Here is a 71,211-nt window from a genome sequence, read left to right as displayed (position 1 = left end):
TCTAAGCTGTCTAATGCACAATAGATTATATTTAAATTATTTATTGAAGATTTTGGAATGTTTTGTATATTTAATGATATAGCACTATATTTTTAGATAATTTATGATCTTTTAAAAAATATTCTGAATGTATCGATTATAATGCTATCCAGTGCCTTATAACTGATTTCATTTTGAAATGAAATAAACTTCTAATGAAAATCTGCCCTCTGGTTTAGAAAATTTGATGTTTGCACCAGTATCACAGACTCGTCAACGTCATGACTTGCAGATGGGTGTTGAGATTGTTCCGTGTTGGCTACATTACTCTTGTTTGGCTGCCGTTGTTAATTAGTAACTGGAAGGTACATAATACCTGGCCATTACCTCATGCAAACCTGTCTTAAAGTCATTGGACTATTCAGTGGGTTATTGCACTTTAACCTGGTGCTGGCTTTAAAATTAAGTTGCAAAAGTGCATGATTCTCTGGATTAACAAACCAAGACAAACTTCCCAGACCAGTTCTGCCTTCCTCCTGAGGCCCAATTTATGACAGCCTGTTGCGATGTTGAAATCAACAATCTATTCCAATCTGTCATGGGAAGAGATGACTATGCAGCCAGGAAAAGATTTGAGATGTGATCAAAGCCTTCATATCATATCATATATATACAGCCGGAAACAAGCCTTTTCGGCCCTCCAAGTCCGTGCCGCCCAGTGATCCCCGCACATTTACACTATCCTACACCCACTAGGGACAATTTTTACATTTTACCCAGCCAATTAACCTACATACCTGTACGTCTTTGGAGTGTGGGAGGAAACCGAAGATCTCGGAGAAAACCCACGCAGGTCACGGGGAGAACGTACAAACTCCTTACAGTACAGCACCCGTAGTCAGGATCGAACCTGAGTCTCCGGCGCTGCATTCGCTGTAAAGCAGCAACTCTACCGCTGCGCTACCGTGCCGCCCTAATCTGAGACAGTGACAAATAGTTTGTGGGAGGAACTCTGTCAGGAAGTTTCTGTAGTGGGAGAGGAATGGGTCGACAGCATGGTTTCTCAGTGTTGTAGGGTAATTGGTCCAAAGTCTACAATGAGGTGGGCTGATGGGGCAGGACTGTATCCCAGCTTAAAGAAGGACCATTCTCAAGTCTGATAAATGGGGAAGAAGCTGTTTCTGAGCATACAACATATGGAACTGACCTCCTTGCATTAACTTTCACTTAAAAGGAATCTCCTTTAAACTAGAATCTAAATAAAATCACATGCCAAGGAAACTGGCCCTGCAGCCCAACTAAGCCATGCTGACCAAGATGATCTAAACTTGTCCCATTAGCCTGTGTTTGGCCCTTGTCCTCAATCTTTCCAATCCATGTACCTGTCCAAATATCCTTTAAAAATGAACAGAACAGCACAGGATATGTCCATAATGTTAACACTTGGTCTGCATTTGCTCCATACCCCTCCACATCCAGGTATCCAAGAAGCCTCTAATGTTGTTGTACTTGGCTCAACCGCATCCTGTCAGTTTGTTTCATATACATACCACTGTCTGGGGAAAGTAGTTGCCCTTCAGGTTCACAAATCCTTCTACTCACCTTAAAGTAGATAAGAATTACTTTGGTTTCCTGTGTTAAAGGACACCCATGAAACGCCTCCAGTCTGCTTTGTGGTGTGTGTTTGGTTCTCGCATCAGTCACCTCAAAACCCACAGAATCATAGTGAAGGTAATTTATCCGTGATCTTCAGGGTTTGTCAGTGAACCAGATGTAGGGTTGACAACTGTCCCGTACTGGCCAGGACATCCTGTATTTTGGGCTAAATTAGTTTGTCCCGTACGGTAGGGTTGCCAACTTCCTCACTCCCAAAGAAGAAACTAAGGGTGACGCCACCGTCCCGCACACCATGTGACCTCACCCAGCCAGCGGCTCCACCAATGGTGGCCGCCCGGGCTGGGAGGCGGGTTGCGTGTTCTCTGGTTCTTGATTCCACTACTCTGGGTAAAAGACTGCATTCTATTCCCCTCATGATTTTGTACACCTCTATAAGATCACCCCTCATCCTCCTGCACTCCAAGGAATAGTCCTAGCCTTCCCAACTTCTCCTATAGCTCAGTCCTGGCAACATCCATGTAAATCTACCCTGCACCCATTCCACATTTTTTGAACGCCTACTTGTTTTTGTACTTGACTAGCTTTAAGTGGTGCAATTTGCAGTTATCAGTCCATGGTCTGATTCATCAGTTTTGGTTCTCCATTTTAATGATGTGAATCAGCTTACTTCCGTTTTCCCAGCTGACTACTCGCCCAGGTCTGGAGTGCGATGACTGGTTTCAGTAAATATGTTTTGAGTTAATTTTACTGTGTGATTGCACAAGAAATATTCTTACTTCCCGCCACGTCTGGCATAGGGGATGGATTTGCATGCACATCCAACTCTATTTCTGCAGCCTATACTGTTGACTAAATGATATTCTTGTTCTCAACACAACCTCCCTCTCCCATATACATTACACTCACTTCCCAACTTCTCCATCCATCCCAGCACAGTTCCTGGCTCATAAGAGATAGGAGCAGAATTAGGCCATTCAGCCTATCATGTCTACTCTACCATTCAATCATGCCTTCATTCTCCTGCCTTCTCCCTATAACCCCTGACAACTTTACTAATCAAGAATCTATCTATCTCTGCCTTAAATATACCCACTGACCTGTCCTCCACAACCTCGGTGGCTCCTGCCATAGTCCTTCTGAACAATGTTCATCGACAAGACCCAGTGTAGACTCAAAGTGTACGAAAGAACTGCAGCTGCTGGTTTAAATTGAAGATAGACACAAAATGCTGGAGTAACTCTGGGACAGGCAGCATCTTTAGAGAAGGAATGGGTGATGTTTCGGGTCGAGACCCTTCAGTCTGAAGAAGTCAGACTTCTCTCCAGAGATGCTGCCTGTCCCGCTGAGTTACTCCAGCTTTTTGTGTCTATCCAAGTGTAGACTCGGCTGTTTCTTCAAACACTTGTGCTTGGTCACCCAAGGCATGCTGGATCTCCCGATTGATAACCATTTTAACTCCTATACCCATTCTGATGAGGGGTCCTGACCTGAAATGTCACCCATCTTTTTTTCTCAAGAGATTCTGCTGATTTGCCCCCAGCACTTTGTATCTATTCCCATTCTGTCCTGGGCTTCCTCCATTGTAAGTGAGGCCGCAAGCAAACTGGAGGTATCAGCGCCTCATGTTCTGCTTGGGCAGATTGAATAGGTGACATTTCGGGTTGCATTCCTTCCTCAGACCCTCCAGGACTCGCTTGCCAGGATTTGTCCTACCTCCACCCCTCTTCCAGCATTCTCCCCCTCACTACAATCAGTCTGAAGAAGGGTCCTGACCCAAAACCTACCCATGTTCTCCTGAGGAGCTGCCTGACCCATTATGTTACTCCAGCACTTTGTGTCTATCTTTGGTATAAACGAACATCTACAGTTCCTTGTTATTACATTAGGTGGAGGGAGCTTAAGTACGTGGCAGATATAGAACAGAAAATATATTTTTAAAAATAGATGCGTTTCATAACTCCAAATAAAAACAGGAAATGCTAGAAAGACTGGGCAGATCAGTTTGCATCAGTGGGAAGAGAAACAGGGAAACAATTAATGTTTCAACTCAGACTTTTAGACTTTAGAGAGTGGAAATACCCTTCAGCCCAGGGTCCACACCGACCAGCGATGACCCTGTACACTAGCACTATTTTACCAAAGCCAATTAACCTTAAAAACCTGGACGTCTTTGGAATGTGGGAGTAAACCGGAACCGCCAGAGAAAACCCACGTGGTCACAGGGGGAATGTAAAAGCTCCGTACAGACTCTTTAAGCTTTAAACATGGTAAATGAAACGATGAGAGAACTTGGACTAAAGAATGCAGGAGTTGTGAAACATAGAGAGGAAGACACGTTCTCCACTCCCTGAGAAAATAACGATTAAAAAGTGGGGCAGTGGGGGTGGGGAGAAATAGAAACATAGAAAATAGGTGCAGGAGTAGGCCATTCAATATGATCATGGCTGATCATCCAACTCAATATCCCGTACCTGCCTTCTCTCCATATCCCCTGACCCCTTTAGCCACAAGGGCCACATCTAACTCCCTCTTAAATATAGCCAATGAACTGGCCTCAACTACCTTCTGTGGCAAAGAATTCCACAGATTCACCACTCTGTGTGAAAAAAAACGTTCTCATCGGTCCTAAAAGACTTCCCCCTTATCCTTACACTGTGACCCCTTGTTCTGAACTTCCCCAACATCGGGAACAATCTTCCTGCATCTAGCCTGTCCAACCCCTTAAGAATTTTGTAAGTTTCCCCCCTCAATCTTCTAAATTCCAGCGAGTACAAGCCGAGTCTATCCAGTCTTTCTTCATATGAAAGTCCTGCCATCCCAGGAATCAATCTGGTGAACCTTCTCTGTACTCCCTCTATGGCAAGAATGTCTTTCCTCAGATTAGGAGACCAAAACTGTACGCAATACTCCAGGTGTGGTCTCACCAATGCCCTGTACAACAAGCTGTGCCAATATCACAGATGGACGATCCGAAACTTCACTTATCCATGTTCTCCAGAGATGCTGCCTGACCCGCTGAATTACTCCAACATGTTGTGTCTATAATAGACTGATGTCTTGTATAGCCAGAGAAATTTAATGTGGACACGAGGCCTTGCAGATGCTGGAATCATACGTAAAAGATGCTGGTATACACCAACACATACACAAAGCGCTGGAACAATTCAGTGGGCCAGGCAGCATCTCTGGAGGGGACAGACAGCTGATGCTGCAGGTCGGGACTCTTCTTCAGACTGATTGTAGGGGAATCAAGATTGTAGGGGGGGGGGGGGGGAAGCTGGACAAGCGGCGAGGATAGGATTTAATATTAAGTACTGCGTCACATACGTCTGAAGAAGGGTCTCGACCCGAGGCGTCACCCATTCCTTCTCTCCTGAGATGCTGCCTGACCCGCTGAGTTACTCCAGCATTTTGTGAAATAAATACCTCTGACTTGGAAATATATCACTGGCCCTTTATTGTCACCGGATCCAGATCTGAGAACGTCTTCCCCAACAACATTGTGGGAGCATTTTCACCAGAAGGACTTGTGTGGTTATGGGGAGATGGCAGGAAAATGGGATTAGGAGGCAGAGATCAGCCATGATTGCATGGCGGCATAGACTCGATGGGCCACAGGCCTAATTCCACTCCTACAGCAGTGACTGCAGCAGTTCAAGAAGGCAGTTCACCCCCATCCTCTCTCGGTGGTGCAGCGGTAGAGTTGCTGCCTTACGGCGAATGCAGCGCCGGAGACCCGGGTTCCATCCCGACTAGACACAAAGTCTGTTTGGAGTTTGTACGTTCTCCCCGTGATCTGCGTGGGTTTTCTCCGAGATCTTTGGTTTCCTCCCACACTCCAAAGACGTACAGGTGTATACGTTAATTGGCTGGGTAAATGTAAAAATTGTCCCTAGTGGGTGTAGGATAGTGTTAATGTGCGGGGATCGCTGGTCGGCGTGGACCCGGTGGGCCGAAGGGGCCTGTTTCTGCGCTGTATCTCTAAACTAAAGGCCATTAGAGAAGGCAACAAATGCTGACTTTGCCAGAGATATCCAGATCACAAAGAAAAGGACAGCTTGATTAATGATGAGTGGGCAACAGATCTGATTAACGTCAGTGATTAATACTGAACAATGCATCTCTCTAATGAACAGATCAATAACCAGCTGTGATGACGGTGAGTGGTTGGTCATTGATTAGCAGAGAGCCAAAATGGTGATTTTTGAGCTCTGGACTGCCCTGTGTTTGGGGATAAGGGGCTACGCCTGCAATCAGGAGATGCAAAAGCAATGAGCTGAGAGTAGAACATTGTAGAATTTGTCTTCTGAGCTAAGCATTTTTAGTTTAAAGATACAGCACCGAAACAGGCCCGTCGGCCCACCGAGTCCGCGTTGACCAGCAATCCCTGCACACTTAACACTATCCTACACGCAATTTACAATTTTAGCAAGCAAATTAACCAACAAACCTGCAAGATTTTGGAGTGTGGGAGGAAACCGAGCTCCAGGAGAAAACCCACGCGGTCACAGGGAGAACGTACAAACTCCGTACAGACAGCACCCGTGGTTAGGATCGAACTCGGGTCTCTGGCGCTGTGAGGCAGCAACTCTGCCGCTGCGCCACCGTGCCTGAAAAAAACGTTCCCAAGGGGGCCTCACAGATCACCGTTTATACGGCTAGTCACAACTCGTCCTTGGTTAATGGTCCATCCATCAAGTACAGATTACTCACAGTCAGCAGGATTCTTTACTCCCCATCGATCAAATATGTTGTTTACTCTGTACAACTGAGGAACTGTCAGAAAAAGAATTAGTGGATCCATATTTCATATGGGTGGGTCCTCCAGGAAGAAACATTAAAGGGGAGACTTACGCTAGGATATCTGAAACAGGACGACTTATACTGAAATCCTTTGACAAGTCCATGTCAGGAGATTACACGTGTACAGTATCCTACAAGGATGTGGATGCAAACAAGGAAATATTTCTTGATATGAAATTCTCAGTATATGGTAAATACTCTTGGATTGCACTGGGATACTAACTGGAACTTCCGAATTTCTACACTTTCAGCTTTTGTTCGAATGTATATTCTATTCAGAACATTTATCATTATACAATGTGGGACAATCATTTGGTGTGATTCTCTGTACGCAGCACATCATTATGTTTGCTTGAGTCTGAAGAAGGGTCTCGACCCGAAACATCACCCATTCCTTCTCTCCTGAGATGCTGCCTGACCTGCTGAGTTACTCCAGCATTTTGTGAATAAATTATGTTTGAATTTAAAATTTTAAAAAAGGTGGCACTGATTAATGGTGATTAATCAATGTCACACACCTGATTAACAGTGAGTAATGTTACATACCTGGTTAATGGTGAGCTGATTAATAGCAGTATCACACACCTGATTAACAGTGAGTAATGTTACATACCTGGTTAATGGTGAGCTGATTAATAGCAGTATCACACACCTGATTAACAGTGAGCAATGTTACATACCTGGTTAATGGTGAGCTGATTAATAGCAGTATCACACACCTGATTCTTCTTTTATCGTGTCCACGCATGCTAGATATTGTGTCCACACCTGATTAATAGTGAGCGGTGCTGCAAAGCTGAGTAAAAGTGAGCAATGTAAAGCACCTGATTGATGGCGTGCAGTGTCAGACACATGAGTGAGCAGTGTTACATACCTATTCACAAAATGCTGGAGTAACTCAGCAGGTCAGGCAGCATCTCTGGAGAGAAGGAATGGGTGGCGTTTCATAATGGATCTGGAGCTTCTCGCTTGCCCGAGCGGGCTTGGGGCTGGGGCCATTTGTTACTGCAGGAAGGTTAAACTCAACCAGAGGACTCTCTGTCAGATCAGGAACCATAGGAGTAGAATTAGGCCATTCGGCCCATCGGGTCTACTCCGCCATTCAATCATGGCGGGAGAGATCGATCAGCCATGATTGAATGGATGAGAAAATTGGATAACATTGATCTAGTGTGCATCTGTGATCGATGGTCAGTGTGGGTTCGGTGGGCCGAATGGTCTGGTTCCATGCTGTATCTGTAAACTAGACAAAACTAAAAATAAGACTTTCCTCCCTCCCTTACCCGCATCCACCTATCACTCGCCAGGCTTAGTCCCACCTCTACATCTCTCGTCCTGTTTATATCCCCCCTACTCCTGTCAGTCTGAAGAAGGGTCTCGACCCGAAACCTCACCCATTCCTTCTCTCCTGAGATGCTGCCTGACCTGCTGAGTTACTCCAGCATTTTGTGAATAAATACCTTCGATTTGTACCAGCATCTGCAGTTATTTTCTTACACTAAGTGTTATATGCCTCAGTGATACTGACCGATATTACACCTGATTGATAGTGTGCAATGTTACACACCTAATTAATAGCAAACAGTACTCACTCTGACTAATGGTGAACAACGCACATCTGAAGCAATGGTGTTCAATGGAACTCTCTGCCTCAGAAGGCAGTGGAGGCAAATTCCTGAATGCTTTTGACAGTTGAGAGTTGGGCAGAGCTCTTAATGATAGCGGAGTTCCTGCCTCTAACGTGTCCAACCCCTTAATAATCTTATATGTTTCGATAAGATCCCCTCTCATCCTTCTAAGTTCTCCCCATATCCTTTATGGGGAGAACTTAGAAGGATGAGAGGGGATCTTATCGAAATATATAAGATTATTAAGGGGTTGGACACGTTAGAGGCAGGAAACATGTTCCCAATGTTGGGGGAGTCCAGAACCAGGGGCCACAGGTTAAGAATAAGGGGTAGGCCATTTAGAACGGAGATGAGGAAAAACTTTTTCTGTCAGAGAGTTGTAAATCTGTGGAATTCTCTGCCTCAGAAGGCAGTAGAGGCCAATTCTCTGAATGCATTCAAGAGAAAGCTAGATAGAGCTCTTAAGGATAGCGGAGTCAGGGGGTATGGGGAGAAGGCAGGAATGGGGTACTGATTGAGAATGATCAACCATGATCACATTGAATGGTGGTGCTGTCTCGAAGGGCCGAATGGCCTACTCCTGCAGCTATTGTCTAAGGCAGGAACAGGGTACTGATTGTGGATGATAAGCCATGATCACGGTGAATGGCGGTGCTGGCTCGAAGGGCCGAATGGCCTACTCCTGCACCTATTGTCTATTATTGTCCCCTCTCATCTAACGGCCTCCAGCCTCCCCTGTTGTTTTACTTATTTGGTTCAGTCGGCTGCGATCTTTGGCATCAGCTCGGAAAGTTTGGGGCTGGTCCAACATTGCATCACATTCCACATCTGCAACCACTCAGGAGCGTGCCCAAGGGTGAGATGTACTCAGCGCACGCTGTAGGCAAATCCAGAAAGCTGCAAGTCACTGCATTGCTATTTCACTCTTTAACAGCAGACTTCTCTCACAAGCAACTTCGGTCTTTCCAGAGTGAACGAGGAAATAAGGGTGTGCACAGCTTCACAACTCTCTGAGTGAAAAAGCTTTAGTGGAGGAAGAGTGGTAAGAATAGGAAGGCAGAGTATTATCTGAATTATGCCAAGTTAGGAAAAGGGGACGGACAACGAGATCTGGGTGTCCTAGTGCATCAGTCACTGAAAGGAAGCATGCAGGCACAGCAGGCAGTGAAGAAAGCGAATGGAATGTTGGCCTTCATAACAAGAGTTGAGTATAGGAGCAAAGAGGCCCTTCTGCAGTTGTACAGGGCCCTTGTGAGACCGCACCTGGAGTACTGTGTGCAGTTTTGGTCTCCAAATTTGAGGAAGGATATTCTTGCTATTGAGGGCGTGCAGCGTAGGTTTACTAGGTTAATCCACGGTTCAAATCTTTCCTAGTCACGAGAAGGCAGGAACGGGGTACTGATTGAGAATGATCAGCCATGATCACATTGAATGGCGATGCTGGCTCAAAGGAGCCGAATGGCCTACTCCTAAACCTATTGTCTATTGAAGAGGGAGGGGCGTAGATGTCACCATAAATTACAGAATTCAACGTTCATTTTCAAAATGTCATTCTCAGCAGTGGTCAGTACCCATCCCATCTTGAGGCGAGTCCCTCTAGACCGAGACTCTCCACCCTGAGGATGTGGTGTCTCAGTGGCACAGTGGTAGAGGTTTGTACGTTCTACCTGTACCCGCATGGGTTTCATTTACGGGTGCTCTGATTTCCTCACACATGGGGTCGCCAACTGCCCCGTATTAGCCGGGACATCCCGTATTTTGGGCTAAATCAGTTTGTCCCGTACGGGACCGCCCTTGTCCCGTATGAGTAGGGTTGCCAACTTCCCCGCTCCCAAATACGGGGCAAAGGGTGACGTACCACCGCCCCGTGCCCCACGTGACCTCACCCAGCCAGCGGCCACGTGCTCCCGCTCCACCAACGGCGGCCGCCATTGGTGGAGCGGGAGCACGTGGCCGCGTGAGGTCACGTGAGGCGCGGGATGGTGACGTCACCTTGTCCTGTATTTGGGAGCGAGGAAGCTGGCAACCCTACTCACACATTCCAAAGACATTGCGAGTTTGCAGGTTAATTGGCTTCTGTAACATTTCCCTAGAGTGTATGATGGAACTAGTGTAGTAGATGGAACTAGATTGTTGATCGACGCAGACTCGGTAGTCCAAAGGGCCTGTTCCCACCCTGTTTCTCTAAACTCTATGAACTCTTAACCCTGCGACAGAAGGTTACATCAGTGAGATAACTTTGCATTGTTCCGTCTCCCCACCTCACTGCCCTCCCCCCGTGACTGTGGCTCACAGCCAACCCCATATTTCAACATGGAAAAATTATCCTGAAGGACCAAGCCCACTTCTATTTTGCAATGACGACAAAACGAATCTCTGACATCCTTTCCAAGAATAAAAACAGTCTAAAAAAACACGCTGTTTCGCTCCAAGGTTCAAATCTTTCCTCGTCACGATTTGGTGAATTAATTCCCGGAATGGCAGGACTGTCATATGTTGAAAGACTGGAGCGGCTAGGCTTGTATACACTGGAATTTAGAAGGATTAGAGGAGATCTTATCGAAACATATAACATTATTAAGGGGTTGGACACGTTAGAGGCAGGAAACATGTTCCCAATGTTGGGGAAGTCCAGAACCAGGGGCCACAGTTTAAGAATAAGGGGTAGGCCATTTAGAACGGAGATGAGGAAAAACCTTTTCAGTCAGAGAGTTGTGAATCTGTGGAATTCTCTGCCTCAGAAGGCAGTGGAGGCCAATTCTCTGAATGCATTCAAGAGTGAACTAGATAGAGCTCTTAAGGATAGCGGAGTCAGGGGGTATGGGGAGAAGGCAGGAACGAGGTACTGATTGAGAATGATCAGCCATGATCACATTGAATGGTGGTGCTGGCTCGAAGGGCCGAATGGCCTCCTCCTGCACCTATTGTCTAAATCGAAGATCTATATTTACGCAGCAAAATAAAAACCCGTGGGATGGGCCTAGAGGGTCAAACAACATCAAGGAAGCAGAGGGATGGTTGATGTTTCAGAATTGTACAATATTATATATTTATATCATCATATTTATATAATTATATATCATTTATATGATTTATATATTTACAATATTATAATTTTATAAATGGAGACATTTATAATATAGACACAAAATGCTGGAGATGCTGCCTGTCCTGCTGAGTTACTCTGGCATTTTGTGTCTATCTCCGGTGTAAACCAGCGTCTACAGTTCCTTCCTACACATTTATAATATTCTTGTGTATGGCTTGCTGTACACAAGTAAATGATAAATGTACAATTTGACTGGATAGTCAAAGCTTTTCACTGTATCTAGATATACTTAATAATAATCCAATACTACCTTTATCAATCATGGTGTGTTACATCTGGGTAAAATGCAGCATAAAATCTTTTTTTATACATATTTGTGGCCACGACATCTGGTTCTTGGACTCATTGCATATCCCGCAGCTTCTTTCTTATCTACGTCACACTATCACTGCAGACGTGTTTCATAACTTTAATGTTCACAAGCTTCAGCTTGTCTCTGACGTTATGATGGCAAGTCCTTGGTCTTTTGCACTGTGTGGCCGTTTGGTGGTTTGAATCTGATAAAAGCCGCCACTTGTTTGGTATTTGACTCCTTCAGCAGTTCCAACTGCCTCTGCCCTCTTCGGTACAAGTATTCGATATGCATTACATCCATTCTCGGTATTTTGGAGTTCTTGTGAAATTCCTCCTGAATCAGAGGCAGAAATCCAGGTTTATCTTTCGCAGCTCGAAGGAACTGTTTGTAAAGTTTTAACACCTGTTTCTGCAGTTTGCTGTGTCTGGCCATGATGTCAAATCAGTTCTGATCAATCCGGATCTAAGCATAAATACAGAAATTATAGGTAATGGCACCTTCTGCTGGTCATTTGCAATCAAAATGTTCAAATCAACGCAGAACCTTAGTTTAGTTTATTGTCACGTGTACTGAGGTACAGTGAAAAACTTTTAATTTCAAAAACACTATTGTTCAACAAAGTGGACCCAGATATCAAAGCAGCCAAGTGAACACACAAATCACATTAATTTAGTTCTAAACAAGTAGATTTTAAAACACAAAGTGCGGGAAGGATTCGGTGGAGGGAATGGACAGAAGACGTTTAGGGCTGGGATCCTTCTTCAGGCTGACAATGAAGTTGCCTTCTGTCCCTCCCCTACCCCTCTGTCTACCCCCTATCCCTCTGACTACCCCCTCTGTCTCCCCCATCCCTCTGTCTCTCCCCTATCCCTGTCTCTCCCCTATCCCTCTGTCTACCCCCATCCCTCTGTTCCTCCCCTAGCCATCTGTCCTTCCCCATGCCCTCTGTCTACCCCCTCTGACCCCCCATCCCTCCGTCTCTCCCATATCCCTCTGTCTACCCCCTGTCTCTCCCTATCCCTCTGTCTACCCCCCTCTGTCTCTCCCCATCCCTGTCTACCCCCCTCTGTCTCTCCCCATCCCTGTCTCTCCCCATCCCTGTCTACCCCCCTCTGTCTCTCCCCATCCCTGTCTACCCCCCTCTGTCTCTCCCCATCCCTGTCTACCCCCCTCTGTCTCTCCCCATCCCTGTCTACCCCCCTCTGTCTCTCCCCATCCCTGTCTACCCCCCTCTGTCTCTCCCCATCCCTGTCTACCCCCCTCTGTCTCTCCCCATCCTTGTCTACCCCCCTCTGTCTCTCCCCATCCCTGTCTACCCCCCTCTGTCTCTCCCCATCCCTGTCTACCCCCCTCTGTCTCTCCCCATCCCTGTCTACCCCCCTCTGTCCCTCCCCATCCCCCTATCTCTCCCCATCCCTGTCTACCCCCCTCTGTCTCTCCCTATCCCTCTGTCTACCCCCCTCTGTCTCTCCCCATCCCTGTCTACCCCCCTCTGTCTCTCCCCATCCCTGTCTCTCCCCATCCCTGTCTACCCCCCTCTGTCTCTCCCCATCCCTGTCTCTCCCCATCCCTGTCTACTCCCCTGTCTCTCCCCATCCCTGTCTACCCCCCTCTGTCTCTCCCCATCCCTCTGTCCCTCCCCATCCCCCTATCTCTCCCCTAGCCATGTCTCTCCCCATCCCTCTGTCTACCCCTTTCTATCTCTCCCCTAGCTCTCTGTGCTACCGCCCTCCCCGTCGTCCCATCCCCGCCGCCATTGCCCGACCTACATTGAGCCTTGCTCCTTCCAGCGCTGGGCGCTCCTGGTCCTCCGAGTGCTGCGCCACCTGCCGGCACTCCTGGTCCTCCGAGCGCTGCGCCACCTGCCGGCGCTCCTGGTCCTCCGAGCACTGCGCCACCTGCCGGCACTCCTGGTCCTCCGAGTGCTGCGCCACCCCATGTCCTCCGAGCGCTGCGCCACCTGCCGGCACTCCGAGGTTGCACCACCTGCCAGCACCCCGAGGGTTACGCCACCTGCCGGCGCTCCCGGTCCTGCGCCACTTGTCAGGTCACCCATGTCGTCCTCCACAGCGGAGAAGTGCTCCCCTTCGCCCTATTGTACTTGAGTTTGACTTCATTGTATTTATGTGTATTTTGGGCTAAATCAGTTTGTCCCGAACGGGACCGCCCTTGTCACGTATGAGTAGGGTTGCCAACTTCCCTGCTCCCAAATACGGGACAAAGGGTGACGTCACCGTGTCCTGTATTTGGGAGCGAGGAAGCTGGCAACCCTACTCACACATTCCAAAGACATTGCGAGTTTGCAGGTTAATTGGCTTCTGTAAAATTTCCCTAGAGTGTATGATGGAACTAGATTGTTGATCGGCGCAGTCCGAAGGGCCTGTTCCCACCCTGTTTCTCTAAACTCTATGAACTCTTAACCCTGCGACAGAAGGTTACATCAGTGAGATAACTTTGCATTGTTCCGTCTCCCCACCTCACTGCCCTCCCCCCGTGACTGTGGCTCACAGCCAACCCCATATTTCAACATGGGAAAATTATCCTGAAGGACCAAGCCCACTTCTGAACTACATATTTTGCAATGACGACAAAACGAATCTCTGACATCCTTTCCAAGAATAAAAACAGTCTAAAAAAACACGCTGTTTCGCTCCAAGGTTCAAATCTTTCCTCGTCACGATTTGGTGAATTAATTCCCGGAATGGCAGGACTGTCATATGTTGAAAGACTGGAGCGGCTAGGCTTGTATACACTGGAATTTAGAAGGAATTTTCTCCCCTATCCCTCTGTCTCCCCCATCCCTCTGTTCCTCCCCTATCCATCTGTCCTTCCCCATGCCCTCTGTCTACCCCCTCTGACCCCCCATCCCTCCCCTATCCCTGCCTCTCCCTATCCCTCTGTCTCTCTCCTATCCCTCTGTCCCTCCCCTAGCCTTCTGTCTACCCCGTCTCTCCCCTATCCCTCTGTCTACCCCCTCTGTCTCTCCCCATCCCTCTGTCCCTCCCCTAGCCCTGTCTCTCCCCATCCCCCTATCTACCCCCTCTGTCTCTCCCCATCCCTCTGTCTACCCCTCCCTGTCTCTTCCCTAGCTCTCTGTCCTACTCCCCTACCGCTCTCCCCGTCGTCCCATCCCCGCCGCCATTGCCCGACCTTTGAGTCTGAAGAAGGGACTCGACCCGAAACGTCACCCATTCCTTCTCTCCCGAGATGCTGCCTGACCTGCTGAGTTACTCCAGCATTTTGTGAATAAATCTACATTGAGCCTTGCTCCTTCCAGCGCTGGGCGGTCCTGGTCCTCCGAGTGCTGCGCCACCTGCCGGCACTCCTGGACCTCCGAGCGCTGCGCCACCTGCCGGCGCTCCTGGTCCTCCGAGCGCTGCGTCACCTGCCGGCACTCCCGGTCCTCCGAGCGCTGCGCCACCTGCCGGCACTCCGAGGTTGCACCACCTGCCAGCACCCCGAGGGTTACGCCACCTGCCGGCGCTCCCGGTCCTGCGCCACTTGTCAGGTCCTCCCTCCCCTAACTCCCCTCCTCCCCCCTCCCTTCGCCCTATTGTACTTAAGAGTTTGACTTCATTGTATTTATGTGTAGGTAGGAACTGCAGATGATGGATTAAACCGTAGCCACAAAAAGCTGGAGTAATTCAGCGGGCCAGGCAGCATCTCTGGAGAAAAGGAATAGGTGATGTTTCTGAAGAAGTCAAGTTTATTTGTCACACACGATGTGCAGTGAAATGAAAGTGGCAATGCCTGCGGATTGTGCAAAAAAAATTCCAATTACATCATATAAATTAAAATTAATACAGAAAAGAAAATTTAGTCCCTGGAGTTATAATAGTTAACAGTCCTGATGGCCTGTGGGAAGAAGGGCCTCGACCCTGAAACGTCACCTACCCCTTCTCTCCAGAGATGCTGTCTGACCCGCTGAGTTACTCCAGCGCTTTATGTCTATCTTTGATTGTATCTATGTATGGTATCGCAAATATGTTTCTTAGCGTGCAAAATAAAGCTTGCCAGTTACAAGTTTATGCTTCCTTAAAATAAACCTAAACCTAGTCTTCTAGGAAGCTTAAACTTGTATTTGAGGGAGAATAATAGATGCATTCCACTGGTGCCTACGATGCCAGTTCACTAAAATTTTAATAGGGACTAGCAAAGAGGTTGGGCCCATTCCCACACCCCCCATTCTCTCCTCCCCCAACCCCAATCTTACTCTCCCCACACCCCCCCCTTACCCCACGACCTCCCCTTTTCACAGTACCCCTTTTTTCCCCACCACCAAGCCCCCTCCGGACGACCCATTGTCCCCCTCCCCATTCTCAGACGCCGCCACCATTCTCTCTCCCCCAGACACACTCTTACTCTCCCCCACCCCCCCTTTCCCCAGCACACCCCTTTCCCCTACTCTCTCTTGCCCCCAGCACCAACAGGTCCGGGGGGGGGGGGAGCGCATCAGTGAAAGGTCGGGGGGAAGCGCATCAGTGAAAGGTCCGGGGGGGGGGGGGGAGAGCATCAGTGAAAGGTCCGGGGGGGGGATAGCGGGGAGAGGATCTCCCGGGTGTGGGAGAGAGGAGAGAAGCAAGGGGAGAGAGGTGCACAGACGCACAGCAGCGCCACGCTGAAAGCCTTCAATAAATCAGCAGGAGGGGGGTGCATGGGCATTTTGACGTCACACGCTGAAGGCCATGCAAAAAACGGCTGGAATTTTTTACTAAAACCTCTGTAACTTAAAAAATATACGACCGAATCAAAATAAAAATATCATTTTCCAGCAGCGTTCAGCGTGGTGATTAAGGCGGTGCAAACATCGTGGCGCTAGGTTTCACCGTTTTTGCCGAAATCAGCCGAAATAAGAGAATTTAAAAAAAAACTTTTAAACCTCTAACTTAAAAAATATACGACCGAATTAAATAAAAATATCATTTTCGGCAAGCGTCCAGCGGTGTGATTAAGGTGGTGCAAAAATGTGGCGCTACGGTTCACCGTTTTGCAGAAATCACCCGAATCACTGTTACAAATATACATACAAATCAGAGTTTTAGTAAGATAAGAAAGAAGATAAAGCTGACAATGAAGACATACGAAGCAGTCGCGAGATCTTGAGCAAAAACCAATGTGCTGGCAGTATTTGAAGGAGGGTCCTTTCCCTATATGTCAGCTACCCACGTTATCCAGAGATACTGCAGCACCTTGTGTCTTTTTTTTGTAAATGAGCATCTGCAGTTTGCTGAATGGAAGTCTGCTGGAGGAAGTCATCAGGTCAGGCAGCATCTCTAGAGGTATTGGATAGACGATGTTTCTGACGGGTAACTGAAACGGTGTTTATCCCATGGAGGGTCTGACTCAAAGGTGGCCATTCAGGGCTGAGGGAGGAAATTCCCTCATCTCAGGGTAGTGAAATTTGTGTTATTTTGTGCACGAAAGGGCTGTAGAGACTGAACCTAGATCTTTAGATATCAAGGGAAATCAACCAATTAATGCAGGAAAGGGGCAGACAGAGGAGAATTAATTCTCTCCCAGTCAGTGCTAACTTTGCTATCTCTTCCACATCCCATCATAGTCCATTTTGCTCTGTCCATTTCACCCTCTCTGGATGGGCCACTTTTCTGCTCATAAGAATTATTTTGATGTGACTGAATGACTGAAAATCACACAAAATCTCTGGCGAATTTGTTTCAGAATAAGCCATTACCACGTGAAATTGATTTGTGGCCAACTCAATAACTAATACCCAAACACAATGGAAAAACTGCCAACAGGCATCGAAGCTTTATTATTCCACTTTCTTTTACAGATCAAAAACACATTGGTGTACATGTGTTGAAACCTTGTTGCAAGAGATGCCTTAATAAAGCAGCCAATTGTCAAACATGCTAAGAAAACTGTAATGGATCAGCAACAAACTTTAAAACATTTGTGCATGGAATGTATGGAGTGAGACAAAATGACCACTGTGCAGTAGGGGTTAATTTTCTTTTATCAGCAGCAATAATAACCAGTAGTACAAGTTAAGACAAGTTAAAACAACTCTAAGAAACAAATCTGTGCACACCCTGGCTAAAATAACATTCAGTGACACATGGAAGGAGTCACTAGCTCATCTCTCAAACAGCAGGAAATGGGTGTTTGGCAAGAAAACAAACTTTTAAAGTTATCAAATGTGATAAACTCTCAGGAAAACACAAGAAAAAATAATCAACCATGTTTTCCATGCAACCTCTTACACAGCAGACAACATAGACCTCTGCATAAATACCTTCGCTCAGTAAGGAACCAAGGCAGAAATTATGCAAGATTTCAAGTATTTTGTTTAGCGTTTGTACCTAATTTCTCCTGACAATAAATCAAAGAAAAATTAGACTAGTTATTACTCAATTTGTCAACTCTTAATGATGATTACCATAGTATGTTACTTTGGCGATTGATTGATCATTTACTTCAGCTGAAAATTCAATAACGTTTGCCGTAGTAAACAGAATCGCAAAATACTCAAGTATAAAACGACAAAACTCTTAAAGGAAGTAACTCTTTGCTTCACAAAAAGTATCAAGAGTAAATGATGGGCATAATTCAGCCCAGATTACAGTCAAGTGTAATATTGTTTACATTTGGACCTTATAATGCAGAACAATCACAATACAAGAGAGATTCCAAGTGTGACTCACAACAGTGCCTTTTGTCAAACTAATGTACTTTGCAAATTTTGTCTGGATTTTCAAGTAACTAGTGTCAGTTGCTGAATTAGGAATACTTTGAATGTAGCAAATTGAAAAAAAGTAATAGACGTCTTTATTTCATCATGAGCCAAGCAATCTGCAGAGCAGATAAGTCACATAACTGCAAAGTCCTAACATATTCAGTAATTCCAGCCACTTGCATTTAACTGTAACAAGGAATCATTGGATTCTGGATCTTCAGGATACAAGTCCGCTGTGCAATGCTTCCAAGATGTAGGATGATTAGCATTCATATTTCATCATTTAAACCATAGTCTTCCTCTGGATAATCTCCCACTATTACTGACTGTGGCTTTACAAATGCTCCATACTTGTACTGACATTCAAAGTATTTTTTTCCATTAACGCTGCAGAATGAACACAATTATTTGATGAGGAACAATGAGTGAAAAACTGTAATTCTGCTTTTTGCCTTCAAAATGTCAACTCAGCACATGGTTCAACAGTCTCAAATAATTTGGAATGTCACAAAGGTTTTTACCTGCCATCATGTTTCCCTAAAGGTTCGTCATATTTCAATCCAACCCAGTATCCCGGCTTAAATTCGGTTTGACCTGAAACAGTAAGCCCAGATTTATATGGCAATGGAAATGAATTGATTGAAAGATACAGCATGGAAACAGGCCCTTCAGCCCACACTGACTGTCGATCTCCCGTTCAACTAGTTGTATGTTATCCCACTTTTCTATCCACTCCCTGCATGCTTGGTACAATTTAGAAGCCAATTAACCTATAACCCCACACGTCTTTGTGATGTTGGAGGAAACCAGAGAAAATCCACACAATCACAGTGCAAACTCCATACATCTAGCACCCGAGGTCACCATCGAAACCAGACTCTGGTGCTGTGAGGCAGCAGTGAAAATAAAATGAGCTTTAAGTTGCTGAGAGTTAGGGAGGGATGGATAGGACAAAAGGAGAGTCCAGGGCTACTCAGGTGATGACAGTGTTTCTAGTCCCGATTCAAGAGATCAGTTGCCGTCTTAGTTCACAAGTCAAATTGTGGTTTCATCTTCAATTAATGTTGCATTATTGTTCCCAATATATTCTTGGACAGCATTGTTTTCTACATCAGCATTCTCTGAACTTTATCCAGGGATCTCTAATCAACTCACCAACATACATCACTGTGCCTCGCTTGGTTGGCTGTCCCGATTTTAGAACTTCACACCTTGAGCCAACAATGATGTCGTCTGCCAAAGCCTTTTCCTCCTGTTGTTTCTGCTCCATCTCCATCTCTTCCTTTGCCCTCTGGTCCTCATTATACAAGCCCAGCTTGCTGTGCTTAAGGAATAATCGTGCTGAATCTGAAATAGACACCAGTCCACATTGTTACCAGACAGCCCAAAGTACTTTCAGTTAAAAGCCACGTCAACTGGAGATGCAGCTTAACATCGTAGTGTGCAAAGCGACGAATACATGAAAAAATAAAATATAAACTACTTCCTGGTAAAAGATAATCAAATTTCACCATCAGCAACACCAATCCAATACATAAACTAAGCAAATGACATCAATGAGACTGTTCCAACCTCCAGTTTTAACAACACACATTAAGAATACTCTTCCACATAATGTAATTCAAGATTCAAGATAGCTTTATTTGTCATCCAATATTGGACGAAATTCAGTCACCCACAGTCCAACAATAAAAGCATTAAATAGGCATTAAAATTACACAACCCCAAAAACACACAAAAAAAGAAACATCCATCAAAGAAACATCCATCACAGTGAGTCTCCTCCAGTCCTCTCCTCACTGTGATGGAAGGCCACAATGTCTTTCCCTTCTCCTGCTGTCCTCTCCCGCGGCCAGGTTGTTGTGGTTGCAGGCCGCGTCGGACGGTCCACAGCGGGCCGAGCCTAAGGCGAGTCGCAGCCGCTCCCGCAGCCTCCGAAGACGGCCGGCTCCGCTGATGATAAGTCCGATCCGGGGCGGGCGAACACGCTGCCGCTGTTGTTGCACGTCGGGGCGGTCGTGGCTCCCGACATTGAAGCCCCCGCCCAGCAGAGAAATATCCCGCGGCATATTTTACGCCGCGCCGGACGGTGAAATGTCCGCGTCCCAAGCCCCGCGATCCGGGGCGGGCGAACACGCTGCCGCTGCCGGAGCTCCCGATGTCGGCATCCACACGGCCCGAGCCTAAGGCGAGTCTCAGCCGCTCCCGCAGCCTCCGAAGACGGCCAGCTCCGCTGATGGTAAGTCCGGTCCGCGGGCTCTGCAAACCGGAGCCCTGGAGGCCGCCAGCTCCAGGAGTTGGGCCGATGGTTGGCCGCAGCAGGAACGGAGACAACACCCAGAAAACAAAGGTCGGGTCTCCGTTCGGGACACCTATTTACAATTTTACAGTTCCCCCCCTCCCCCCTACATACACACATAGTACACAAACACAAAAACACGACATCACAACTACAATTAAGACAAAACAACAACAAAAACACAAAGACAAATGGACCGCAGGTAAGCCGCAGCTGCTATGGCAGCGCCGCCATTAATCATATCTTTATGATTAATGCCAGACACATGCCCTCTGGAGAGAATAACTGATGCATTCACACACTTTTAGCTTAAAAATTCAAAATGTGATTTGAATGTTTTTTCTTCGTGCAATTTCTTTTTCTCTGAACATCGTTACAAATGGAAATCAGAAGCAGTGAATAAGGGCAATTGTCGCAACCAAATAAAACCAGAGAAGGGAGTACACAGTGCTGTTGTATTTCTATTTATTAGAGAACACTACTCATTAATGTGTAACCTGCCACCCCACACCATCGCCTCATCAGCTTGAACAAAGAATCAGGTTGGTATCCATTTCCATGATTCCTCATCTGATTCTGTTGCTATGCAAGATGAAAAAACAATAGATATTTCATGATCAGGTGTCACAAACTACCAATGCCAAGTAAAACATTTTACATTTTATACCTTTGTCTATTAGTGGTGGACAAAATGAACTTCCAATTTTATTAAGTTTTTAGCACTAGCCGTATGGCTTTCTCTACCTTGAGTTGGATGGAGGTGCTGCACAGGCCATTTTTGGTGGTTACCCTAATGATTTCAGTGATCCAGTTCCACACCTCATCTGGTTTTGTCCGCGTAATCTGCCTCTTACTCTCTCACATACAAAGAAAGCAGACTTGTAAAATTCATAGGTACTCTCATTTTTTGTAATTGTTTTTAGCTTTCTTAAGTAGACTGTAGAATTGCACAGTATTAGAAATTGTTTTTCCTCACATGTAAAATGTTTCTAATTCTTGTTGATAAACCTCAGTTAAAAGACAGAAGATGAGTCACTCTAATTGACTGAATTTTATCAATACATTGAAATTGGACGAACTCAAGACAGCCAAAAGAAGTGGGTTAAATGGGCGAGGACAGTGAATGGTTTGTTATCTGGTATTCTGCAGGAGTCATTTCATTTTAGTGAATTTGTTTATTAGCACCAGAATATAATGCATCATCTAGGATTGTTTGTTTAAAATCAGGTCAATAAACATTTTAGTTTTTCTTCACAATTTATTGTCAAAATTTAAAGGACCAACAGAAATCCCATTCAACGCAGGGAGATAGCTATTGTCTATTTTGTAGTAAATCTTAGCTTAAAGATAAAGAGTGTGACATGGGCCAAAAATGAGAGTTATATTCAAACCCTGTCAAATTTCAGCCTAGTACCATCTACCAAATTCAATACATGCTTCAAGACCAACCTAGAAGAAAATCGGTTACGTAGTAAATAGTTACAAAAATGAAATTGATTCAATTATGCTTTATTTGTCACATGTGTAATGCAGAGTGAAATTCGTTTTGCATATTTACACATGCAGGGGCAGCCATGTTTTGGCGACATTGCCAAAACCCAGTTGGTCCGACTGTGTGCTAGGTCTACTGGAGCAGTTCCCGATCCAGCTAAGCCCCAGGCTCCTGCAGGGTTCACCCTCCAATCGGCTCTTTCTCCTCATATTTAGCTCATTTAAAATACAAAATGTCTACATTCTGCATTGTATGAAATGTACATTCAACGTCTCAATGAGAAAGAAACTTGTCAAAATTAACTAGAACATTATATTATCAAAATGCCTTACCTGGTCTGTTTTCATATGCTTCATTAGACATTTCGTACTTAATAACTTTAGAAACATCGTCATATTCTCCCACCTTTATTCCACTTTTGTCTGTTACCTAGAAAACAGACTTGAAACAATCATCCTATTAACTTTAAGTGAAGGATGGCAAGAACTATCCTGCATAGCTCCAGATTAGTGATGCAAAGTGGCTACCTGAACAAGAATCTAAACTTCATCGTCTGCACTGCTTCAGTATTGTCTGAAAACATACTGCCTATCTAGTAATTTAAAAAAATTCAGAAAACAAAAATTTGAATCCAAGATTAAAGACAATGTGGTCCATTGCAGGCCTGGTGTGAGGGCATCTGGAACATTGTGAACAAGTCCGATTTCCATGCCAAAGCAGGATTTACAGGTCTTCCCAATTTTCTCATAAATCTTTGCTACAGCAAGGGTTTAATTTAATTTAGTCTGTTGCAAAGCAAACATTTCATTCAATACAAAAGATAGGGAATACATTTGAAGATCTCTTTCAAGCAAGGTCCATGAAAGCCAGTAACAGTCTCTTTGTACTGGTTGAGGGGAATGATTTAAGTAAACAAGCTATTTAAAATGGAAAGCAAATCTCTTGGGCGTCTTTGTTCTTGCATCTGGAAACTGGCCATCGGAGGAATGATTTGTAAGGTTCAGTTTGTTTGTTGATGTCCGTCAAAGCATGCGAGATTTGCTTTTGATTTACTGCATCCTGACTGGAAGAAAAATATTTGCCTTCTGATTTATTTCCTTACTATTCCCATTCAATTCTTTAGAAACATAGGACTAATTTACCATAGTCAATTAACATGCCAACAGGTTTTTGGGATATGGGAGGAAAAAAGAACACCCAGTGGAAACCCATGCAATCACAGAAAGTGCTGCAAACTCCAGAGACAGCACTAGCATCCTTGGGTAGTTCAAGACTTTCAAACTTTTCTACTATTTTTATTGCAAATTATTCAGAATTATCCATACTACTGTAATTTGTTGCACACAAGTAAACAGTTGAGTTGATTTGATTTTATGCAGCATCTAAATCATTAAGTAAAATCATGGACCCAAATGTACACCAGTCATTGGTTTAACTATATCTAAAAGATGATGGTGGCGAAGTGGTAGTAGACTTGCTGTCTTACAGCACCAGAGACCCAGTTTTGATCCTGACTACAGGTGCTATCTGTGCGAAATTTGTATGTTCTCCCCGTGACCCCGCGGGGTTTCTCCCACACTCCAAAGACGTATAGGTTTGTAGAATAATTGGCTTCTGTAAAAATTGTAAATTGTTCCCAGTGTGTCGGATAGTGTACGGGGATCGCTGGTCCCGCATCGTATCTCTAAACTAAACTGATACTTTGCAATAAAGCTACAGTAATTAAAAATATACTGAAACAATATTAATAATCACGACAGAAATGTTTTACTTTTAATGGAAACAAGTATATTCTGATTACAACTGAGTTAGATGGCCTACATTCATTGAATTTACTGACAATAATTATCTGACTGTAGTATACTCACATGTATTCGGCAGCGATCATCTACAGGGTAGGATCCAAGCAGGGCATCATCTTGGTCTAGTAAGCCAAGGAATTTGTCATCTGGGCTGAACAACTCCAGGTCCATGCACGAGGCAGGAGAGCCCACAATCAGTTCCAATTTACACTATTACAAAAATGATCAATATTTTTTTTTAAAATGAGCACAATACTTCTAGAATTTAAACAGTCTGTTCAACGATAGTGAGTCTTGAGTTTTATTGAAAATCAGTACATCTTCTTATTGTAGAATAGTATTAATAATGCATCAAACTATTTTGTGGTGGGGCTCCCTGTCACAGTAACCTCACATCTCTCTCTTCAATACAATTCCCTTGCAGCTCTGCATTATAAAAATATGATTGTGCGTGTAGCATCCTATTCCAGCTGTCTGCCTGTATTCCAGTCTGTTTCATCTTATTTCACAGAAGAAGTCATGAGGTATTTTACAACTTCATAGATCTTGGGTTCAACAAAAGTAGACAATTCGTAACTCAATCACCCATCATTTCTTTTTTTTTCCAAGAGGAGGAACTCTTCAATTCAAAGAAATATAAACAGTTTACATAATCTTTAAATTTCAGCAATTGCACACTGTACGAAGCCAATTTATTCTTCCTAAAATATAGTGACCCAGAACTCCTCTCAGTAATCCATGTGTTGTCTAACTAGAGGGTTATATAGCTACAGCATAATTTCAACTTCCTTTAATGGAGCCATATATCCACTCAGGATAGATTCAGAATTTTACATCAAAATTCATAATATGGCACCAAATGCAACTTTTCAGCAAAAAAAAGTATGCATACCAAATACGCATACGCATCGTGCTACATTCATGTGTGAAAAACAACTATTATTTCCAACAGTCTGTAGTTCTTGGACTACATGTACAATGTCAGGCCTATCATGAGTATATTGTACTATTTATGGAAAGATTATTGAACAGAGATACTTTTTGCAATACAAAGACAAAATTGTTTTGTTTTGTTTTTCTATTTTGCTTTTTCCTTACACGTCCCAATTCTCTTGATATTGAATAAAAGAACAATGGTCATAAAATGTATGACTAAGTTATGAAGAAAGAGTTGATATATGCGACTCCACTAAGCATACGGAAGTACTCGTTGAAATAAATTCGCACATTAATTGATAATCAGCCCAAAAAGGTGGTAATTGGCTTCTCTGCTGTGTTTTATATATATATATTTTTTTAATTTTAAATTTTTTAAAGCATATGTACAAATAATAATAAACGACAAACTGGTTATAGAGTTCTTACATAGCTTCAATTTTAAATTTTTTAAGAAAAAATAAAGATGAAAAGAGACTGAAAAAAAAAGACTATAAACTAATAGAGAAAGCAAAGAAAAAAGAGAATTACAAACATAAAAATTATGGGGATAGATCCGGGAGTTAGTGAGTATAGTTGTACATCCAACCCTAAACTCAAGTTTTAACTTTAGTTTTAAATTTTAGTTTTGTGACAAACCCATTTACTTTTTTAAAAATTCAATAAATGGAGACCATATTTAAAAAAAAATAGATCTGGTTTGTCAATTAAGGCAAACATTATTTTTTCCAAATGCAAGGTCTCGGTCATTTCCGTAATCCACATTTTAGTTGTGGGGGTTACTGTTTTCCCCCAAAATTTAAGTATTAATTTTTTCGCAGTTATTAAACTGTAGTCAAGAAAGCGTCTCTGACTTAACGTAAGGTTTGTAATGTGTTCTGATAATCCTAAAATTATTAATTTTATCGATCCAAAAATTTTGCATATTTGTACAAGTCACAAAAGTGTGAGTTAAATTGGCTTCTTGAAATTGACATTTATCACAAATAGGAGAGATACTTGGGAAGATCCTGTTTAATTTTGTCTTCGAATAATGTAGTCTGTGTAATATTTTAAATTGTATTAATGTGTCTAGTGTTTAACGAGCATTGATGGATGTGTTGTAAACTTTCGTCCCATATGTCTTGCGTTATGGGTTGAGCCAATTCGTCCTCCCATGCTCGTCTATATGATTCTGATGACGGAATGTCAGTATCTAAAAGAGTGTTATAAATATAAGATATTAATTTATTTGTATTGTAGTGACGGTTCAAGCATTCATCAAGAATTCCTGGGCCTCTAAATCTATATTCTTGCGTATGTGATTTTACATAATCTCTGAGTTGTAAATATCTAAAAAAATTATTAGCATGTAATCCATACTTCTGTTGTAATTCCTGAAAAGAGAAAAGTTCCCTTATGATAGAGGTCTCCCACCATTTTAATTCCATAACTTTTCCATTGAATGAATCCTCTATCTGAGACAGACGGTTTGAAAGAAGGGTTATTTGCAATGGGTAGGAAGAAAGATAAATTACTCAATTTTAAAGTGTTTTAATTGTTTCCAAATACGGATAACACTATGTATAATTGGATTTCCTCCATATGTTTTTTTATTCAAAGTTATTGGGGCGAATAAGATCGCACCAATGTCAAATGGTAAGCAATCCTCCTTCTCCAACTTTAACCAATCTGGTTGCCAATCAATGTCGTCCAGCCAGAAGGTTATATTTTTAATATTAACCGCCCAGTAATAAAATAGGAAGTTTGGTAAAGCAAATCCTCCATTAGTTTTAGACTTGCATAAATGTCTTTTATTTATTCTATGGGTCTTATAATCCCAAATAAAATTAGTAATAATTGAATCAATTAAAAAAAAAAAATTTTTTGGAAGGTGTATCGGGATTGCTTGAAATAAGTATAGTAGCTGTGGGAGGAAGATCATCTTTATAACATTAATTCGACCAGCTAGTGAAATGGGGAGTGTTTTCCAAAATTGGTGTTTTATATTTTAACCCTGCCTTAATTAATTAAACACAAGCACAGGCGTCTTCGTTCTGTGAACGGAACGTAGACCATCATCCTCGACCTCGAGGGATAGCCACGACGACAAATTAATTAATATAGTTATATAATCATGCATTTGAATTTAATATTTACTCATTTCAGTTACACCACTGGTTTTCTGGCACTCCCGGTTCCAGAGCTTTGCTGGTTTATCTAGCTGGCCAAGCAAGTCGGCTATGGGGATAGATGTGCTGGCTCCAGTTGGGCTCGAGTTCCAGAGTTGCAAATTCAACCCACCGATCGGCCATGGAAATCCCGATGAGGTTGAGATTGGCTGCCTTGCCCAGCCTAGGTGCCATATTTTCGGGGAGACGCCCAGGGCGTGGGGATTTCTCGCGGAACCCCTAGCGACCTCTAGTGGCCAAATTGATAAATTGCAATTACCGACTGTTTTGCGGAAAAATGTGAGGCGAAATTGGAATGGCGGAAATGAAATAAGCGGAAACTTTCCACCAAATTCGGGAGGGGTGCAAAGTAACGTCATATCTCTCTCTTCAATATAATTCCCTGTCAACCCTGCATTATAAAAATGTGACTGTGTGTGCAGCATCCTATTCCAGTTGTCTGCCTGTATTCCAGTCTTTTTTTAATCTTATTTCACAGAAGAAAAATTATGAGGTGTTTTACAACTTCATAGATGTTGGGTTCAACGATAATAGACAGCATGAAGATTGAATTCGCCAATTTCAGGTAACTGACCTATAAGTAAACCTATTTTTTCCCTTTTCTCTACGCCCCATTTGGACTAACACCAATTTCTACCCTTCCACCTATATTCTTTCCTCTGACTTTATAATTCATACTTTTCTATAGTTATCTCACATCTTTTGTCTTTTAATCGCTGGCCTTTGCCCAATCATTTACCTATGAACTCACTTCCCTCACCCATATGTACCTATCACTCACCAAGCTTTGTCCTCCTCCCACCTTTCTTCTAGCTTTCTCCCTTCCTTACCACAAAAGGTCTGAAGAAGGTCCAGACCCAAAACATTATCTGTTCATGTTCTCCAGAGATGCTGCCTTACCCACCGAGTTACTCCAGCACTTGGTGTCTTTATTTTGCAGTTTCTTGTGTCTTCTTGCCTTAGCCCAACAGGTTATACACCATCCTCACACTCACTCATACCCACCCGCTGCCAAACACCCCCAGCCCCTCACGGGCACCCCACACAGCTCCCTCAGGACACTGCCCAGGAGCCCCGCCTACCCCCGGGTACACGCCCTACTCAGACCCCGCCCCCACTACACGTGCCCCGCCATCAGACTCCTCCCCTCCTCGCTGGCCACGCCCACACCACATGTGCCCCACTCATCAGACCCCTCCCCTCCTCGCTGGCCACGCCCCCTCTGTGCCCGGCCCCGCCCCGTCTCACTGTGCCCCGCCCCTCATGCCCTTCCCCCACCATCTGTGCCCAGCCGCCCGGCCCCCTCCCCCGGCACCTCCCTAGGCCTTCAGCCGTTAGGCGCCGACACCGCCGCGGCCGGGCCCGCGGCCCCGCACCGACTCGCTGCCCACCTTGAACTCGGACACGGTGATGCCGCGGTTGAATCGTTTCTCCGAGACAAAGGAGGTGAGCGAGCTGCCGATGCGCAGGTTGACCACCGGCAGTGACTCCACTCGGTACGAGACCGCTTCCATTATCCGCGCCGCAGTCTCACGGGGCCCCAACTGTCTCCGGCTCTGGCGTCCTAACCGCCGCCTCTCGTCCTGGTGCTTGCCGCAGGATTGAGGAGGGGAGGGTCGGTCGGGTCGGCGCCGGTTTGAAGCGGTGCGCAGTCGCTCTCGCGCACCCACCGGCCGCTTCTGGAAGGTTCCTCCGCACAGCTCGTCAGTCATTCGCCGGCGTCCAATTGGCGTCGAGCAAAGGGGCGGGACCCTGGTCAGGGGCGTGGCCTGGGGAATGGAGACGGACAAAGGGGGGGGGGGGGAGGGGATGAGGGCCAGAGGAGGGAGGGATGAGGAAGAGAGGGCCAGAGGAGGGAGGGATGAGGAAGGGAGGGCCAGAGGAGGGAGGGATGAGGAAGGGAGGGCCAGAGGAGGAAGGGAATGAAGAAGGGACGACCAGAGGAGGGAGAGGATGAGGAAGGGACGGCCAGAGGAAGGAGGGGATGAGGAAGGGAGGGGATAAGGAAAGGAGGGGATGAGGAAGGGAGGGCCAGAGGAGGGAGGGGATGAGGAAGGGACGGCCAGAGGAGGGAGGGGATAAGGGACGGCCAGAGGAGGGAGGGCCAGAGGAGGGAGGGGATGAGGAAGGGAGGGCCAGAGGAGGGAGGGGGTGAGGAAGGGACGGCCAGAGGAGGGAGGGGATAAGGGACGGCCAGAGGAGGGAGGGCCAGAGGAGGGAGGGGATGAGGAAGGGAGGGCCAGAGGAGGGAGGGGATGAGGAAGGGGCGGCCAGAGGAGGGAGGGGATGAGGGAGGGGATGAGGAAGGGAGGGCCAGAGGAGGGAGGGGATAAGGGACGGCCAGAGGAGGGAGGGGATGAGGAAGGGACGGCCAGAGGAGGGAGGGGATAAGGGACGGCCAGAGGAGGGAGGGGATGAGGAAGGGACGGCCAGAGGAGGGAGGGGATAAGGGACGGCCAGAGGAGGGAGGGGATGAGGAAGGGACGGCCAGAGGAGGGAGGGGATGAGGAAGGGGCAGCCAGAGCAGGGAGGAGATGAGGAAGGGAGGGCCAGAGGAGGGAGGGGATGAGGAAGGGACGGCCAGAGGAAGGAGGGGATAAGGGACGGCCAGAGGAGGGAGGGGATAAGGGACAGCCAGAGGAGAGAGGTAGGGGACAGGGGGATAAAGAAAGAGAGGGACAGAGGCAGAAGGGATTGAAAATCCCGGAGAAAACCCACGCAGGTGAGGGGAGAAAACGTACAAATTCCATACAGACAGCACCCGTAGACGGAATCGAATCCGGGTCTCTGGCGCTGTAAGGCAGCAACTCTACCGCTGTGCCATAAGATGTTTTATAAGATATTTTAAACACCAAACTTATCACACTTTCTAGTAGTCTAATCCCCTTAAGATGCTTCAGCTGCCTGTTATTGAAGGTGGTAAATCTTTGCATCACGCATTATAAACTGTACAGGGATGTGCGATTCCTTACACACAAACAAAATCTCGCTGTTTTATGTGGATGTGTGATACCGTCAGTAAATCCTTTTTAGAATTGAAACGGTAATAAATGTTTTTCAACTTCTAATACTTTAAGGTTAGAGTTAAACCTAAAATGCGGGGTTGCAGCCGATGTGATCACCCGGTTGCTCAACACTTTAACTTTCCGTCCCATTCCCAAACTGACCTTTCTATCCTGTCCTCAAGAAGAGGGGTTAAAGAGGGAGGGGCAGGAGGTGGGTGGGATAAAGAATCGAGAGACTCCAAAGACGTACAGGTTTGTTGGTTAATTGGCTTGGTAAATGTAAAAATTGTCCCTAGTGGGTGTAGGATTGTGTTAGTGTGCGGGGATTGCTGGTTGGCACGGACCCGGTGGACCGAAGGGCCTGTTTCCGCACTGTATCTCTAAAATAAACTGAGGATGAAGGGGATAAATGAGGGAGGGACAGAGGATGAAGGGGATCAACAAGGGAGGGACAGGAGGAGGGAGCAGAGTATTAACCGTACTTTACTTCTAAAAGATAGAAAGGTACCTCTGAGTCAAATTAGACATTGGTGACTGAAGCGATTCTGTGCATCGGGTGGAAAAGAATCAAGGGTCAGACCTGGATTGATCATTAGTGTGGCTCTTCACCTCTCCTTGAGTAGGTGATAGAACAGCAATAAGATGCATTCGCACGACTTGAAGATTGAATTCAAATCCCACACTGCAGTGCAGCTAAACATCTACTCTCATTCATTCATTGTCTGGAAAATGCAGAACAAGAATTGACAGACAGACATAAATAAAGAGATCTGATAAAACATTTCTCTGTTAAACGTTCACAAAAGCAAAGCTTAAGAGATAATCGCATCTTGCCTATTACCAGGAAACCCAGTCTTGTGATCTGTACAATATTTGCCTTAAATCAAAAAATAAAAAATAGATTTGATCAGAGGTTTGTATTTGCATTCCACTTTTAACATAGTAACGCAAATTGTTTCCTACTTACTGCCTGCTATAATTCACGTCTCCCCTCCATTTCGCTCTTTTACCCAAGGCTTGTGTTTCTTTGCGCCTATAAGGCCCTCTCCCCATGTTCTTGACACAATCCTTGTGATATGTCCCTTTAATTTTCACTTGCTAAAACAGATGGGAATGTTTTAATTCCATTCAAAAGACGAGGAAATGCAACATTCTGGTAAATGTTTAGGGAAAATTATGGGGAGAAATCTTCTCTCCCCGAGGCGTGGCGATGGGAGTCTCGGTGGAACTGAGTAGAGCTGGGACTGCTGAACAAACACTCATTCACTCACTGAGTCAGTAGATCAGCTGGAGGCCGCTCTCACCGTGCCTGTTTGCTCTCCCATCACAACTGCTTAGGAAAGAACTGCAGTTGCTAGTTTATACCGAAGATAGACACAAAATGCTGGAGTAACTCAGCGGGTCAGGCAGCACTCTTTGGAGAAGGAATTGATGATGTTTCGGGTCGAAACTCTTCTTCAGACTTGTTTCTGTGATCCTCTCCCACACACGGTTTCAGCTCATTTCCACCTTATGGACAGTTTGGGTTACAGAACGGAACCCTGTTGTAACATAGCAACTTTCTGACCAATTTTTGACATCCGCAGATTTACTAATTGTACCCCTTACATTTAGATTCAAGTACTTACTGTACATAACAAACAGTAGGGCTCCCAGCGCTGATCCCTGAAGTCAGTCTGAAGGGTCCCAATCCGAAATGTCACTTCTAATCTGAGGAAAGACATTCTTGCCATAGAGGGAGTACAGAGAAGGTTCACCAGATTGATTCCTGGGATGGCAGGACTTTCATATGAAGAAAGACTGGATAACTCGGCTTGTACTCGCTGGAATTTAGAAGATTGAGGGGGGATCTTATAGAAACTTACAAAATTCTTAAGGGGTTGGACAGGCTAGATGCAGGAAGATTGTTCCCGATGTTGGGGAAGTCCAGAACAAGGGGTCACAGTTTAAGGATAAGGGGGAAGTCTTTTAGGACCGAGATGAGAACTTTTTTTTCACAGAGAGTGGTGAATCTGTGGAATTCTCTGCCACAGAAGGTAGTCGAGGCCAGTTCATTGGCTATATTTAAGAGAGAGTTAGATGTGGCCCTTGTGGCTAAAGGGATCAGGGGGTATGGAGAGAAGGCAGGTACAGGATACTGAGTTGGATGATCAGCCATGATCATATTGAATGGTGATACAGGCTCGAAGGGCCGAATGGCCTACTCCTGCACCTATTTTCTATGTTTCTCCATGTTCTCCAGATATGCTGCCTGAGTCGCTGATCAATCCAGCACTTTGTGTCCTTTTTTGTAAACCGGCATCTGCTGTTCTTTGTGTTTACACCAATAATCACTGGCTTCCCATCATAAATCTCCATAATGTACTGAATACAGGTGAAAACACACGAGAAAAAATAAATCCAAAATTCTTGATTTATGGTTAGTGTCTTTTAGTTTTATTAACCGATAACATAATGGAGCTGTGGGAACAAGACCAATAACAGGATGATACTACTCAAGTAATTTGGAATATTCCCCACAGACGGTTGTTGAGTTTCAGAGTAATTTGAAGTTGGTAAATGTTCTTTTAGGCCAGACTGTGAGAAAATATGGAACCAAGGAGACTGAACTACAGGAGAGATTAGCTGTGATTTGACTCAATGGCCTTTGATCTTTGGAACTCAATCAGAATGAGTAAAACTAAAGCATTGTCTGGAAAATCAGCATTAAAGATTTGTGGCGGATGCCAAAATGTCCAACAGAGAATGTTTATGCATCAGAGGCAAACAAAAATGAACTAATAGGAAGGGTCATAAGATTCAGAAGTTGCAACCGCGAAGCCATTGAGTTCATTCGTGCAAACTGCCCAGAGGAGCATAAACAGACAAAATGGTAATGTATTTGAGGTTAGAACACAAAGTGCTGGAGTAACTTATCAGGTCAGGCAGTCTCTGTGGAGGACATACATCCTTCTTCAGGGTGTAAGAAAATAACTGCAGATGCTGGTACAAATCGGTATTTATTCAAAAAATGCTGAAGTAACTCAGCAGGTCAGGCAGCATCTCAGAAGAGAAGGAATGGGTGATGTTTCGGGTCGAGACCTTTCTTCAGACTGATCGTGTGGTGCAGCTGGTAGAGCTGCTATCTCATAATGCTGTCTGTGTGGAGTTTGCACGTTCTCCCCGTGATCGCACAGGTTTCCTCTGCATAATCCAGTTTTCTACCATGTCCCAAAGGCAAGCGGATTTGTAGGTTAATTGGCCTCTATTAATCACCCATAATGTGTAGGGAGTGGATGAGAAAGTGGGATAACAGAACTAGTGAACGATCTGCAGAGCATTGTTAAGGTGTTAAAACAAAGTTGTCACTCTTTTCTAAATCTACATTTATTCTGTGCACCTCAGGAAATTGCAACTAGTGCAGCTGTGCAAGAGAACATTATCCTTATGATAACTGTGAATAGATACCAATTAAGATTTGAAGATGTTAAATCCCATCTTCCAATAATTTATGGTCATTATTTTCATCCATAATTTGTCAAACCATGGCCGTGCTTGGATTCCTCTCAACTGGTGTCCCAGTGGAAGGCAGACAAATGCAACTTCTATCAAGGGTCCCACACATTACATTCCCCATACTCAAGCCCAGCTCTGAGTGAAAGTGCATCATACATCTATCGACTGTACCCCTTACAACAGATGGAGGAGGAAGGGAAGAGAAGAAAGCAGGAATGAAAAGATGAAAAAAGCAGTTGAGAAAAGGGATTAAATGAGAGGGGCCCCCACAGCTGTGTAAAAAAAACTTTCCCCCCTCTCCCTTTACAGCTATGCCCTCTAGTGTTGAACATTTTCAGCCTGGGGAAACGGTTCTGACTGCCCTCCCTTAATGCCACCACTGAACCATACCTGGGCAGCATGGTGGCACAGCAGTAGAGTTGCTACCGTACTGCGCAGAGATCTAAGATCGATCCTGACTACGGGTGCCGACTGGACGGAGTTTGTACGTTCTCCCTGTGGATTTTCCAAAGGCGTACAGGTTTGTAGGCTGATTGGTTTTGCTTAAAATTGTCCCTGGTGTTTAGGATTATGCTAGTGAATGGGGATCGCTGGTCAGCATGGACTCGTACCTCTATTTCTTGTTATATCAGTGTTTCGGCCTTCAGTATACTTGACAATAATATTAAAGGCTCACAATCCTCCGACTGAAGATGTTTCAGCTCTGTTCAGTCCCACATAGACACAAAAAGCCAATGACAAGGAAAGTGCTGAAAACTCCATGTGGCCTGAAAACAGACTGAACACTTCATCAGACCTGGAGGAGTGAGGAAATGAGCTTTACATTGCAGATAGGGAGGGGTAGAGAGAACAAATGTAGTATTTGTGATAGGGTGTACTTCATTTTTATTTCAGATTTCCAGCATCTTAAGATTTTAAATTTTCAACAAAATATTTAATGTTGCCCAAAGTGTATATTGTCTCTCCCACCCCATCACTCACAGCTTATACTCGTGGGTGGAACAAGTCAAGAAATGAAACTTTACTGTATTAGAAACATACTTTAAATATTTTAATAAAGGTGAAACCAGTCATTTGTTATCTCTTGCAAATCATCACATGTACAATATTTATAGCCAGAGGTAATGGCACCAGGTGTACTTCTTCACAATTCACTCCCGCAGAATTCGATCAAGTGCAAATTTTAAAAAGTGACCAACTCTACATTGCTCATTCCACTAACAGTAGCAAAAGCAGATTGCTCTGCCTAGCCTTCTATTGCTCACGTGTTTCCGCACCAGATCAGACACAAACCTGTATCATATCCTATTCCTCACTTGTGGGATATACATTGTTCTGTGGTCACGCTCGAGATTGCAGTGAGAATTGCACAGATTGCCTCTTAGTTAGTTTTCCTTAAATCATTGTCTATGTGCACAATATATAATAATCTATCTGTAATAAGACACTGATAAAGCTCCTGATTTTGCTCTCTGGGTTACATTTTAACTGTACAGTTTCATAAATTAGACGTGATTTGAGGTTCAAATCCACGGCAGGATTTAGTGTTGAACATTTATTAATAAATAAAGGAGTCCATTTCGGCTCACGACTGGTCAGATTGGGCATCCAAGAACTGGGACCACTGAGGCAGCAGCAGCTCTGATGTTCAACAGGCAGTTGCCTGGATACTTGTAGAGCTCTGGCAGCGCGCAATTGAATGTACGTCCGCAGAAGACTCCCAACTACACCACAGTGCCACTCGGTGAATTAGCTTGATTCTGTGCCGACAGTAAACCCTGGGAAGAAACACAGAGGAGGGGGAGGGTTACCACAACTCAATAGATAAAAGGTGGTAGGGATGGGTGCGCGTACCTTATTCCACAAGGCACTTCATGCGGAATAGACACAAAAAGCTGGAGTAACTCAGCGGGGCAGGCAGCATCTCTGGAGAGAAGGAAAGGGTGACGTTTCGGGTCGAGACCCTTCTTCAGACATGATTGAAATCTGCACTCTTCCAACTGTATTCCGTTGAAAATTCAGATTTTAGAGTGTTTCATTGTCATATGTCTCAAAATGGAACAAAACTCTTACTTGCAGCAGCAAAACAGATATGTAAACAGTGGTTTGTGGACACCATAATAAACAAAAGTTCAATATATAAGAACGAACAAACAAACAGTGTAGCACAAAGGAAAAAACAATGTCCCTTGTGCAATCGAGGGCAGTTTGTAGCTCGGAGTATAGTTGGAGTTCGTAGTGTTCAATTGTCTGATGGTTGTTGGGAAGAAGCTTCTCCTGAATCTGGATATTACAGTTTTCAATTCCCTATACCTTCTTCCTGATGGCAGGAGTGAAATGAGAGCGTGGCCAGGGTGTCATGGGTCTTTGATGATGCTGGCCGGTATAGATACTTTTAATGGTGGGGAGGTCAGTGTACTGATGAACTGGGCTGTGTTCACCTTATTGTGCAATCTTCTTTGTTCGTGGGCGTTCAAGGTGCTGAATCAGGCCCCGACAACCAGTCAATATGCTCTCTGCTGATCAGGTTGAAATAGTGTAAATGGACTGAAAGGCCGTCTATTCCTATGTTGTCTCCAGACAAACTTCACACACACTCAATGTTAACTATCTGTACACTGTGAATGGCTTAATTGTAATCATGTATTGTCTTTCCGCTGATTGGTTAGCATGCAACAAAAGCTTTTCACAGGCGATCCCCATACACTAGCACTATCCTACACACAAGGGACAACTTACAAAAGCCAATTAACCTACAAACATGTATGTTTTTGGAGTGTGGGAAGAAATCAGAGCACCCGGAGAAAACCCACCTGGTCGCAGGGAGAATGTACAGATAGCATCCGTGGTCAGGATTGAACCCGGGTCTCTGGCAACACCACCGCTACACAACCCATTCCTTCTCTCCCGAGATGCTACCTGACCTGCTGCGTTACTTCAGCATTTTGTGAATAAATACCTTCGATTTGTACCAGCATCTGCAGTTATCTTCTTATACTACCGCTGCGCAATTGTGCTGCCACATTCTTAGGCATCTGAGAAGATTCAGCATGTCGAAAAGGATTCTCTCAAACTTCTACAGATGCACTCTAGAAAGTATTCTGACAGGATGCATTTCAGCCTGTTAGGACTACCCTGCTCGTGACCGCCTGAATCTTCAGAGAATGGTGAACACAGCCTTGTTACTTCCTGCTATTCAGTCCACCTTTACGGTGCATTGTATCAGGAAGGCTGGAAGTATTGTCAAGGAGACCCGCTGCCCTGGCCTTTTGCTTTTATCAAGGACAACTTCTTCCCCACACCTAACGGATTCTTCAATCACATCTTTCACAAACCCCGGAGGTGGTGCCATGTTCTCTTACTGTTAACTCTACCTCAATGAGTTATTCCGCTGTTATATTCTAGTGTTTCTTTGCACCTCTTCAGTTTGCATTGCAATATCTGCACCATTCTGCTGCTTCACATTCATTGATGTATTTAATAGTATAATACATACTGTTTTAGATTAGTTTATTGTCACGTGTACCCTGGTACAGTGAAAAGCATTTTTGTTGTGTGCTATAGAGTCAGACTTAAACATAATTACAATCAAGCCATCCAGTGTACAGATACAGGATAAAGGAAATGTTTAGTGCAAGATAACATCCAATTAAAGATAGTCTTGGGGCCTCCAATTAGGTAGATGGTAGGTCAGTACAACTCTCCAGTTGGTGAGAGGATGGTTCAGTTCCCTGATAACAGCTGGGAGGAATCTGTCCCTGAATCTGGAGGTGTGAGTATTCACACTTCTCTTTCCTATGGGAGAGGGGAGAAGAGGGAATGGGATAAGACTGGTCCTTGATTTATGCTGGTGGCCTTGCCGAAGCAGCATGGTGTGTAGATGTAGTCAATAGAAGGGAGGTTGGTTTGCGTGATGGTCTGGGCTGCGTTTACTCTGAGCTTCGTGCCAACAAGGAATTTCGATGCAGCCTGATACACATGGCAATAAACTTATCTGCACCTAGTGACCAATCCTGGACATCAGACCTATCATGGTCTTCGGAAGAGTGAACTACACATTTAGCCAAATGATACCTTGATTCCAAAGAAATAGTGTACGCTTACAGAAGCATGTAGATTTTTAGTTATTAAGGGAATCTACAGATATTGAGTTAGGCCGAAAGTGCTCATATGGAAAGGATCAGCCATGATCTTCTTGAATTGTGGAGTAGGCATGAAAGACCAAATGGCCTACTCCCATGCTTTATATTCTTAATTAAAGTGGAGAAATTATATGTCCTTTGGTTGTATTCCCTATGATTTATAAGGTTGAAGATGTTTCATTGGTAACACACTGCCAGATTAGAATGAATCAGTTCTCGGATCAAGCTGTTATAACACACTCCTGCGTACAAGAGGTGGCAAACTTAACAGCTCCTGGCTAAAAGATGAACTCATGCTAAATCAACCATTAATTTCAGGTTTGTGTGAGATATTTTGTTAATCAAAGAAACACAAAGCACATGCAGCCTTGTGGATATAGATTCTAAATAAACCATAGACGGTAGTTGAGGCAGGCACAATAGGGGGTGGGGAGAGAACAAAAGGAAGTGCCAGCGTGCTTTATAACTTTGTCAGTGCCATAGGTGGCTGCTATTTGCATACATTGGGTATGCAAGCAAAGAATCTCACTGCCTCGTCACATGTGACAATAAAGTACTCCATTCCATTCCAACATTTAAAGGACATTTGGACGGGTATGTGGATAGAAAAGATTTAGAGGGATATGGGCTAATCAAGAGCAAATGGGACTAGCATAGATGGGACATCTGGTAGCAAGGACGAGTTAGGCCAAAGAGCTTTTTTCAGTGCTGGATGACTATTATTGACTGGAGCAACATAATTATTATAAGGGTCAAAACAAAGGTTGCATCTTCATGAGAGGGTGGATTGGGACTGCACAGTGGGGCAGCAGTAGAGGTGTTGCCTCACAGAGCCAGAGACCCAGGTTCGATACTGATTATGGGCACTGTCTGTACGGAGTTTGTGTTCTCCCTGCGTGGGTTGTCGCAGGGTGCTCCAATTTCCTCCCACATTAAATGAAGTACAGGTTTGTTACTTAATTGGCTTCTGTAAATTGTAAATTATTCCTGGTCTGTAGAATAGAACTAGTGTACGGGGTGATTGTTGATCGGTGTGGACTCAGTGGGCCGAAGGGCCTGTTTCCACGCTGTGGCTCTAAAGTCTAAACAGAGAAGGAGACAGTCAGAGGTAAAAAACCCCGAGTAAATGATCGGAAGGTGCAAGAAGGAAACAGACAGACACATTAAATTTCTCCCAAATCCACCACCTCTCACAGGATATTTGGCAGAATTTTATGCGCAGACATCTTGAATTTAGTGTCTTAAACACAGCAAAATGTATCAAAGTGCATCGCAAGAGCATGATCTGACAAAATGTGACTAAGCTACCCAAGAGGATATTTGGACCAAAAGACCCCACATCACCCTGGCCATGCTCACATTTCGCTTCTACCATAGGGAAGATGGAACAGGAACTTGAAAACCGTGACTGCCAGGTTGAAGAATAGTTTCTTTCCAGCAACTATCAGGCTCTAGACGACACAAACCTCAACCATGAACATCGATGGACTGTCTTTGGTTGCACTAAGAACTTTTGGGTTTTTGCATGTATAATGATTATTAATTTCTTTTTATATATTACCTGTGTGTATTGTGTTTACAGGCCTATAATGCTGCTACGAGTAAGAATGTCATTTTGTTGTGGGTACATATGACAATTAAACACTCTTGAATGTTGATAAGCCTTTCATATACACTTTGCCACTGTAATCAATTGATCAATTAAAAGCTACACTAACGTGCATTTATACATGAAATGACATATTTTTAGCGCCTTTCACCACCTCAGAACATGCCAAAGAGCAATGTGATTCTAATGTGTGGTCACTTGCTGTAATGTAGCATCCTTTAACATCACAAACTGTTCTGCAGTCTGTCAATTGCCAGCCAACACAAGACACCCTTGTGTTGAGAAGGTAGACTCAAGAAGCTAGAGTAACTCAGCAGGTCAGGCAGCATCTCTGGAGAACTCGTTATCACCTAGTCCACAGCCAACAATGGACCAGTGTGCTCAACCTTTCCTTGATCAGTTACTTTTTGTATATCTTTCATTCATTTATTCTATATCTCTCTATATCACCATCTATGTCTCTCATTTACCTTTCCCCTGACTCAGTCTGAAGAGGGGTCTCGACCCAAAATGTCACCTATTCCTCTTCTCCAGATGCTGCCTGACCCGCTAAATGACTCTAGCTTTTTGTGTCTATCTTTGGTTTCAACCAGTATTTGCAGTTCCTTCCTACATATTGTGTGAGAAGGTATTATACTTGGTCAAAGGGGCTGGTTTTCAAGCAGCATTGTAAAAGGAGGGGGGTTTAGAGTTGCCACACTTTTTACCGCCGCTGACGGGGGGGGGGGGAGCAGAATAGGTTCATAAGTGATAGGAGCAGAATTAGGCCATTTGGCCCATCACGTCTACTCCGCCATTCAATCATGGCTGATATATCTTTCCCTCTTAACCCAATCTCCTGCCTTCTCCCCATAACCCCTGACACCCATACTAATCAAGAATCTCTGCCTTAAAAATATCCACTGATGACCTCCACAGCCTTCTGTGGCAATGAATTCCACAGATTCACCACCTTCTGATGAAAGAAATTCCTCCTCATCTCCTTGCTAAAGGAATGTCCTTCAATTCTGAGGCCGTGACCTCTGGTCCTAGACTCTCCCACTAGTGGAAACCTCTCCACATCCACTCTATCCTGGCCTTTCACTATTTGGTAAGTTTCAATGAGGTCTCCCCCCTCATTTTTCTAAACTGCAGCGAGTACAGGTCCAGCGCCGTCAAAGGAAAGCAGTATTGGAGGAGCACACACATCTGAGAGGGGTTCTAAGGCAGGAGGAGGTTACAGAGACGATGCCTCTGCCCTGTCCCCATGCCTCCCATACTCACCACTTTACCTGGCCGTGCCCAAGTGCAAATGAAGCCTTCCTGGCAGGCAGTGACTATGCAGTCCTCCAGAAATATCAACACCGTTAGTCTCTCGTGTGCGATCTTTTTACAGATCAGAGGCTCCAGCAAGGGCACCTCGTCCATGCGCGGGCACAGTGTGGTGCCCAGGGTCTTTGCCGTGTCGGCTTTGGCACGGGTCACCATGTGGAGCTTATCGTTGCTCTTGCTGATGACGTGCCCGATGCTGTGGTTGCGCTTGTGGTCCTTCTCTGCGCCCTTGACCTTGCGCTCGTGGTAGGCCAGGGTGGCGAACTTGCTGACGGAGAAGGGCGCGGGGCCGTCCGCGTGGCCCTTAGCGTTGGCCACCGCTGGGTGGGGCAGGCTGTTGGAGCGGGAGAGCGAGTGGGGCACGCAGTTGGCGGTGCCAGCCTCCAACGCCAGGCTGCCACCGCTCAGCGAGCCCGGCACCGTGGTGCTCAGCACGTTGGTGTGCGTCCGAGCCCGCGAGAGGGACTGGTGGGGGAAGAGGATGTCCTCCGTCAAATCCCACAGGCAAAACTGGGTGTCCTGGCCCACGGAGCCAAAGCGATAGGTGACTCCGGCAGCCCGCCCCTCCGTGGAGTTGTGCTTGGAGAGTCGGGATAAAGTGCTGTTGGTGCGATCACGGGCAAGGGGGAGCGCGGGTTCCTGTAATTCCTCGTCACTGCCGCTGAACTCTGGTGGCTCCCCTTCGTCCACGCTGCTCGTGTACGGGTCAAATGCCACCACGCTGACCCAGGACTTGTGACCGTGACCCCTGGCGATCACCCGGCAGTCCCAGAAAGACCAGACGGTCACCAGGTCGTCCTCGCCGCCCGTCACGATGTACCTCCCGTCCGGGCTCCAGCACACGCACAACAAGCCACCAAAGTAGCTCTTCATGGCGCCGTACAGCTCCATCGAATCAAAGTGGAAGACCCGCAGGCTGCCATCCTGGCTGGCGCACGCCACGTGCTTCCCGTCCGGAGCGAAGGCAAACTCGTGCAACGCCCCCTCGCCCACTGACCACTTCAGCAGCGGGTTGCGGCTGGACTTGCTCTTGCAGGTGTAGACAGAAAAGCCGGGCCCCTGCTTCAGCGGCTGGTAGTGGGGGGCGGTGGTCCCGCACGGGTGGTCCACGTTGTAGAGGTAGAGGTTGCCGCTGGTGTGGGCCACCAGGAAGAGGCTCTCGGACTCAGGCATCCACTTCAAACAGGTCACCCTGGTCTTGTCGATGAACCTCTGCAGTGGGAACAGAGAGAAAAGCCGTCGTCAATAGACAATAGACAATAGGTGCAGGAGTAGGCCATTCAGACCTTCGAGCCAGCACCGCCATTCAATGTGATCATGGCTGATCACTCTCAATCAGTACCCCGTTCCTGCCTTCTCCTCATACCCCCTCACTCCGCTATCCTTAAGAGCTCTATCCAGCTCTCTCTTGATAGCATCCAACGAACTGGCCTCCACTGCCTTCTGAGGCAGAGAATTCCACACCTTCACCACTCTCTGACTGAAAAAGTTCTTCCTCATCTTCATTCTAAATGGCCTACCCCTTATTCTTAAACTGTGGCCCCTTGTTCTGGACTCCCCCAACATTGGGAACATGTTTCCTGCCTCTAATGTGTCCAATCCCCTAATTATCTTATATGTTTCAATAAGATCCCCCCTCATCCTTCTAAATTCCAGTGTATACAAGCCTAATTGCTCCAGCCTTTCAACATACGACAGTCCCGCCATTCCGGGAATTAATCTAGTGAACCTACGCTGCACGCCCTCAATAGCAAGAATATCCCTCCTCAAATTTGGAGACCAAAACTGCACACAGTACTCCAGGTGCGGTCTCACCAGGGCCCGGTACAACTGTAGAAGGACCTCTTTGCTCCTATACTCAACTCCTCTTGTTATGAAGGCCAACATTCCATTGGCTTTCTTCACTGCCTGCTGTACCTGCATGCTTCCTTTCAGTGACTGATGCACTAGGACACCCAGATCTCGTTGAACATCCCCTCTTCCTAACTTGACACCATTCAGATAATAATCTGCCTTTCTATTCTTACTTCCAAAGTGAATAACCTCACACTTATCTACATTAAACTGCATCTGCCATGTATCCGCCCATTCACACAACCTGTCCAAGTCACCCTGCAGCCTTATTGCATCTTCCTCACAATTCACACTACCCCCCAGCTTAGTATCATCTGCAAATTTGCTAATGGTACTTTTAATCCCTTCATCTAAGTCATTAATGTATATCGTAAATAGCTGGGGTCCCAGCACCGAACCTTGCGGTACCCCACTGGTCACTGCCTGCCATTCCGAAAGGAACCCATTTATCCCCACTCTTTGCTTTCTGTCTGTCAACCAATTTTCTATCCATGTCAGTACCCTACCCCCAATACCATGTGCTCTAATTTTGCCCACTAATCTCCTATGTGGGACCTTGTCGAAGGCTTTCTGAAAGTCGAGGTACACCACATCCACTGACTCTCCCCTGTCAATTTTCCTAGTTACATCCTCAAAAAATTCCAGTAGATTTGTCAAGCATGATTTCCCCTTCGTAAATCCATGCTGACTCGGAATGATCCTGTTACTGCTATCCAAATGCTCAGCAATTTCGTCTTTTATAATTGACTCCAGCATCTTCCCCACCACTGATGTCAGACTAACTGGTCTATAATTACCCGTTTTCTCTCTCCCTCCTTTCTTAAAAAGTGGGATAACATTTGCTATCCTCCAATCCACAGGAACTGATCCTGAATCTATAGAACATTGAAAAATGATCTCCAATGCTTCCACTATTTCTAGAGCCACCTCCTTAAGTACCCTGGGATGCAGACCACCAGGCCCTGGGGATTTATCAGCCTTCAGTCCCATCAGTCTACCCAAAACCATTTCCTGCCTAATGTGGATTTCCTTCAGTTCCTCCATCACCCTAGGTTCTCCGGCCCCTAGAACATTTGGGAGATTGTGTGTATCTTCCTCAGTGAAGACAGATCCAAAGTAACGGTTTAACTCGTCTGCCATTTCTTTGTTCCCCATAATAAATTCCCCTGCTTCTGTCTTCAAGGGACCCACATTTGCCTTGACTATTTTTTTCCTCTTCACGTACCTAAAAAAACTTTTGCTATCCTCCTTTATATTATTGGCTAGTTTACCCTCGTACCTCATCTTTTCTCCCCGTATTGCCTTTTTAGTTAACTTTTGTTGCTCTTTAAAAGAGTCCCAATCCTCTGTCTTCCCACTCTTCTTTGCTATGTTATACTTCCTCTCCTTAATTTTTATGCTGTCCTTGACTTCCCGTGTCAGCCACAGGTGTCTCTTACTCCCCTTAGAGTCTTTCCGCCTCTTTGGGATAAATTGATCCTGCAACCTCTGCATTATTCCCAGGAATACCTGCCATTGCTGTTCTACCATCTTCCCTGCTCAGGCCTCCTTCCAGTCAATTTTGGCCAGCTCCTGCCTCATGCCTCTGTAATCCCCTTTGCTATACTGTAATACCGACACTTCCGATTTTCCCTTCTGCCTTTCCATTTGCAGAGTAAAACTTATCATGTTGTGATCACTGCCTCCTAATGGCTCTTTTACCTCTAGTCCCCTTATCAGATCAGGATCATTACACAACACTAAATCCAGAATTGCCTTCTCCCTGGTAGGCTCCAGTACAAGCTGTTCTAAGAATCCATCTCAAAGGCACTCTACAAACTCTCTTTCCTGGGGTCCATTTCCAACCTGATTTTCCCAGTCTACCTGCATGTTGAAATCTCCCATAACCACCGTAGCATTACATTTGTGACACGCCAATTTTATCTCCTGATTCAACTTGCACCCTATGTCGAGGCTACTGTTTGGGGGCCTATAGATAACTCCCATTAGGGTCTTTTTACCCTTACAATTCCTCATTTCTATCCATACTGATTCAACATCTCCTGATTCTATGTCACCCCTTGCAAGGGAATGAATATCATTCCTTACCAGCAGAGCAACCCCACCCCCTCTGCCCACCTGTCTGTCTTTTCTATACGTTGTGTACCCCTGAATATTCAGTTCCCAGCCCTGGTCCTCTTGTAGCCATGTCTCAGTGATCCCTACAACATCATACTTGCCCATGACTAACTGAGCCTCAAGCTCATCCACTTTATTTTTAAACTACGCGCATTTAAGTACAACACTTTAACTTCTGTATTTACCTCCCCTCTCACATCGGTCACAAATGGCCCTGCCCTTAATCTCTTTTCCCCTCTAGAACTTCTGTTCCCATTCTTCCGAGAGTCTTCTGCAATATCTCCTGTATTCCCTTTAACCTCATCTTCATATTCACAATTTGTTAACCCCTCCCCCCCACTACTTAGTTTAAAGCCACAGGTGTCGCACTAGCAAACCTGCCTGCCAGAATGTTTGTCCCCCTGCAATAGGTGCAGGAGGCCATTCGGCCCTTCGAGCCAGCACCGCCATTCAATGTGATCATGGCTGATCATTCTCAATCAGTACCCCGTTCCTGCCTTCTCCCCGTACCCCCTGACTCCGCTATCCTTTAGAGCTCTATCTAGCCGTCAGCCTCAAACAGGCAGGAAACTAGCAGAAGATGGGACACAAAATGCTGGAGTAACTCAGCGGGTCAGGCAGCATCTCTGGAGAGAAGGAATAGGTGGCATTTCGGGTCGAGACCCTTCATCAGCTTCAACTGGTAGCACTGAAGAGCTGAGGTCCCTTGCACAGGACAGTGGGGCAGCACAGTGGCAGAGTTGCTGCGTTACAGCACCAGATTCAATCCTGACTGCGGGTGCTGTCTGAATGGTCTCCCGGTGACTGCGTAGCTTTTCTCCGGGTGCTCTGGTTTCCTCCCACATCCCAAAGACATGCAGGCTTGAAGATTAATTGGTTCTGTAAATTGTCCGTAGTGTGGATAGAACTAGTGTATGCGTGATCATTAACCGCATGGACTAGGTGGGCTGCAGGGCCCGTTTCCATGCTGTATCTCTAAACTAAACAGCTGTCATTGGGGAGTTTTTAGTCACTAGCTTGGCAAGTTCCCAAGAATCTCATCAGGCTCTTGAACACTGCACACCACCACCCTCAACGATGAACGTCTATGGACTGTCTTTGATTGTACCAAGGACCATTGTTTTTTTTGCACTAGTATTGTAATTATTTATTGAAATGGTGTTTATTATTTATCTACGTGTATTACATTTATAAGCTTGCTATGTTGCGGCAGGTAAGAATTTCACCGGTCCATTGACAATTAAACCCTTTCTCAACACTTCGAGACAATGATCTCCATAGTGCATGGATCTTGACTTCTAAGCAAATAATCGTAAGTGTACTCAAGGCAAACTTCAACATAAAGCTATTTCTGAAGACCATAATTGGTTGAAAGGGCGGTAGAGTTGCTGCCTTACTGTGCCAGAGACCCGGGTTTGACCTTGACCAAGGGTGCTGTCTGTACGGAGTTTGTACGTTCTCCCTGTGACTGCGTGGGTTTTCCCACACTCCAAAGACGTGGAGGTTTTGTAGGTTAATTTGCTTCGATAAAATAAGTAAATTGTCCCTAGTGTGTAGGATAGTGCTAATGTACAGGAATCACTGCTCAGCATAGACTTGGTGGGCCATAGGGCCTGTTTCCAGGTTGTATCTCTAAAGTCTAAATTGTAAAGCATGATTCAAGGAGGTAGTCATTGAGAGTTAACTCAGAATATAGAGTTGTAGGGACAAGAGTTGTGGAATCACACAGCACAGAAAAGGCCCACCATGTCCATACTGATCATCAGGGACCCATCATATGTAGGAAATAGAGGGATATGGATCGAGTGCAGACACATGAGATCAGCTTAACCTGGCATCATGTTTCGCTCAAATATTGTGGTATACTTAATTTATTTCGGAGATATAGCGCGGAAACAGGCCCTTCGGCCCACCGAGTCCGTGCTGACCAGTGATCCCCGCACACTTACACTATCCGACACACACTAGGGACAATTTACAGTTATACCAAGCCAATTAAACTACAAACCTGTACTTCTTTGGAGTGTGAGAGGAAACCGAAGATCTCGGAGAAAACCCACGCAGTCACAGGGAAAACGTACAAGCTCCGTACAGACAGCACCCAAGGTCAAGATCGAACCCGGGTCTCTAGCGCTGCAAGGCAGCAACTCTAACGCTGCGCCATATTGTTCTATGTTCTGCATTCTATCTGGTTATAAATTGCAGCCAAATCTCAACAAAAAAAGTACTATTACATTACCTCTTCGTTGAAGAGTTTGCTGGTTTCCTTCTTGATGGGATCCAGGTACTGGACTTGACCTGCAGAGAAGCCGACTACGAGCGAGACACTGTCGGGCGAGGCAGTGAACTGGTTAAAATCGTGGCAGGTGGGCTGCGTACCCTTGTAGATCCGCTTGTCGATGGGTTTGCTGAGGTCGGCCGCCTACAGAGAACATAATATACCCACTTTCAGTCAAGCCAGTGCCGAACCTCCATGCAAACAATTAAACCAGTCGCCACTTTATGACTTGTTTAGGAAGGAACTGCAGATGCTAATTTACACCAAAGATAGGCACAAAATGCTGGAGTAACTCAGTGGGACAGGCAACATCTCTGGAGAAAAGGAATGGGTGACGTTTTGGGTCGAGACCCTTCTTCAGATTGCGAGTCAGGCAAGGGGTATGAAAAGGTACAGAACAAATCAGCTGGCACCAATGGCCAAGGAGCCCACAACGGTCCATTGTTGGCTGTGGAGGAGATAACAAAGGGATACGAACAGTGAAACTAGCAGGACTTCTAGGGTGGGGGAGGGATGGAGAGGGAGGGAATGCAAGGATTACTTGAAATGAGAGAAATCAATATTCATACCACTGGGTTGTAAGCTGCCCAAGTGAAATATGAGGTGCCGTTCCTCCAATTTGCATTTGGCCTTGCTCTGACAGTGGAGGCAACCCAGAGCAGAAAGGTCAGTATGGGAAGGGGAGTTCACATGTTTGGCAGCCAGGAGATTGCATAGGCCAAGGCGAACTGAGCGTAGGGATTTGTCGAGCCTAACATGTTGGTAGGAATTTGAAATTGCAAACCAGTAAATTGTGCGTGGTTACATTTTAACAAAACTATTTCAAAATCGACAAACTCTACATCCAATTTATCTTCAAAACTCCAGGTATGTTTTGAATGTAGGCCATTCAGCTAAATATTGCCGATCTTATTTTATCAAAGAAACCTCTTGAACCATAAGTATTTGTGCCATTTTTATACAGCTTTCGCCAGATGCTAGGTTCTATTCCTTCCTCTGGCTTTCCATTTCACTCCACTTCTTTCCTTATCTAACACCCCATTCATCTCTAACTTTCATGACTTACTCCACTTATCAGCCAATCAAACCCCCTTACCTATATCCACCTCCCACTTGCATAAAACACAAAGTGCAGGAGTAATTTAGCGGGTCAGGCTGCATCTCTGGAGGACACGGGCCGGTGACGTTTTGGGTCAAGATCCTTCTTCACATTGAATCAGTCTATAGACGGTACTGACCTGAAATGTCACCTATCATTTGCTAACCTTTGACCTACAGAGCACAACAGTACAGCACAGGAAGAGGCCTTTCGGCCCATAATGTTTGTGCCGAACTTGATGCCAAGTTAAACTGGTCTCATCTGCCTGTACATGATCCATATCCCTCTATTTCCTGCACTGCCACGTGCCTACCTAAAAGCTTCTTAAACACCACTATTGTAGCAGCCTCCACCACCACCCCTGGCAATGCATTCCAGGACCCCACCACTCTCTGTGTAAAAAAACTTGCCCTGCACATCCCCTCTGACCCAAGAGCTATGCCCTCTTGCATTGGACATTCCCACCATGTGAAAATGGTTCTGACGGTCTACCCTATCTATCGGTGCCTCTCATAAATTTTATATATTTTTATCAAGTGTCCCCTCAACCTCCGATGTTCTAGAGAACAATCCAAGTCTATCCAACCTCTCCCTGTAGCTGAAGCCCTCTAATCCAGGCAGTGCATCGGTAACCTTCCTCTGCAACCCTCCACATCTTTTCTGTAATGGGGCAATCAGAGCTGCACGCAAAACGCCAAATCCTAAAGGAGCTGCATCATGATTTCCTGGCATATACTCAATGCCCCTAGCAATGAAGGCAAGCACACCATGCACTTTCTTTACTTATCTACTTTTGCTGCCAATTTTCACTGAGCTATGAAATTGGACTCCAAGATCCCTCTGCACATCAATGTGTTAAAGGTGTTGTCATTACACCTTTCCCCTTACATTCAACCTCCCTCAGTGCAACACCTCACACTTGCTCGGGATAACCTCTTTCTGGCATTTCTCCGCCCATTTTTTCAGCTGATCTATATCCCACTATATCTTCTGACAGCCTTCGTCACTGTCTGCAACTCCTTCACCAACCCATCAACGTTTAAAAAGAATGGTCTCGACCCCAAAATGTCACCTATTCCTTTGCTTCAGAGATGCTGCCTGACCCGCTGAATTACTCCGGCACTTTGTGTCTATCATCAACATTCAATAATCTTCATAATCATCATAATCTTCTGGATCAGCCTACAATGAGGGACCTTGTCAAAAGCCTTACTGAAATCTATGTACACAACATCCACTGCCCTATGATCATCAATCTCCTTCGACACCCCAAAAAACTCAATCTAGTTAGACATGAATCAAGCGAGCAAGACACATCCTATCTCTTTTCCAGCTATGTGGTGCAATGGCACAGCGGAAGAGATGCTGCCTTACAGCGCCAGTGACCTGGGTTCGATCCCGACTACGGATGCTGTCTGTACGGAGTTTGAACATTCTCCATGTGACCGCGTGGGTTTTCTCCAGGTGCTCCAGTTTCCTCCCACACTCCAAAACCGTACATGTTTGTAGTTTAATTGGCTTTGGGAAAATTGTAAATTGTCCCTAGTGTGTAGGGACAGGATGATCACTGGTTGGCGCGGACTCAGTGGGCTGTGTCTCTAAAGTCCATGATCCCTGAGTCCCAACTCGAAGCGTCACATGTCCATTTCCTCCGCAGATGCCACCTGATCCAGATTCCTCCAGCTGTTTGTTTTTTACTCCACATTACAGCCTCTAGTCCTTAGTCTCCTGTCTCCATTTCACTCCACAGATAAGACACAAAAAGCTGGAGTAACTTTACAGGTCAGGCAGCATCCCTGGAGAAAAGGAATAGGTGATGTTTCGAGTCGAGACCCTTCTTCGGACTGTCCTATCAATTTCACTCGCCATTGTTTTTGTAAATAGATTATTTGACCCAAAACGTTGCTGATTACGTTTCACCCACAGATCGAGTCAGAGAGTGATACAGTGTGGAAACAGGCCCTTGTAAATCTTCTCTGTACCCATTCCAGCTTGACATCTTTCCTATAACATGGTGCCCAGAACTGAACACAATACTTTAAATACGGCCTCACCAACATCTTATACAACTTCAACATGACCTCCCAACTATACTCAATACACTGATGGATGAAGCTAATGTGCCAAACTCCTTTTGACCTACCTGCGACTTCTAGATCCCTCTGCTCTACAACACTCCCCAGAGCCCTACCATTCACTTTATAGGTCCTGGCCATGTTAGACTTACCAAAATGTAACACCTCACATTTCTGCTGCTTGATCCACTGAGTTCCTCTCGCAGTTTGTTTTTCCACATTGACACCTCCAGACTTTTGTTCCCTATTAATACCTCCCTTTCCTTTTCTCACTTAAAATCTCATTGTTGACACGCTTTGAATCTTGCTGTCCAACCCCCTGTCAAAAACAGTAATCCTTTCCCATTCAATTCCATTGATGGGATCAGGTGTTTTCCTGGCCTCCTGCATTTAACTGATGCCTTTTGCCCCCAAGTTATTTATCGGCAGCAGATGTACCCCGGGCTACCAGGCCTAAAGTAACCCATCCCAGCCCAGTCCAGGCCCAAACTTGGGGAGCATTCCCCTACTTAATCCCAGCATAACTTTTATTTAAATAAATTCACGTTACAGATCTGGACATTGCTCGCAGACCGTAGGATTTATCGCCTGAATCTAATTGCCCTTGAGAAGGTTGCAGTAGTTTAGTTAGTTTAGAAGACAACATGGAAATATCCCAGGCACTTCAGCCCACCACATCTGCACCGATCATCGATAACCCGTTCGTTCTCTGTTATTCCGCTTTCTCATCCACTCGAGAGGTGGGTTTACAGAGGCCGATTAACCTGCAAACCCTTGAATCATCTCCACCCTATCAGTAACACTTGATTCCCATTCTATCTCAACGTTTGACCTCCCTCTCCGATCCAGCCATCGTTGTCTGATCTCAGCCTTGTTCTGACCACAGTGCGGGGGAATGGTGGTGAGACAGGATTCGGACCGGTCCTCCCTTCTCTCCCGGGCCGGGTTCGGTGACAGCCTCCTATGCTCCATTCCTCGAGTCTCCCCCGGATTGTCCACCCTCTTCCCGTTCTCCCCTCGAACCCGGCTCGGTTCTACATCAGTCTGAAGAAGAGTCTCGACTCGAAACGTCACCCATTCCTTCTCTCCAGGGATGCTGCCTGTCCCGCTAAGTTACTCCAGCATTTTGTGTCTACCTTCCATTTACACCAGCATCTGCAGTTCTTTCCTACACGTTCGGTTCTACCGCCCCTCCATTCCCGGACTGGGCTTGGTTGCCCCGATCTCCTGGGCTCGGTAAATCTCTCTCCCCCACCCCCCCGGACCCTTCACCCCCCGGACCCTTCGCCCCCCGGACCCTTCGCCCCCCGGACCCTTCACCCCCCCGAACCCTTTACCCCCCGGACCCTTCCCCCCCCCCCGGACCCTTCACCCCCCCCCCGGACCCTTCACCCCCCCCCCCCCGGACCCTTCACCCCCCCCCCCGGACCCTTCACCCCCCGCGGACCCTTCACACCCCCCCCCCCGGACCCTTCACCCCCCCCCCGGACCCTTCACCCCCCCCCCCCCGGACCCTTCACCCCCCCGGACCCTTCACCCCCCCGGACCCTTCACCCCCCGCGGACCCTTCACCCCCCCCCCCCGGACCCTTCACCCCCCCCCCCGGACCCTTCACCCCCCCCCCCGGACCCTTCACCCCCCCGGACCCTTCACCCCCCCGGACCCTTCACCCCCCCCCCCCGGACCCTTCACCCCCCCCCGGACCCTTCACCCACCCCCCCGGACCCTTCACCCCCCCGGACCCTCCATCCCCCGGACCAGGCTAGGTTCCTCTCACTGTTCCGGACTGGACTCGGTTCCCGCAGTCTGGGTACATCTCTCCCGGTTCCTCCCTCCCCCCGCTCCGGGCCAGCGCCGGCCTCACCTTCCTGGGCCCCCGGTACAGATAGAGGTAGAGCTCCCGGCCCACGTTGAAGCAGATGCGGTCGCCGCTGCCGCTCTGGTCGTGCACGTTGACCATGGAGACCCGCACGGGGTTGGTGCCCTGCGTGGCGCTGAGCGGCACCCGGTTGGGGCGGCTGTACTCGGACAGGCTCAGCAGCTTGTAGGCTCCTTCCCGGGTGCGGAACTGCGACTTGATCTCGTTCAGCTCCTTCCCCCCGCCCTCAGCCGCCATCTTCAGCCCGAGCCGCAAAACAGCGGCTGCCCTTCGCGGCTCCGCCCGTCGCGGGCCTCCGCCCACAGCGCCGCCTCCCGGCCTCCGCCCACAGCCCGGCCTCCACCGACAGCGCCGCCTCCCGGCCTCCGCCCACAGCCCGGCCACCACCCACAGCGCCGCCTCCCGGCCTCCGCCCACAGCCCGGCCTCCTCCCACAGCGCCGCCTCCCGGCCTCCACCGACTGCGTCACCTCCCGGCCTCCTCCCACAGCGCCGCCTCCCGGCCTCCACCCACAGCGCCGCCTCCCGGCCTCCGCCCACATCCCGGCCTCCACCCACAGCACCGCCTCCCGTCCTCCACCGACTGCGTCGCCTCCCGGCCTCCTACCACAGCGCCGCCTCCCAGCCTCCGCCCACAGCCCGGCCTCCGCCCACAGCGCCGCCTCCCGGCCTCCTCCCACAGCGCCGCCTCCCGGCCTCCTCCCACAGCCCGGCCTCCACCCACAGCGACGCCTCCCGGCCTCCGCCCAGTCCCTTGTGTCAGCATTCTGGGAAACATCTTCTGCACCCTCTCCAAAGCCTCCACACCCTTCCACTAATGGACATTGAATGTAAAGTCCTGTGGTACAGCACTTGTGTCCACTGCAACTGAGATCTCAGCCTCCAAGCTTTCCCCGTCCTCGGATGGCTGACGGATCAACACTAGAAGGTGGCTTCAAGTCCTGACACATACGCCACAATTCAATGGACCCCCTTCTGGTCTCAGTGGGACTAGCAGGATTATAATTTTTTTAAATGTAAAGATTTCAATATCACAAGAAGACGACATATTCAAATCTGCAAGGAAATGGTTAGTTTACAGAGATTGAATCTTGCTTAGTAGAGTGTTTACAGGATATGTTATCATTTCATAGTGGAAATGATACATTAATATAACTATCACAATGTATTAGTCTAGGCTCCGTATTAAGGCACCAGCATCAAAGCACATTGTTGGCAAGCTTCAAATTACCATGGGTTTTATTCCAAGAGTCAACAGGAAATGTCACAAGGACAGACGTATGGTCGGAATGCATCGGAACATTTACCCAAGCAGCATCAAGAAGAGATGCCCAGGTCCACGGTCCCACCGCTCAGTGGGAAAGGTCAGCGTGGGATGAGTATAGATGGGCTGGCATGGGCGTGATGGGCCGAAGGGTCCGTTTCTGTGCTGCGCGGCTCTGGGATCGTCCTGCAGTCCGGTGTTTGACGGGGGCTATCCCAGGGCGTGGACCCTAGCCGCGAACAGCAGCACTTGCTTCTTCAGCTCGTCGTTCAGCGCAGACTGCGACGCGCGAGGATGCTTCTTCACAAAGTCCGCCATGCCCAGGATACATTCTCTCTGTGGAGATGAACGGGGTGCAGTTATTCCCTGGAAGTGGCAAATATCTGCGAGCTTCACCCAATGTCGTCGGTCGTGGATCCGCTGCCGAGAACAAGAAGTGACCAGGCACAGGGGGGGGGGGGGGGGGGGGAGCCGCAAGAGAACAAGGAAGGACCCGTGTGGGGGGGCGGGAATAGAACAAACAGGAATCCGGCACGGGGGGGGGGGGGGGGGGGGACGGACGCTGAGAGAACTAAGTGGGACCCGGGGGGAAAAGAAGGAAGAGGGATTATATTGAATACTTTTGTAACTTGGTCAGCACCCTTTAAGTGGTGACGTTTTCCGCACTTGCGTACAGATGGCTGTGGAGGCCACGTCAATGGATATTAAGGTAGAGATTGACAGATTTCTGATTAGTGAGGGTGTGAGGGGTTATGGGGTGAAGGCAGGACAATGGGGTCGAGGGGAAAAGATAGATCAGCCATGATTTAATGGCGGAGTAGACTAGACGGGCTGAATGGCCTCATTCTGCTCCTAGAACTTATGAGCTGATGAATAAAGTATCAATCAATCAATAATCAAACAATCGCCAAGGACCTAGAAAGCACACACTCACCACCCATCATCCCACCGCCAGCATTCCTTCTTCTCCCTGCTCCAATCAGGCAGGAGATACAGAAGCTTGAAAGTGCCCACCACTAGATTGAGGAATAGCTTCTTCCCCTCTGTTATCCGGCTTCCAAACAGTACATCCATTAGCTACGGTACAGCCTGATTCACCCTCTGCGCCATTGGACTTTGTTTCCGGAGCTGTTATGCCACAATGTCACAAGGTGGACATGTCTTTGCCTCACAGCACCAGAGACCCTGGTTCGATCCTGACTACGGGTGCTGCCTGTACGGAATTTGTAACATTCTCCCTGTGACCACATGGGTTTCCTCCGGGTGCTCTGGTTTCCTCCCACATCCCAAAGACATGCGGATTGGTAGGTTAAATGGCTGCTATAAATCACCCCCATTGTGCAGGTGAAGGTGGTATTGATTGGGAACGTAGGGACAATAGAAGATAAACACAAATTGCTGGAGTAACCCAGCGGGTCAGGCAGCATCTCTGGAGAAAAGGAACGGGTGACATTTTAGCTTGAGGCCCTTCCTCAGACAAGGGACAATAGGTTCAGTATAAATTAGTGAAGGGGAATGCTGATAAGGCAAGGAGTAAAGAGGTCCTTCTGCAGTTGTACTGGTGAGACCACATCTGGAGCATTGTGTGCACTTTTGGTCCCCTAATTTGAGGAAGGACATCCTTGCTCTTGCCCGGGATGGAGGGACTGTCATACGAGGTAAGATTGGAAAGACTGGGCATGTATTCACTGGAATTTAGAAGGATGAGAGGGGATTTTACACAAACATATAAAACTATAAAAGGACTGGACAAGCTAGATGCAGGAAAAATATTTCCAATGTTGAGGGAATCAAGAACCAGGGGCCACAGTCTAATAATAAAAGGGAGGCCATTTAAAACTGAGATGAAAAAAAACGTTTTCACCCAGAGAGTTGTGAATTTGTGGAATTCTCTGCCGCAGAGGGCAGTGGAGGCCAATTCACTGGATGAATTTAAAAGAGAGTTAGATAGAGCTCTAGGGGCTAGCGGAATCAAGGGATATGGGGAGCAGGCAGGCACGGGTTACTGATTGTGGTTGATCAGCCATGATTATAATGAATGGCGGTGCTGGCTCGAAGGGCCAAATGGCCTCCTCCTGCACCTGTTTTCTATGCAACAGTGACTTGATGGGCCGAATGGCCTCCCATATCAATCAGAGGCTGGCTCAGTCATTACCTTGTACAGGTCTATTTTGTCCTGTCCTGTCAGGCACTGTAGAAGAGAGTGAGCAACTCTGGCCCCGGTCACCATCTTCAGTAGCTGTTTGCTTGTCTCATCGTCACGGTTCAGCCAGTTCCACAGAGCCATCTTCAGAGGGCAAAGGCAGAGTCAGTTTGATCCAAAATGAAGCGACGGAGTGAGGAGGAGAGAGCGGAGAGGCAGGCACGTGTGGGGGGATAGAGAGAGGAGGGTGCAGGAGAGACAAGCAGCCAGTCTAGCAGACACAAGCTGTAGACGCAAGACAGACAGAATGCTGGAGTAACTCAGCGGGACAGGCAGCATCTCTGGAGAGAAGGAATGGGGGACGTTTCGGGTCGAGACCCTTCTTCAGATGCAAGGACCCGCGGAAAGTCCTGAGCAAAGTGTAGACAGCAAGGTAGCACAACAGGTAGAGTTGCTGCCTCACAGCACCAGAGACCCAGGTTCCATCCCAACCTCGGGTGCTGTCTGTGTGGAGTTTGCACGCTCTCCCTGTGACCGCGTGGGTTTCCTCCGGGTGCTCCAGTTTCCTCCCACATCCCAAAGACGTGCGGGTTTGTAGGTTTATTGGCCCTCTGTAAAATGCCCCCTAGTGTGAAGGGAGTGGATGCGAAAAGGGAATAACATGCGAATGGGTGATCAATGCTCAGCAGGGACTCAGTGGCTGTGTCTCTTAAACATAGTGAAACAAAATGCAGGAGGAACTCAGCAGGTCAGGCAGCATCTCTGGAGGGAGCAGACAAATGATGTTTCGGGTTGGGACCTTTCTTCAGGATGATTATAGATGGGGGAAGAAACTGGGGATGGGACAAGGCCTAACATATAATAGATAGATAAAGTAAGAGTAAGAAAATAACTGCAGATGCTGGTACAAATCGAAGGTATTTATTCACAAAATGCTGGAGTAACTCAGCAGGTCAGGCAGCATCTCTGGACAGAAGGAATGGGTGACGTTTCAATAGACAATAGGTGCAGGAGGAGGCCATTCGGCCCTTCGAGCCAGCACCGCCATTCAATGTGATCTTGGCTGATCATTCTCAATCAGTACCCCGTTCCTGCCTTCTCCCCATACCCCCTGACTCCGCTATCCTTAAGAGCTCTATCTAGCTCTCTCTTGAATGCATTCAGAGAATTGGCCTCCACTGCCTTCTGAGGCAGAGAATTCCACAGATTCACAACTCTCTGACTGAAAAAGTTTTTCCTCATCTCAGTTCTAAATGGCCTACCCCTTATTCTTAAACTGTGGCCCCTGGTTCTGGACTCCCCCAACATTGGGAACATGTTTCCTGCCTCCAACGTGTCCAACCCCTTAATAATTTTATACGTTTCGGGTCGAGATGTCTGAAGAAGGGTCTCGACCCGAAACGTCACCCATTCCTTCTCCCCTGAGATGCTGCCCGACCCGCTGAGTTACTCCAGCATTTTGTGAATATAATAGATAGATACTTTTTTCCCCCGACTCTCAGTCCGAAAATGGGTGTCGACCCGATACGTCACCTATCCCTTTTCTCCCGAAATGCTGCCTGACCCGCTGAGTTACTCCAGCACTTTGTGTCTGTCCGGTTGAAACCAGCATCTGCAGTTCCTCCCTGAAGACAGGTAGATACAGATTGAGCGGCAGTTGGGAGGAGCAAGTGACAAAGGATGGGGATGAAAGGGAGACAGAATGGTGTCAGAAGAGGGGGGTGAAATGTGAAGCTGGAGGGTGGAAGGGAATGGGGAGGATGGGTGAGGAGGGGCAGGGATCAAACTGAATGGACGGGTAGGTGAATTGTCCTGAACGGTTAACTTCCGTGTGTATGTGCCGGCATCTTACACGCATGTGTGCCAAGTTGGTGCCCAACCCAGATGACTATTTGCATGCTGGCTCCAGAAGCTGATCTCCAATCACATATTACAATCGCTCCACACTCTTAAATCTCTACTCCTCCAGCAACTTTACTTGCTTTAACTATGATCCCTTATCATTGCACCCATGCACTAAAAATGGCTCGATTGTAATCATGTATTGTCTTTTCACTGACTGGATGGCAGGCACCGAAAGATTCTCACTGCTGGTGGGCACAAAATGCTGGAGTAACTCAGCGGGTCGGGCAGCATCTCGGGAGAGAAGGAATGGGTGACGTTTTGGGTCGAGGCCCTTCTTCAGACACTGAAGGGTCTTGACCCGAAACGTCACCCATTCCTTCTCTCCCGAGATGCTGCCTGACCCGCTGAGTTACTCCAGCATTTTGTGTCTACCTTCGATTTAAACCGGCATCTGTAGTTTTTTTTCCCCCAGCTTTTCACTGTACCTCGGTGTACGTGACAATAAACTAAATTGAGTGTCCCTGGGTGCCAGGAACGTCACGGGTGCGCGCGTGTGCGGTAGATTGGGAACAACATTTGTCTGTTCCCTCCAGAGATGCTGCCTGACCTGCTGAGTTCCTCCAGCACTTTATTTCACTTTGTTTAAGAGACACAGCCACTGAGTCCCTGCTGACCACTGATCACGCATTTGCATGTTATTCCATTTTTGCATCCACTCTCTACACACTAGGGGGCAATTTACAGAGGGCCAATAAACCTACAAACCCGCACGTCTTTGGGATGTGGGAGGAAACCGGAGCACCCGGAGGAATCCCACAGATCAGAGGGTGACACGGGACTTGGCTGGGACACAGTTTTGTTCGGCTGCAGCCATTTTATGTCAGTGAGGGAGGTGTACAATGTTCAAAATGAGTTGGCAAATTACTGTTTAATTACTTTCTCCATTGCCGTTATTGCTCTGGGAAATACATAACACAAGTGGGCAGTTTACCTGCTGTGCCAGCTCTGGTAAACTTCCACAACCCGACGACATCTTCAGTCCCACGCGCGTCACGAGGATACTTTAAAAATCTTCAACGTTTGAGACTAAACCACAGAGAATGGAAAGAATTTGTTACAAACATGAGCGCCGATTTTCCTTACCCCTGGCTCATTCACTCACCCACAACCCCTCAAGCTAACTCCGGAGTCTCACAAGCTGAAAAATACAGCACGGAAACAGGCCTTTCTACCCACCCAGTCCACGCTGACCATCGATAACCCATTCACACCCGTGTCCCACTATGATGTCCCACTTTCTCATCCACTCCCTACACACCAGTGGCAATTTACAGAGGGACAATTAAGCTACAAACCCACACAGGACTTTGGGATGTGGAAGGAGACCCGCACGGTCACCGGGAGAACAGGCAAACGTTAGTCAGAGGGTGGTGAATCTGTGCAATTCTTTGCCACAGAAGGCTGCAAAGGCCAAGTCAATGGATATATTTAAGGCAGAGGTAACACAGGTGTCAGTGGTTATGGGAAGGCAGGAGAATGGGGTGAGGAGGGAGAGATAGATCAGCCATGATTGTCCAGAGGACATAGGTTTAAGGTGAAGGGGGAAAAGATTTAATACGATTCCGAGGGGTAACTTCTTCACACGAGGGTGGTGGGTGTATGGAACAAGCTGCCAGAGGAGGTAGTTGAGGCTGGGACTATCCCATTGTTTAAGAAACAATTAGACAGGTACATGGATAGGACAGGTTTTGAGAGATATGGACCAAGCGCAGGCAGGTGGGACTAGTGTAGCTGGGACATTGTTGGCCGGTGTGGGCAAGTTGGGCTGAAGGGCCTGTTTCCACACTGTATCACTATGATTGAATGGCAGAGTAGACTTGATGGGCCGAATGGCCTAATTCTGCTCTTATCTCTTATGAACTCCACACAGACAGCGCCTGAGGTCAAGATCGAACCCGGGTCTTTGGCACTGTGAGGCACTGGCTCCAACAACACTGAAGCTGTATCAGCTCCTGTGCCTGTTACAAACACCACTGACCCCACGCTGATCTCCTTTGAACCCCCCCCCCCCCCCCCCACCACCACACTTTAACCCTTCACACACTGACCCCTCACTCTCCCATCACTGTTGGCTGCCACACATTCACCCCGTGGACCCCGAAGACCTGATCCTACGAACTCCTCGCGGTCTGAAGGTTCCCCACCCCAAAGCGGTTACGGACAATAGACAACAGGTGCAGGAGGAGGCCATTCAGCCCTTCGAGCCAGCACCGCCATTCAATGTGATCATGGCTGATCATTCTCAATCAGTAACCCCGTTCCTGCCTTCTCCCCATACCCCCTGACTCCATTATCCTTAAGAGCTCTATCCAGCTCTCTGTTGAATGCGAGGTTCTGCCCACAGATGCTGCCCGACCCGCCAGGCAGCAGTATGTTGTTGTTGTTCAATCCCTCAGAGAGCCTGCGCTCCAGCCCACAGTCACCCTCCCCCTCCTCCTCCCCCTCCCCCTCCTCCTCCCCCTCCCCCTCCTCCTCCCCCTCCTCCTCCTCCCCCTCCCCCTCCTCCTCCTCCCCCTCCCCCTCCCCCTCCTCCCCCTCCCCCTCCTCCTCCTCCTCCCCCTCCCCCTCCCTCTCCCCCTCCTCCTCCTCCTCCTCCCTCTCCCCTCCCCGCCCCCCCGGGCTGCTCCAGCCCACAGTCACCGACCCGCAGCCGCCACCGGCCCCAAGACCCCTGACCGAGCCCGAGCCCCCACCTGCGGCCCCGACTCCAACCTCCATTTCCGGGTTCACACTTCCTGATCCGACGTCATCACGCAGCACGGCGACTGCAATGCCCCCTTGCGACTGAAGAAGGGATCGTCAGCTCTGGCGGAGTTTGAGGGAACAGTGCAGATACAGTGAGGATACCATGTGTTTACAGTGCAGATACTGTGAGGATACCATGTGTTTACAGTGAGGATACCATGTGTTTACAGTGAGGATACCATGTGTTTACTGTGCAGATACTGTGAGGATACCGTGTGTTTACTGTGCAGATACAGTGAGGATACAGTGTGTTCACAGTGCAGATACAGTGAGGATACTGTGTGTTTACTGTGCAGATACAGTGAGGATACTGTGTGTTTACTGTGCAGATACAGTGAGGATACAGTGTGTTCACAGTGCAGATACAGTGAGGATACTGTGTGTTTACTGTGCAGATACAGTGAGGATACCGTGTGTTTACTGTGCAGATACAGTGAGGATACTGTGTGTTTACTGTGCAGATACAGTGAGGATACTGTGTGTTTACTGTGCAGATACAGTGTGTTTACTGTGCAGATACAGTGAGGATACAGTGTTTACTGTGCAGATACAGTGAGGATACAGTGTTTACAGTGCAGATACAGTGAGGATACCAGTGTGTTTACAGTGCAGGTACTGTGAGGATACAGCGTGTTTACAGTGCAGATACAGTGAGGATACCATGTGTTTACAGTGCAGATACAATGAGGATACAGTGTGTTCACAGTGCAGATACAGTGAGGATATAGTGTGTTTACAGTGCAGATACAGTGTGGATACAGTGAGGGAACAGTGCGGATACAGTGAGGACACAGCGTGGATACAGTATGGGGACAGTGTGGATACAGTGAGGGAACAGTGGGGATACAGTGAGGGAACAGTGAGGATACAGTGAGGATACGGTGTGGATACAGTGTGGATACAGTGTGGATACAGTTAGGGCACAATGGGGATACAGTGAGCTCCACTACAGTATTAATGCTAAAAACTTGTGTACTCTACTTGATATAGGTCAACATAGAACACTACAGCAGAAGAACAGGCCCTTCGGCCCACAGTGTCCATGATGCCAAGTTCAAGGTAGACACAAAATGCTGGAGTAACTCAGCGGGTAAGGCAGCATCTCTGGAAGGAAGGAATGGGTGATGTTCGAAGAAGGGTCTCGACCCGAAATGTCACCCATTCCTTCTCTCCAGAGATGCTGCCTGACCCATTGAGTTACTCCAGCATTTTGTGTCTACCTTCGATTTAAACCAGCATCTGCAGTTCTTTCCTACACATGATGCAAAGTTAAACTCATCTTCTCAGCCCACACATGCCCACCCCTCACCTCCCCTCCTCCTCTATTCCCTGCATATCCATGTGCCACCTCTACCCTCTGTGTAAAAAAGCTTGCCCCACACATCTCGTTTAAACGTTGTCCTTTTCACCTTAAAGCAGTGCCCTGTAGTGTTATTCGATACAAAGAACTGCAGATGCTGGTTTACAAGAACAATATACAAAGTGTTGGAGTAACTCAGTGGGTCAGGCAGCACTTCTTTAGAACATGGATAGGTGATGTTTCAATACAGGACCTTTCTTCAGATCTGATGAAGGGTCCCAACATGAAACATCATGTTTTAGTTCAGTTTATTGTCACGTGTGTCAAGGTACAGTGAAAAGCTTTAGTTGCAGCAACCAGTCAGCGGAAAGACTGTACATGATTACAATCGAATCGTCCACAGGATACAGATACAGGATAAAGGGAATGACGTTTAGTGCAAGATAAAGTTAGTAAATTCTGATTAAAGATAGTCCAAGGGTGTCCAAAGAGGTAGATAGCACCTGTTCATGTTCTCCAGAGATGCTGCCTGACCCGCTGAGTTACTCCAGCACTTTGTATCTTTTTCTTTTCTCTCTAGTCTTTGACATTTCTACACTGGGTAAAAAAAATGTGACTGCCTTTCTCAATTCCTGTTGAAGATACTGAAAGATACCTGAAAGAAAGATAATTAAACTAACAAATTAAGTGCTTTATTATTACTACAGGAAATTACTCAGCATTTCAGCTATATACTTGTAAACCATGATGGATGGCCTTTGATGTGTGTGATCAGTTGGACAATCCATCTCATTACTACCGGATGTAAAACAATACCTTCCTTCTTCATTGCCACACCTTATCTCAAGGCAGGTTCAGAATTATACATGGTCCTAAACACGTAGTAGGCACACTATTGTTAAAAAGTAAGTAGACTGATGTTTCAAAACACTACATCCCTACCTGGATTAGTTAAAGGAGTCACTCTGATCAGCTTGGCTTAGTTTAGTTTAGTTTACATGAGCTTATCCTAGTTTAGTTGAGTTTAATCTCTATAAATACAACGTGGAAACAGGCCCTTCGGCCCACCAAGTCCACGCCGACCACCCGTTCACATTGGTTTCATTGATTCATTGAATTGAATTGAATTAAATTGAATTGAATCATTGAGAAAAGGAATAGGTGACATTTTGGGTCAGAACCCTTCTTCTTACTTAAGACTTGAGTCTGAAGAAACATCACCAATTCCTTTTCACCAGAGATGCTGCCTGACCTGCTGAGCTACTCCAGCATTTTGTGTCTATCTTCAGTATGAACCAGCATCTGCAGTTCGTTCCTACACTCCGGCCTGTACAAAAAAACCTTTATCAGTTTCGCCCACAAACAGATTTTGACCTGTTGAAGGAGCTGGAGTTCAGTGTTTCCCCTCGGGGTGGCAGCATTGCACAGATCTGAGGCAACGTTGTAGTCAGTGAAGGTAGACACAAAATGCTGGAGTAACTCAGTGGGTCAGGCAGCATCTCTGGGGAGAAGGAATGGGTGACGTTTCTGGTCGAGACTCTCAGTCTGAAGAAAGGTATTGACCTGAAACATCACCCATTCCTTCCCTGCAGAGATGCTGCCTGTCCCGTTGAGTTACTCCAGCATTTTGTGTCTATCTTCTGTGTAAACCAGCATCTGCAGTTCCTTAGATAGTCACAAAATGCTGGAGTAACTCAGCAATAGGTGATGGTGGGAGAGTGGAAGGGGAGTTGATGGGTGTGTGTGAGAGAGAATAGGGTGCATCGATAGAGGAGAAAAGAGAGGGTTCTTTACGGCTGCCGTACTGAGGGCCAGCATTGACCCGATGGGACGAATGGCCTCTTTCAAGTCGGAGGTAGGTTTGAAGGACCTCCTTAAAGCAGAAAACAGAGTTATCTTTACAGTGGCACAGCAGGTAGAGCCGCTGCCTCACAGTGCCCGGGTTCCAGGTTCGATCCTGGGCTCAGGTGCTGTCTGTGTGGAGTTTGCATGTTCTCCCTGTGACCACGTGGGCTTTCTCCGGGTGCTCCGGTTTCCTCCACACTCCAAAGACGTACAGGTTAGTAGGTTAGTTAGCTTTTGTAACTTGTCCCTAGTGTGCAGGATAGTGTTAGTGTACGGGGTGATCGCTGATTGGCACGGACTTGTTGGGTCGAAGGGCCTGTTTCCATGCTGCGTCTCTAAAGCCCAAAGACTTTAGATGCAGAGTGGCACAGTGGTAGAGTTGCTGTCTTACAGTGCCAGAGACCGAGGTTCCATCCTGACTATGTGTGCAGTCTGTATGGAGTTTGCACATTCTTCCTGTGACCTGTGTGGGTTTTCTCCCGGTGTTCTGGTTTCCCCCCAAACTCCAAAGTTAATTGGCAGATTAAAATTGGCTTCGGTAAAATTGTAAATTGTCCCTCGTGTGTGTAGGATGGTGTTAATGTGTGGGGGTCACTGGTCGGCCTGGACCCGGTGGGCCGAAGGGCCTGTTTCCCTGCTCTATCTCAGAGGACTAAAGAGATAAAGATGTTCAGGGCAGGAATTGATTCAAGATGCATGTCCCAGGGAGCTGAGACATGGGCAATGGTGGAGAGATTAATATCACAGACACAGGTAAGGTTGCCAACTTCCTCACTCTCAAATAAAGGACAAAATGTGACATCACCTCCCCGCGCCCCACGTGACCTCACCCAGCCAGCGGCCACGTGCTCCCGCTCCGCCAATGGCGGCCGCCCGGGCCTGGGCCTGGGCATGGTCCCGACCTTCCAACCTACTCCATTGCAAACATTGCACTTTTTCTCTGTAACTGCAATGCTGTCTGTACAGAGTTTGCATGGTCTCTCTGTGACCTGTGTGGGTTTTCTCTGGGTGCTCTGCTCTCCTCCCACACTCCAAAGTGTCCCTAGTGTGTGTTGGATTTTATTAGTGTGCGGGATTGCTAGTCGGTGCGGACTCAATGGGCCGAAGGGCCTGTTTCCCCACTGTATCTCTAAACTGAAGAAGGGTCTCGACACGAAACGTCGCCCATTCCTTCTCTCCTGAGATGCTGCCTGACTTGCTGAGTTACTCCAGCATTTTGTGAATAAACTAAATATTAGATTGTCTAATTGGAATGTAGACCCGATCCTCCGACCAACCTCATTGTGGGCATTGGACTTTTTCTCAATAACTGCAACACTACAATACTGAAGACTATATTCTGTAATCTGGTATTTTCCTCTTTGCTCTACCTATTGCACTTGTGTACGGTTAGATGCATGCATATAGGATTATTGGAATTAATTGACAGCACGCAAAGAAAGCTTTTCAGTGTTTTGCGATACTTGTGGAGGTATTAAACCAGTACCAGTGCCGATACCACATCCCGACCGACTGCTGGGAGTCCGTGTCTGCTCGCAGTGAAGGAGGGACATTCACGTTGTCACTGAGAACCTTGGACCCATTGAGAGAACGCGCCGCCTTGCTAATGACCCATCTCCCGTCCCGTCTAACGGAACCGTCTGCGGTTCCCATCGTGACCCCAAGCAGTCACCTCAGGACCCACAGAAACCCCTAGGTGGAAGCAAGGCATCCTCCATCCCCAGAGACCGCCTGAGAAGAAGGAGCTATGTGCTCATGTGCACAGTCAGACAGAGACCACGAGTAAACCAGACAGCTCCGGCACCATTTCCCACATCTCACTCTGTAAACTCTGCACTCCACACAAGACCCGACACTTCTCCAACACAAGGTATTTTCTTTAATCCTCAATTAATCAGCAGCAAACTGTGAAGGGATCTCCCACAGCTAGTCTCCAGAGAAGAAAACGCAGTCCAACTGTTTAACACTTTCTGTGCAGGACCCAATTTATAAATCAAAGGCATGAACCTTGAATTGAATTGAATTGAATTGAATTGAATTGAATTGAATTCAATTGAATTCAATTCAATTCAATTCAATTCAATTCAATTCAATTCAATTCAATTCAAGGTTCATGCCTTTGATTCAATTCAATTCAATTCCATTCAATTCAATTCAATTCAAGGTTCATGCCTTTGATTCAATTCAATTCAATTCAATTCAATTCAATTCAAGGTTCATGCCTTTGATTTATAAATTCAATTCAATTCAATTCAATTCAATTCAATTCAATTCAATCAATTTTATTAGCCAAGTATGTACACATATAAGGAATTTGCCTTGGTGCTTTGCTCACGACATACAGTGAACAATTAAAAATAAAGTGGATGAGCTTGAGGCTCAGTTAGACATTGGCAAGTATGAAGTTGTGGGAATCACATGGATACAAGAGGACCAGGGCTGGGAACTGAATATTCAGGGGTACACAACGTATAGAAAAGACAGACAGGTGGGCAGAGGGGGTGGGGTCGCTCTGTTGGTAAGGAATGATATTCACTCCCTTGCAAGGGGTGACATAGAATCAGGAGATGCAGAATCAGTATGGATAGAAATGAGGAATTGTAAGGGTAAAAAGACTCTAATGGGAGTTATCTACAGCCCCCCAAAGAGTAGCCTCGACATAGGGTGCAAGTTGAATCAGGAGCTAAAATTGGCATGTCGCAAATGTAATGCTACGGTGGTTATGGGAGATTTCAACATGCAGGTAGACTGGGAAAATCAGGTTGGTAATGGACCCCAGGAAAGAGAGTTTGTGGAGTGCCTCTGAGATGGATTCTTAGAACAGCTTGTACTGGAGCCTACCAGGGAGAAGGCAATTCTGGATTTAGTGTTGTGTAATGAACCTGATCTGATAAGGGGACTCAAGGTAAAAGAGCCATTAGTAGGCAGTGATCACAATATGATAAGTTTTACTCAACAAATTGAGAGGGAGAAGGGAAAATCGGAAGTGTCAGTATTACAGTATAGCAAAGGGGATTACAGAGGCATGAGGCAGGAGCTGGCCAGAGTTGACTGGAAGGAGGCCCTAGCAGGGAAGACGGTGGAACAGCAATGGCAGGTATTCCTGGGAACAATGCAGAAGTTGCAGGATCAATTTATCCCAAAGAGGAGGAAAGATTCTAAGGGAAGTAAGGGGCACCCGTGGTTGACAAGGGAAGTCAGGGACAGCATAAAAATAAAAGAGAAGAAGTATAACATAGTAAAGAAGAGTGGGAAGCCAGAGGATTGGGATTCTTTGAACGAGCAACAGAAGATAACTAAAAAGGCAATATGGGGAGAAAAGATGAGGTATGAAGGTAAGCTAGCCAATAATATAAAGGAGGATAGTAAAAGCTTTTTTCGGTATGATCGTGGCTTTTTCAGCCATGATCACATTGAATGGCGGTGCTGGCTCGAAGGGCCGAATGGCTTACTCCTGCACCTATTGTCTATTGTCTATTGTCTATTGTCTAAAACATTATAATTTAAACACCTGAAGAATGAAAGAATGAATGCTCCAGATAGACACAAAAAGCTGGAGTAACTCAGTGGGTGAGGCAGCATCTCTGGAGAAAAAGGAACAGGTGACGTTTCGTGTCGAGACCCTTCTTCAGACCCGAAACATTACCTATTCTTTCTCTCCAGAGATGCTGCCTGACCCGTTGAGTTACCCCAGCTTTTTGTGTCTATCTTAGGTTTTAACCAGCATCTGCAGTTCCTTCCTACACATTGAATGCTCTCGTTTAGTTGAGTTTATTATTGTCACATGTACAGAGGTTTTTTGTTGCAAAGAGCTTTTTTGTAACGTGCCATCCAGTCGGCGGGAAGACTGTGCATGATTACAATCAAGCCGTCCACAGTGTACAGATACAGGAGAAAGGGGATAATGTTTAGTGCGAGATAAAGTCAAGTAAAGTCCAATTAATGATGGTCCAAGTGTCTCTTTGCTGGAGTCCTGCTCAGAGGCCAGTGTGGGATGTGTTAGTAACACCTTCACCTCTGAGCCATTCCGTGCTCTGAGATCTAATGGAAGAATATAAGATTATGAGAGGTATAGATAGGGTCATCATCATCATCATGGGCGGTCACTGGAAGCGAGTGCGACTGTCCTCTCCATAGGGTCTTTGTTTAGCGTGGGGAGACTGGTGCACAGACAGCCACCACACAGTCCTTGACAGATCTGGGTCAGGATCCAGTGGCGTGGAGTCCAAGATGACCGGGGACCCTTTGCTGCTGCAGCCTTCATCCATCCGCCTTCCCAGCCGTTGTGACGCTCCACTAAAGTCGGCCATCACCCTCCGCCTGTTCCACCGTTGAGGTCTTGGTTGGGTCGCTCTTTGTCAGGGACCTCCCCCTCGACCTTACCGCCATGGGTGACCCCTACCAGGAGCGTGGCTACAGACGGCATCGCTCTCAGGATCTCAGGACCACACGAGCTTCTCCACCACCACAAGGTGACAATCCATGGAGAAGATGGGTAGAGTAGACAAGGTATAGCTTATGGCCAGAGGGGCAAAGTTTAAGGGAAATGTGCAGGCCACGTTTGTACTGTACTGTACGTGCAGTTCTGTTCGACGTGCTACAACATAATAAATAAAGAAAGTTCAATAAATAAAAAATATTATTGCAAATAATCTTTTTTTAATCCTGCTCATATTACATGGCTTAGTTAGTGTTAGGTGGTGTTCAAGAGCCTGATGGATGCTGGGAAGAAGCTGATGTATAAGTGTGTGTGGGTGTGAGTATGGGTGTGTGTGGGTGTGAGTATGGGTGTATATACACACACACACACACACCTCTAGTCCTAGACTCTCCCGCTAGTGGAAACATCCTCTCCACATCCACTCTATCCAGGCCGCTCACTATTCTGTATGTTTCAATGAGGTCCCCCCTCAATCTTCTAAACTTAAAATTCTCATTTGTTATATTGTTTAGAGTGTACAATGTTTACATATAGTATAAGAAAATAACTACAGATGCTGGTACAAATCGAAGGTATTTATTCACAAAATGCTGGAGTAACTCAGCAGGTCAGGCAGCATCTCAGGAGAGAAGGAATGGGTGACGTTTCGGGTCGAGACCCTTCTTCAGACAATGTTTACATATTCTGTTGTGCTGCTGCAAGTATGGATTTCATTGTTCTATCTGGGACATCTATATATTAAAACTCTTGTTCGTTTGTTTGTTTGTTCCTGAACTGCATCCAAAACGGCACACGATAGCGCGACAATTTCAGGCCCACCTTACTCACCATCGTCCCTTTGGTGCTAACGGTGTTATATATTTGACATTTTTCACATTTTAAAGTTTAAATCTATCTCCAAGGGAGGGAGGGGGGGAGGGAGGGGGGGAGGGAGGGGGAGGGAGGGGGAGGGAGGGGGGAGGGAGGGAGGTGGAGGGTGGAGGGGGGAGGGTGGGAGGTGGAGGGAGGGAGGATAATGGGGGTTGATGGGAATGGAGTGGGGGGAGGGGAAGGGGGGGGGGAGGGGAGGGGGAGGGGGTAGGAGAGGAAGGGAAGAAGGAGGAGGGGAGAGGGGGGAGGGAGAGGGGTAGAGGGGATGGGGGGAGGGGGAGAGGGGGGAGGGGGAGGGGGGAAGGAGAGGGTGCTGCACCAATGCAGGAGAGGTTTGGGCCCAACGGGTCCACTTGGTCTAGTAAGACAATAAAACTCTCTTGTCTCTTGACTCTTCTTGAACTTGGAGGTCATGGTTTTCAGACAAGACTGAAGGTAAGCAAGTCAGCCTGATGACAGGTCCAGCCCAAGGGCAGACAGCAGGCAAACACAGTTAAAGTGGGAGAATCAACAAATGTTTGATTGATGAAAAGAATGATTGATTGAAAGATACAAAAGCTTTTCACTGTATTTCGGTACACTTGACAATAAACTAAACCAAACTGAACGTGTACAGTGAAACCCTTTTTGCTGCGTGCTAACCAGTCAGCGGAAAGACTATACATTGATTACGATCGAGCCGTGCACAGCAAACAGAAACATGTAAAGGGAATAACGTTTAGTGCAAGATAAAGCCCAGTGAGGTGCGATTAAAGATCGTCCGAGGGTCTCCAATGAGGTAACATAGAAAATAGATACATAGAAATAAGTGCAGGAGGAGGCCATTTGGCCCTTCGAGCCAGCACCGCCATTCATTGTGATCATGGCTGATCATCCACAATCAGTAACCCTACCCTGCCTTCTCCCCATACCCCTTGCTTCCGCTGGCCCCTAGAGCTCTATCTAACAGATAGATGGTACATCTCAGGCAAAGAATCCAATCTCATCATCAGTTTGCTGAGTTTGAGTTATGAGAAGGACATGGATGATTTTGTTCACGAGTCAGGCAATGGGTCGGAGTTAGTTGGAGTTAAGGCCAGATTCCCAGTAATGTGTGCTATTGACGAATAAATTGTTGGGAATTGAGAACCAGAGGGTATAGGTTTAAGGTGAAAGGGGAATGTTTTTATAGGTATCTGAGGGGTAACCTTTTCACACAGAGGGTACTGATTGAGAATGATCAGCCATGATCACATTGAATGGCGGTGCTGGCTCGAAGGGCTGAATGGCCTCCTCCTGCGCCTATTGTCTATTGTGGTGGGTGTAAAGAATGAGCTGCCAGAGGAGGTAGTTGAGGCTGGGACTATCGCAACATTTAAGAAGCAGGTACATGGATAGGACAGGTTTGGAGGGATATGGGCCAAACGTAGGCAAGTGGGACTAATTTAGACAGGACATGTTGGTTTGTGTGGGCAAGTCTGTTTCCACACTGTATGACTCCATGACTCCATGACTCCATGACTCTATGACACAAACAGAGGGAGAAAAATTCTCATCTTGGAAGAGTTTTTGATTGATGAAAAGAATGATTGATTGAAAGATACAGCTTGGAAACAGGTTCTTCGGCCCATGGACTCCGACCATCGATCGCCCATTCACACGAGCAACACAGGGGGACACGAGGAACTGCAGATGCTGGACTCTTGATATCAACCAGCATCTGCAGTTCCTTCCTACAGGTTTCTTTCAGTATACAATTTAGTTTATTGTCACGTGTACCGAGGTACAGTGAAAAGCTTTAGCTGCGTGCTATCCAGCCAGCGGAAAGACAACAATGATTACAATCGAGCTATTTACAGTGTAGAGATACATGATGTAAGATAAAGCCAGCAACGTCCGATCAAGGATCGTCTGAGAGACACCAGTGAGGTAGAAAGTAGTGGAGGAACGAACTGCAGGAGCTGGTTTAAACCGAAGATAGACACAAAATGCTGGAGTAACTCAGCGGGACAGACAGCATCTCTGGAGAGAAGGAATGGGTGACGTTTCAGAGAGAGAGAGAGAGAGAGAGAGAGACTCACACTCACACACTCACTCTCACTCTCACTCTCACTCTCACTCACACTCACTCACACTCACACTCTCACTCACACTCACTCACTCACACACCCACACTCACTCACCCACACTCACTCTCACTCACTCACACTCACTCTCATACTCACTCATTCACTCTCACACTCACTCACTCACTCACTCACTCACTCACTCACTCACTCACTCACTCACTCACTCACTCACTCACTCACTCACTCACTCACTCACTCACTCACTCACTCACTCACTCACACTCACTCTCACTCACTCACACTCACTCACACTCACTCTCACTCACACTCACTCACCCTCACTCACACTCACTCACACTCACTCTCACTCTCACTCACACTCACTCACTTACGCTCACTCACACTCACTCACCCTCACTCACACTCACTCTCACTCACTCACTCACTCACTCACACTTACTCACACTCACTCACCCACTCACACTCACTCACTCACTCACTCACTCACTCACTCACTCACTCACTCACTCACTCACTCACTCACTCACTCACTCACTCACTCACTCTCACACTCACTCACACTCACTCACTCACTCACTCACTCACTCACTCACTCACTCACTCACTCACTCACTCACTCACTCACTCACTCACTCACTCACTCACTCACACTCACTCACTCTCACTCTCACACTCCCTCACACTCACTCACTCACACTCACTCACACTCACTCACTCACACTCACTCTCACACTCACACTCTCACTCACTCACTCACTCACTCACTCACTCACTCACTCACTCACTCACTCACTCACTCACTCACTCACTCACTCACTCACTCACTCACTCACTCACTCACTCACTCACTCACTCACTCACACTCACTCACACTCACACTCACACTCACTCTCACACTCACACTCACACTCTCGCACTCTCTCACACTCACTCACTC

General features: G+C 46.7%; 4 protein-coding genes and 1 long non-coding RNA gene across 12 annotated transcripts in view; 1 reads left to right on the top strand and 4 right to left on the bottom strand.

The window, feature by feature from the left end:
* The window catches only part of LOC144611670 (mRNA decay activator protein ZFP36L2-A-like), a 2,988-nt gene extending 2,838 nt beyond the window's left edge, over positions 1-150 (top strand). The window contains exon 2 of the mRNA XM_078430876.1: positions 1-150. This exon is cut by the window's left edge and continues 1,577 nt beyond it. The gene's annotated coding sequence lies outside the window, so the exon portion shown is untranslated.
* The window catches only part of sdhaf1 (succinate dehydrogenase complex assembly factor 1), a 32,272-nt gene extending 17,504 nt beyond the window's left edge, over positions 1-14,768 (bottom strand). Inside the window, exons 1-2 of one of the 4 annotated variants that reach the window (XR_013549574.1) lie at positions 13,201-14,175; positions 11,387-11,893 (exon numbers count right to left, since the gene is read on the bottom strand). Coding sequence is in view for 3 of the 4 variants with exons in the window: in XM_078430985.1 (XP_078287111.1) it covers positions 11,579-11,863 (285 nt within the window). In the remaining variant the exon portion in view is untranslated. Of the gene's footprint in view, positions 1-11,055; positions 11,894-13,200; positions 14,176-14,581 lie in introns of those variants that run through there. The other 3 variants (XM_078430985.1, XM_078430984.1, XM_078430981.1) reach the window with 3 other exon arrangements.
* Positions 14,769-17,176: 2,408 nt separating this feature from the next.
* tbcb (tubulin folding cofactor B) lies at positions 17,177-28,517 on the bottom strand. Its single transcript, XM_078431224.1, has 6 exons — positions 28,220-28,517; positions 23,788-23,931; positions 22,252-22,348; positions 19,284-19,475; positions 18,650-18,722; positions 17,177-18,515 (listed from the first exon to the last, which is right to left on the bottom strand). The coding sequence occupies exons 1-6, from the start codon at positions 28,340-28,342 to the stop codon at positions 18,398-18,400; spliced, it is 747 nt and encodes a 248-aa protein (XP_078287350.1). The 5' UTR covers positions 28,343-28,517; the 3' UTR covers positions 17,177-18,397.
* A 5,798-nt stretch (positions 28,518-34,315) lies between these two features.
* LOC144611887 (WD repeat-containing protein 20-like) lies at positions 34,316-52,070 on the bottom strand. Of its 4 annotated transcripts, none has more exons than XM_078431220.1 (4): positions 51,592-52,070; positions 46,602-46,784; positions 40,343-41,602; positions 34,316-35,106 (listed from the first exon to the last, which is right to left on the bottom strand). In XM_078431220.1, the coding sequence occupies exons 1-4, from the start codon at positions 51,928-51,930 to the stop codon at positions 35,053-35,055; spliced, it is 1,836 nt and encodes a 611-aa protein (XP_078287346.1). In that variant the 5' UTR covers positions 51,931-52,070; the 3' UTR covers positions 34,316-35,052. The 4 variants fall into 4 exon arrangements, with proteins under 4 accessions (XP_078287346.1, XP_078287349.1, XP_078287345.1 ...); XM_078431223.1 differs by having other exon boundaries at positions 51,679-52,070; XM_078431219.1 differs by having other exon boundaries at positions 34,316-41,602.
* A 713-nt stretch (positions 52,071-52,783) lies between these two features.
* On the bottom strand, positions 52,784-59,787 carry LOC144611781 (uncharacterized). Of its 2 annotated transcripts, none has more exons than XR_013549578.1 (4): positions 59,649-59,669; positions 57,936-58,030; positions 55,112-55,243; positions 52,784-53,292 (listed from the first exon to the last, which is right to left on the bottom strand). It is a non-coding gene; the product is annotated as an uncharacterized LOC144611781 (long non-coding RNA). The 2 variants fall into 2 exon arrangements; XR_013549577.1 differs by lacking the exon at positions 59,649-59,669 and adding an exon at positions 59,698-59,787 and having other exon boundaries at positions 52,785-53,292.
* Positions 59,788-71,211: the final 11,424 nt, after the last annotated feature.

This window comes from Rhinoraja longicauda, chromosome 41 (assembly GCF_053455715.1).
Source record: "Rhinoraja longicauda isolate Sanriku21f chromosome 41, sRhiLon1.1, whole genome shotgun sequence".
Classification (NCBI taxonomy): domain Eukaryota; kingdom Metazoa; phylum Chordata; class Chondrichthyes; order Rajiformes; family Arhynchobatidae; genus Rhinoraja; species Rhinoraja longicauda.
This window is presented reverse-complemented; position numbering and strand designations above follow the sequence as displayed.

Coding starts and splice junctions, on each gene's coding strand:
- tbcb (XM_078431224.1), bottom strand. CDS start 28,342: ATGGAAGCGGTCTCGTACCGAGTGGAGTCACTGCCGGTGGTCAACCTG. Junction 22,349..23,787: donor ATGATCGCTGCCGAATACAT/GTGAGTATACTA, acceptor TCTGTTTTCTAG/GTAACAGACAAAAGTGGAAT. Junction 18,516..18,649: donor TTAGGGAAACATGATGGCAG/GTAAAAACCTTT, acceptor TTCATTCTGCAG/CGTTAATGGAAAAAAATACT.
- LOC144611887 (XM_078431219.1), bottom strand. CDS start 51,930: ATGGCGGCTGAGGGCGGGGGGAAGGAGCTGAACGAGATCAAGTCGCAG. Junction 46,785..51,591: donor ACCGAGTCCAGTCCGGAACA/GTGAGAGGAACC, acceptor TGTTCTCTGTAG/GCGGCCGACCTCAGCAAACC. Junction 41,603..46,601: donor GCAAACTCTTCAACGAAGAG/GTAATGTAATAG, acceptor TTCCCACTGCAG/AGGTTCATCGACAAGACCAG.